This window comes from Drosophila willistoni, chromosome 3R (genome assembly GCF_018902025.1).
Source record: "Drosophila willistoni isolate 14030-0811.24 chromosome 3R, UCI_dwil_1.1, whole genome shotgun sequence".
Lineage (NCBI taxonomy): Eukaryota > Metazoa > Arthropoda > Insecta > Diptera > Drosophilidae > Drosophila > Drosophila willistoni.
In genome coordinates, this window is record NC_061086.1 from 21,624,308 (window position 1) to 21,693,109 (window position 68,802).

At 36.7% G+C, this 68,802-nt stretch overlaps 10 protein-coding genes and 1 pseudogene across 16 annotated transcripts in view; 4 read left to right on the plus strand and 7 right to left on the minus strand.

Moving 5' to 3' along the window:
- Positions 1 to 359: 359 nt before the first annotated feature.
- LOC6648030 (diacylglycerol kinase eta) lies at positions 360 to 36,967 on the minus strand. Of its 6 annotated transcripts, none has more exons than XM_023178718.2 (12): positions 36,831 to 36,967; positions 18,262 to 18,342; positions 8,067 to 8,915; positions 7,456 to 8,003; positions 6,467 to 7,394; positions 6,230 to 6,364; positions 5,716 to 6,165; positions 4,954 to 5,256; positions 4,576 to 4,881; positions 2,654 to 2,864; positions 1,396 to 2,591; positions 360 to 1,333 (listed from the first exon to the last, which is right to left on the minus strand). In XM_023178718.2, exons 3-12 carry the CDS (start codon positions 8,862 to 8,864, stop codon positions 1,025 to 1,027), a joined length of 5,184 nt encoding a protein of 1,727 aa, XP_023034486.1. In that variant the 5' UTR covers positions 8,865 to 8,915; positions 18,262 to 18,342; positions 36,831 to 36,967; the 3' UTR covers positions 360 to 1,024. The 6 variants fall into 6 exon arrangements, with proteins under 6 accessions (XP_023034486.1, XP_046869501.1, XP_023034485.1 ...); XM_047013545.1 differs by having other exon boundaries at positions 4,954 to 5,319; XM_023178717.2 differs by having other exon boundaries at positions 4,576 to 5,319; positions 6,557 to 7,394.
- A 3,395-nt stretch (positions 36,968 to 40,362) lies between these two features.
- LOC111519146 (diacylglycerol kinase eta-like) lies at positions 40,363 to 45,784 on the minus strand. The gene is made up of 3 exons (XM_023178237.2): positions 45,250 to 45,784; positions 40,961 to 41,074; positions 40,363 to 40,419 (listed from the first exon to the last, which is right to left on the minus strand). The coding sequence occupies exons 1-3, from the start codon at positions 45,490 to 45,492 to the stop codon at positions 40,363 to 40,365; spliced, it is 414 nt and encodes a 137-aa protein (XP_023034005.1). The 5' UTR covers positions 45,493 to 45,784.
- On the plus strand, positions 43,355 to 44,294 carry LOC6648029. Its single transcript, XM_002070354.4, has one exon. The coding sequence runs from the start codon at positions 43,487 to 43,489 to the stop codon at positions 44,129 to 44,131; it is 645 nt and encodes a 214-aa protein (XP_002070390.1). The 5' UTR covers positions 43,355 to 43,486; the 3' UTR covers positions 44,132 to 44,294.
- A 1,634-nt stretch (positions 45,785 to 47,418) lies between the features above and the next one.
- On the minus strand, positions 47,419 to 48,424 carry LOC6647683 (pyridoxine/pyridoxamine 5'-phosphate oxidase). Its single transcript, XM_002070352.3, has 2 exons — positions 47,626 to 48,424; positions 47,419 to 47,565 (listed from the first exon to the last, which is right to left on the minus strand). The coding sequence occupies exons 1-2, from the start codon at positions 48,343 to 48,345 to the stop codon at positions 47,494 to 47,496; spliced, it is 792 nt and encodes a 263-aa protein (XP_002070388.1). The 5' UTR covers positions 48,346 to 48,424; the 3' UTR covers positions 47,419 to 47,493.
- LOC6647682 (pyridoxine/pyridoxamine 5'-phosphate oxidase) lies at positions 48,407 to 49,565 on the minus strand. Of its 2 annotated transcripts, XM_047013546.1 has the most exons (3): positions 49,455 to 49,565; positions 49,328 to 49,387; positions 48,407 to 49,249 (listed from the first exon to the last, which is right to left on the minus strand). In XM_047013546.1, coding segments are annotated over exons 1-3 (741 nt in total). In that variant the 5' UTR covers positions 49,456 to 49,565; the 3' UTR covers positions 48,407 to 48,569. The 2 variants fall into 2 exon arrangements, with proteins under 2 accessions (XP_046869502.1, XP_002070387.1); XM_002070351.4 differs by having other exon boundaries at positions 49,328 to 49,565.
- A 1,405-nt stretch (positions 49,566 to 50,970) lies between these two features.
- Positions 50,971 to 55,434, plus strand: LOC6647681 (arrestin domain-containing protein 17). Its single transcript, XM_002070350.4, has 5 exons — positions 50,971 to 51,151; positions 51,918 to 52,270; positions 52,326 to 53,151; positions 53,214 to 53,399; positions 54,507 to 55,434. Exons 1-5 carry the CDS (start codon positions 51,037 to 51,039, stop codon positions 54,635 to 54,637), a joined length of 1,611 nt encoding a protein of 536 aa, XP_002070386.2. The 5' UTR covers positions 50,971 to 51,036; the 3' UTR covers positions 54,638 to 55,434.
- A 1,097-nt stretch (positions 55,435 to 56,531) lies between these two features.
- Positions 56,532 to 58,659, plus strand: LOC6647680 (arrestin domain-containing protein 2). The gene is made up of 3 exons (XM_002070349.3): positions 56,532 to 57,041; positions 57,199 to 57,999; positions 58,074 to 58,659. Exons 1-3 carry the CDS (start codon positions 56,927 to 56,929, stop codon positions 58,259 to 58,261), a joined length of 1,104 nt encoding a protein of 367 aa, XP_002070385.1. The 5' UTR covers positions 56,532 to 56,926; the 3' UTR covers positions 58,262 to 58,659.
- Positions 58,660 to 58,721: 62 nt separating this feature from the next.
- LOC6647679 (arrestin domain-containing protein 3) lies at positions 58,722 to 60,648 on the minus strand. The gene is made up of 4 exons (XM_002070348.2): positions 60,481 to 60,648; positions 60,091 to 60,416; positions 59,265 to 59,904; positions 58,722 to 59,203 (listed from the first exon to the last, which is right to left on the minus strand). Exons 1-4 carry the CDS (start codon positions 60,590 to 60,592, stop codon positions 58,866 to 58,868), a joined length of 1,416 nt encoding a protein of 471 aa, XP_002070384.1. The 5' UTR covers positions 60,593 to 60,648; the 3' UTR covers positions 58,722 to 58,865.
- A 1,285-nt stretch (positions 60,649 to 61,933) lies between these two features.
- LOC6647678 (arrestin domain-containing protein 3) lies at positions 61,934 to 63,626 on the plus strand. The gene is made up of 3 exons (XM_002070347.3): positions 61,934 to 62,081; positions 62,291 to 63,283; positions 63,349 to 63,626. Exons 1-3 carry the CDS (start codon positions 61,970 to 61,972, stop codon positions 63,510 to 63,512), a joined length of 1,269 nt encoding a protein of 422 aa, XP_002070383.1. The 5' UTR covers positions 61,934 to 61,969; the 3' UTR covers positions 63,513 to 63,626.
- Positions 63,627 to 63,693: 67 nt separating this feature from the next.
- On the minus strand, positions 63,694 to 65,914 carry LOC6647677 (annotated as a pseudogene).
- Positions 65,915 to 66,325: 411 nt separating this feature from the next.
- The window catches only part of LOC6647676 (arrestin domain-containing protein 3), a 2,735-nt gene continuing 258 nt past the window's right edge, over positions 66,326 to 68,802 (minus strand). The window contains exons 2-4 of the mRNA XM_002070345.4: positions 67,743 to 68,092; positions 67,125 to 67,680; positions 66,326 to 67,062 (exon numbers count right to left, since the gene is read on the minus strand). Coding sequence (XP_002070381.1) covers positions 66,806 to 67,062; positions 67,125 to 67,680; positions 67,743 to 68,092 — 1,163 coding nt within the window. The 3' untranslated portion in view covers positions 66,326 to 66,805. The remainder of the gene's footprint in view (positions 67,063 to 67,124; positions 67,681 to 67,742; positions 68,093 to 68,802) is intronic.

Genomic DNA, 68,802 nt, shown 5'->3' on the forward strand with positions numbered 1-68,802 from the left:
CCAAAAAACATTGAAACTAGATCTCTCTTTGGCACCCAGCACCAAAGAAGAGATCTTTATTTCATGTACTTAAAGAAACTAATTTTGTTGACTTAAGAACTAAATTTAAACTAAGTCCATTAACTAAAGAAGTTTTTTAGAGTTGCTTTGTTGGTTGCTCACAAAAAATGACACATTTAACAGACTTTTCTTTTGTTACCTTTATCGTATGTATGTATGAGAGTATGTATATGTATATATATTAGTGTTAGATATAGCAATATCGGGGGAAACATTTAAATTTTAGTTTCGAATAATAGTATAATTCGTAATAGATCGTTAAGGGTTTAAATTTTTTTTTAGATTTGTTTTTTTTCTGTAAAATTTAAATTGCTTATAAATTTAGAATCGATTTCGGTTTTGTTGTATTTGTGTGTGTTTTGGTAAAAGGGATTTTCAATAAGCGTAAGTTTTGAATATTAATTTTTAGGTATATTTTAAACATATTTCTTATAAACTATATTGGTTTTGCTTCTTTTTTTTTGTATTCTGTTGATACATTCATGCAAGTGTGCCAACTACAATTAAATTCGTTTTACTGTTAATTAAATCAATACACATATTCAAAAAAGTCATCTTACTTAACTAAAGAGCAGAAAATGAAGTCTCTGTAAAACTATATATATGTATGTATATTTGTTTAATATAAATGAATCAGTTAAATATAGTCACATATAATATCCTATATAAGAATATTCGTATGTAATTGTCGTCGACTGTCGATCTAGATTTTTGCTTAAGTCTCTCGCCCTATAAATTAGTGATTGTTGTATGCAAAAATTAACATTCTTAGACCTCCCTCTACTCCTCCTATTCCACCTTCTCCTTTTGATCTTCAAACAACATCAATAACGACTCTAAGAGTATGATTCGAAGACTGCGTTTTTGTACTTCATCCGTTTCCTAACTATTATCAGCGACCAGATCCACTATCTATCTATTTATGTATGTACATTTTTTTTGTATGTTAAATACAGGAACCATTCTAATTTTCACTCAGATCTTTGATGGCCTGTAGTATGCGTTTAACATGTCCTACTTTGACCACACCCAAATCTTTGAGATCACGTCGACCCAGAGTGAGCAATTCCTTGCCACGTATATCATTCTTAAGAAAACTGTCGACATATTCGGATAATTGCATTGTCTCCAGCCAGGTGACCACCTCGTTGACACTCCAATTGTTCGCCGCCTCACGGGTATTGTTCAATGGTGGTTTGAATTGTTGTTGGCCAGCAGTTGAGCCAGATCGTAGTCGTACCCAGAAGGGACGTGACTTACGACGACCATCGGGCTGAAGAATATAAATCATTTAATTAATCGTATCTAGATGAATTAACTTTTCTAAAGACTTACCTCTTCATTGGGAGCCAATGCATTGAAATAGGCCCTCAATTTACCATCTATGCACTTTTGAACCGAGCATTTCTTTAGCTCCATTTCCATGTTGGCCAAAGCGGCGCTTAATTTCGTTTCCAAGTCCTCACGTAGAATTAAACTATGGCCACGATCCCGAAGCAAAGTGCAAGCATCATCGTATAATTGCCGGGAGGAGTCAATTACTTCTACCAACTTTGTGCGTAGTGAAGGTCCTTCCAGTAGTTTGCCCTGCGGATGAATACTCTCTAGAGCCTCACTAGCCCGACAAGCCACGGCATAGAGATCATGCTGCAAAGCTGGATGTGAAATGATCAAGAACTTGACCCACTTGACCAGCGAGCTAACAGCCTCAATGAAATTGAGTAGAACATAGCATTCTCGCTCCGAGATCACCTCATCCGTGGAGATGGCATGTTCGGAGGCTGTTGAAGAGGCATCCCTTTGTATGGAAATGCTATGCTGCCGTTGCTTCTCTTGCCAGCTCTTCAGTGAGACCTCTAGACTGCGATTGCGACACAGCATTTGGACACGATTCTTGTGTAATATGCGTATCATCCCCGGTGGCTGTAGCCAAGCCTCGCCATCCACTTGGATGGGTATCTCTTCGTCACCCAAAATATTTATTTGGACACTCTGACACTGGGCAATGCGATGATGTTGCAGATTAATTAAACGAGAGGCTGCCATTTGAACTGAACCAAATACGGCTACAACCTCGAGTACACGATCGTCGAAGCTGGGCGTTAAGAAGATATCGTCCTTTTTGGTGTTGCCCCAGAAATTTGTGCCGCCCATAAAGCTGGGTATATTCAAGATGACAATGCCCTGAAGCTCCGGCAAAGGTATCCGCTGTCCGTCACACTCCAGCTGAACACGCTGTTCCAGATTCTTGCAGGTCTTCTGCAGAAGTTGCTTGGAGCCGAGTACTCCATACCACATATAGTTTCGAGCACGAGAGCGGCACTTTTCTGGATGTTCCTCGCGTTTGTTATGAAAGTCCAAGGATATTTTGGCATCAATGCCAATGCCAAAATAGTTATTCATAACGCATTTCTCATGATAGCCAGCTAGGAGAGTCTCATCGGGATCCATCAGAGGGCTAACAGCAGCGCAAAGCGTATCAGCATTGGCCAAAAGGCACTTCGATATGAACCCCGTGCCATTAGATAGATCTAAAAGGAAAGTATTTAGTATATAAAATGATCAGTCGTTATAATGTCAATTAGTAAATTACTTGGCCAATTTGGCAACCGAACCAGAGGATTAATAATAGGCAATTTGCGATTGGTTTCCTCTGTTGGTGTTTTCTCCTTATCTTTGCCTGTCTTATCGTCCTTATCCTTATCCCCAGCAGCAAAGTGATCAAAACCAAACAATGTCGAGCCCATAAATAGACTCGACTTGGAACCCTTGAGGGTCTGGAGGTTAGGCAATGCTTCATTCGGCTGCAAGAGAAATGATGCGATCAGATTGTGTTTATCGTCCATTTAAAAACAATCGATTATGTGTTCAAAGAGCAACTGGAAAGTTCAGCACTAACTACAATACAAAGAAACATGTGGATGTGGTTTTATATTTTTGGCTGTGAGTGTCAGTTTGAGTGTCCATCTGGACGGTGAGTGTTATGAGGAGTGAGTGTGGGTGCCAGTTTATGTATATTTATTAGCAATTATTGACGCAGGATTAATGATTAAGATATATAGAGAGAGAGAGAGAGAGAGCGAAACAGAGACAGTGACAGCAGTTAGTTAGTTGAGAAGGAGAGTAGCCTAACTACTTAAAATGAAGCCGAAAATAAAACCAAAACAAAAAGTTGTATAGAGGAAGGGATTTAAGCAGAAGCTACATATGATTCAGTTGATTTGTTATATTTTAGTGTTTTCTTGTTTATTGATATCGTTTTATTGGCAACAACTACTGCAAAAACGGCGGCAACACACACACACACACACACACCAACACGTGTCGAAGGCAAATCACAAAAAAAAAAAAACAAAAATAATAATTATTAACGACGCAGGTGCTTAATGGAACTGCAACTGGAACTGGGCACTTTAAGTTAGACGGATTTTTACAGGGAAGTTTTTTAATTAGCATATGGTTAAAAATGGCTTTTGATTTTTGGATACCCTTTATACACTCAACAATTAAAAGGAATCCAATTCGTGTTATTGTCCTTTTGGCTTGAGAATTTTTACAAAGAATATCCAAGCATCAATTATGTATATTAAAGATCAATAACAATATTTTTCGCAATATTCAAGGGGCGGGGAGGGGAATGGATTAAAGTTACACATCAAAACGAATTGAGTGGGAGGAAACTGGAAAACAGGGGGAGGCGGGTGTCATTTTTCCTCGCGTTTCCTTCGCGTGAACTTTGTGGCTTACCAGCGGAATGAGCGGCCTGATAAGCGCCAAGGTGGCCAAACGAATGTCTGGCTCGGCGACCACAAAGAAACGTACACTGAACAGTCCATAGCCGCGTTTAGTGATTATCTTTTGGTTTTTCTTCTAATTAAAATATGCATTTAGAGTATGGCTTTTTTGTTTTCTTGTGACTAATACTAATTAGAATTTACAATATGTGTATATGTGGTTATGAATGTGTTTGTTTTTGTTGTTGTAAATGTTGAAAATGATAAATGAAATTTAGACGAAATAATTTTGAAATACGTACCAATTGTTATTTGTGCTTTTGTTAAATCATAGGTTTATATATATATATATGTAGAATACAAATAATCATTTTGAATATTTGTTTCAATTTTGTTTGTTTTTCTTTCTTTTTTTTTTTTTGTTCTTTTGATAAATATTATTAAAAACTTAAGAATAATGTGGGTTAAATCAGATATAAAAGGTGGCAAATGAAAATATATATCATAGTTTTTGATAAATTTCAACTTAAAGGTGTTTAAGTATATATTCATTTATATTGGAGCCTCAACTGATAAAAGGTCACAGCAAATTTCATTACCTACAATCGCTGTTTAGTGTGCTTAGTTGGTTGTATGAGTTCGGCATCATTTTCATGTACTTTTCTTGTTTGCTCACTTGCTTGATATGTAATACATTTGTATACATTTGTGGGTATGCAGGATAAACTGTGTGTTTTTTTTTTGCTTGTTTTGTTTTTTTGAAGTCTTTAGAAATTCTTACCTTGAAGAGACTGCCACAGCTAATGCGACGACTGGCCGCCGGTGAGCTGCTAAGGAAACGCGTATGCTCTGGATCCAATGCCAATAAGTTTGGATTAAAACCGGAATGACGGCGATCTTTTTCCTTGTCGAATTCGCGTACTGCTAAACTGGGTGCATGACTTGAATGACGACGAATTTCAGAAGCATTCATACCGCGTACACCCAGCAAACTTGATGCCAGGGCCGCCGATGAGGCGGCTGAAGTGGTCGGTTTCATGACAGAATCACCGCGCAATGGTGTAGGCGGTCGCACAACAACACTTATCTGTGGATAGTTTGGATTTACATCATCAAAGGATTCTTTCTTACACGACTCATCAAAAGTAATGCGCTTTACATCTTGTCCATGGCCAGATTTCAATTTCGTTGGCGACGATGAGGTTGCCAATGCCGATTCAAGTTTATGTGTGGCTGTCATCTTGGTGGTGGTGGTTGTCGTAGTTGTGGTGCGCATTGTCGTTTCAACATCGTGTATTTCAATTTTAATAGCTGTTTGTGTGGACAGCTCGTCTTCGCTAGTATTATTGGGTATTATTGAATGCGTCGTATTGGTTGGCGTTTGTTGGCCATCATCATTGTTTGTTGGATTCGTTTCGCTAGTTTCGTTGGCTTCTTCTCCACTTGCTTCGAGCATTAGCTGCTGTTGAGATACGATTGTTGTAGTTTGTTTCAGTTTTTTGAGTGAGATGCGCTTTTTGGGACGCTTCAGTTATTTGATTATTTGTTAGCAGGAGATCAGGATATTCATTTTTGTACATTTCGGTAGTGTAGTATTAGTAGTAGGATTTATTACGATTTTTAATTGAATTTCATTTGATTGGATTGGGTTAGATTTTTGTGTTTTTTTGGGCAGGCAATTGAATGTTATTATTTTACACACGAAAATGAAAAAGAAAGGTGTTGAAGAAAGAAGCAAACGGAGAGCAACAAAGATATTTTTTACCATAAGTTGGCCAAGTCTGAGTACTTCCGATAATAACGATATAAATATATATATAACGCTTAATATATACTTCATAAATATATATATATATAAATATATTTAGTTATATATGTACAAACACTAACTTTTCGCTACTAAAATGAAACACAAACATACCTTGAAACTCTGTCGCGCTATATCGTTACCTTCCACGAACTGAGCCAGACTACAGTAACGCGGTGGCTCACGTATTTTCTGGTCATCGCATCGATTATCGATCTCAAACACAATATTCTCAAAGCCAAACTGTTGTGGATTGTCATCACTGTCCATGCGTGCCAGTCTGGCCATTCGCGGTGGCGAGGAGTTACGTCTACGCGATGAATGTGCATGTGGGTGATGGGTCAGTGCACTCATGGACTTCTTACGTGGTGGCTTCGGTGGACCAACATGCTCCGAGCATAGAGTAGTTGTATCATCGGTTATGGTATTATCCTGTAGGGCATTAGTTATATCATGCCCCAGGACAGAGCTAATATCATCCATTAGACTTTCGCCGGGCATGGCTTCTGTTTCGTCACTAGTTTCGGGTGAGTCAATGTGGGTGAAGTTGCTAGCATCAAGATTCTGTAGATCCAGCACAGAGCACAGAGTCAAAACATTTCGGGTTCTATTATTACAAACAGCTTACCTGTATGATATCGCCAAGGGTCTGACCTGCCTCTGGTTTATCGAATATCTCGGAGGCCACACTGCATTCTTCGTTACTTATGGCCGACAGAACATCACTGGCCTCTCCACCCAAATCATCTGACGACGACTGTTCCTACAAATGATGATTGCAAAACACACATAACGAATAATAAAATGCAAAATCTTATGTGAGTTGGATTCAATCGGGGATAATTTTTGGAGGGAGATAACGTACAGTATTGGTTTGTGCATCGGTATCAATGATTGTTAGGCTAGCGCTTGTGTAAACGTTTTGGGAGTTGGGGGTAACGACTATGCCGGGTACCTGTAGATTACAAGTGTGTACCAGGGCCGGTTGCTTCTCTGTGACCATGTTGTCCTCCTTCTCCTCATCTACCTCCTGGAGACAGCTCTCCTTTTCCCCATCAGTATCCGTGTCCTTGCGTTCCTTATCCTTGTCCATTTCACGGGCCATGTAGTAGGTACGTTCGAATACCTCAATGGGTCGGTAATCGGATAGGGGATCCACAATCGGTTCCCCCGTAATGATGGGCACACGCAGAAAGTCAACTTTGCGTTCAGTGGGCGAATTGTCGCCTCCATCACTGCCAGAGGGTGATAAACGATTACCGGCATCGTCTATGTTGGCACCCCCGCTGAGTGAAAGACGTCCCATTCTATAGATGGTCTCGCCATTCGCTCCCTCCTCCATTTCCTGGATAACCTCCACTCCGGAGCTGCGTCGACTGTCGGCAAATTGTCGCGGTGCCGGCAAATTGATGCTGTTAAAGAAGTTCTCATCCACCGAATCGCGGCGTGTATCCGGCAGGGGTGAGATGCATGTAAGGCGAGAGGTTTCCATAGTGGGCGAAATAATATTAATGGGCGGTATTATGGGCAAAGGGGAGCCACAAGGTGTGGATTCAGCTGAGGCGTTAGTTGGAATTTTCAGGGCCTCAAACGGAGTGATAGAGAGTTTGCGTTGATATCGTTTCGGTCGTCCTGGTTCCGAGTGCTCGACCACATTATAAATAGCTCTCTTTACGCTGTTGGCTCGGCACTGGAGTGCCTCCTTCTCGCTGGAGCGAAGAGAGCGGCTATTCCGACGTTCCTTAGAGTTGATTTGATCCTTTTCATTCTTTTCGATTGATATGTTTGGGTTGCTAAAGGCACACAAAAAAAATAGTTAATAAAGAAAATCGTAAGGAATCCCTGGCAACTTACAGCAACGATGCGCTTGAGTTATGCGACGAAGACGGTATGCTTCGAGCTATCAGACTCCTTATAGTCGCTATCAAGTCATCACCCGTATGGGCACCCATCTCTTCCTCCTGCAGGGCATCTAGCAGCATATTCAATTTCTGTTTTAAGATGTCACACTTCATGGTCAGTTGCTCATCGTCTTTGTGATGCTCCGAGATGCGTGCCACAAGATCATCCACTGTGTCGCATAAGCTACGTGTGGATGCGATTAGAGTCTGGGTATCGTTGGTCTCCACAATGAAACGCAAATGATGATTTGCCGATGTGACCATGCCAGTGAGTAGAGCCTCCTGCTCTGTGGTAATCGACATTTTTGGTATTTTGGGCACAGCAATGGCCTTCTCGAAAACCATTATGCTCCAACGATCCAACATTTTGGTGCTGGCGGATTCATAACGTTCGAGAATTTGGGGCAAATGAGTGTCATCATCGCAGCTGGAGCCCCAACCCAATACGCGTGCCAGATCGTTTCCAGTACCCAAAGGCATGACAGCCACCTGGCATTGTTTCTATACCAGAAAGACAAGAAAAATGATCCAATCGTAATCAAGTCAACCCTTTCTATAACTTACATGCATGTTGAAGCGATCGATTTCGCTGAGAACCCAGCCGACTGATCCATCTCCTGAGCAGACCAATATGCGGAACATCTCAAAGTGACGAAACAAACGAAGTCCCAAACTTGGTCCAGTGGATATTAGATCAAAGACTTGGGCGGGATTGAGTAACTGCTTAAATCGTCTGAGGAATTTCACTCCTTGATTGTCACCAGATTTCGAGTTGACAAAAACCAAAAGGGGAGAAAAATTACCCTTCGGACTGGCCACATCCCAGGCATCGTCTGTGCTGATTGAATGTACACTAGTGGGCGGTACCACCGACAATTTTGCCGGACCAATGGGACACGCCACTGCCATTTGGGGTCTACAGGCCACATGAACTGTGGCCCGACACCAGAGGCAACGCCAATCCTGTAGACGCAATACCGAACCGCAGGTTTTTTTGCATACGGCACATACAGCTGACACAGGCAGATTACCCTCCATCCACTGATGCGGCATAATTATGCCATCCGGCTGCTCTATGATATCCTTGCCCACACTGGCCAACGTGGTCCATTTACAATTGGCTATCGATTTCGCAGCGCATCGCTTATGGACCTTGCATTTGCATACCTCACAGCTCAGGCCATGCGATGTGACGCCGGAGAGGGCATCACGGCAAACATTGCAATAAGTGGGCCTGGCATGGGAGGTGGCATACCAATGATGATGATTAGATAGTATATCATGCTGTTCAATTAGAAAGCTATCCCCACGTGGACGCTGCGGCGCTGTGGCCGTTTTCAAGGAGCCCAGCCAATCCTCCATTTCGCGTCGAGTTTCGGCGCAGAGCACCAATGATCGAGTTGGGGTGATAATCTAAAACAAACAATGAAAAAATAAATAGTTCATATAAGTTTAATTACTTTTCCATTATATATAAAACCCATTTTGACACCACTCACTAACTAACTGATATTTGTTAATTAAGAAAGTTTTTTCTCTTCCAATTTACACACCAGCATAATTTTCCCATCCAAAGGATGGCCATGAATGGCCGAGGGCAGCAAAAGGAAAAACAAACTCATAACTAAACCCATGTCTAGACACAACGCGGTAGCTCATTAACTCAATTAAAATACCTACTTACATCAATTACACGAACGAACTTGACCGCAAAACGGGAAAACTATGCAACCAGATATACAAAAAAAAAGAGCAAAAAAAAAAAGGCAAATATCAGAAAACATTTTATACAATTAATGGAAAGGAATGTGCAAGGATACCAAGAGAAGGACATGCGAGCTATAAATTAGTCATGGCTCAGGGGCCAGCGCGGAGACATCAACAAAGCACCAGCAGTTCATACCTCTAAGCCTGTAAGGCCAAAAGAGTCAGCTTACCTCGCGTATATGCTGGTCAGAAGGTCGCATATTAATTATGACCCGTGTACGAGAATGTTTGCTCACTTGTTAGGATGTCAGCAGGAGGAGAATGAGGCCGGCCAGGACTAACTGTGTTACAGGGTTAAACCTGCACAGCGGTTTGTCCTAGACTTGGGGGCTTGGCCCATTGTTATGTGGCATTTAGCCTTATTTAGGAATCGTGTCAAGCTCGAATGTCTACGCATTATCATTAACATGAGCAATATTAGCATATTAATGAGTTAAGACAAAACTAATATTTCCCCATAATTATATAACTAATAAGCGCAGACAAATACACATACACATATACATAATTTTATGGTAGCTACAGTTGATATCTCGAAATTGAATGTTCAAAGAATTGTATTCGTTGGGCTTTCTGCTTATAAATAGACCCAGGACTATGAAAAATCAGTATCAAATAATCGTTTACGATTGAATAATTCCACATATGTACCTTATATAATCTTCACTCAGCAAAGCACATATACACAGCTGTTTTCAAATCTCAAATCGAAATCAATTTAGTTGCTACTTAAAATTGTTTTTGTACCAAATATATCTCTCAGTACCTTTATATAGTACTTTATCATGGGTGTAAAATTTCCAATTGTTGTCAATTGCAAGCGATAAAAGTAAAACCGTGCAAGTTTTGAAAACAAACAAACACCATAAATCAAATATGCCGAGTACTATCAATGTCAAAACAACACACAATCTCAAAGTATTGAGTTATGCAAGTGCATTTCAAGTAAAGAGGAACAACAAGTCACTTACTCGTACATAGAGACACGACCATTTGACATGTCAATGGCAAAAACTGGCCACAAAAAACAACTTCAAGAAGCAGAAATATGGACGCATTGTTGATGAAAGTGGAAAATATTGATCAATAAATCATCACTGGAGAAGCTAATGGTCACATGGATCGGCCGTGTCAGGTCAAGTGAAAACACACAAGTCAAATGCAGTCTATCATCAGTATCATGGTAGAAAATTGCTTAGGTGTGAATTCTATGGTCTATGGCAATGGTGAACCTCCAATAGACCGAGACCACAACACTAATTGCTTTTTAAACGTATTAATTACAGATGGCAAGCTACAAGACTACTACTAAAGTTTTCCCATTTTCCACATCTCTTGCTCCACATTTCACCGCAGTTTGTGTGAGTGAGGTATAGAAATTTCCAATGAAAATGTGTCTAGTCTCTACAACATAGTGTTGCATATTCAATGTTGCAATTAATGTGCAACCGCATCATCAACATGAAACCTTTCAGCGAGGCATTCGTTCCTGCAGTTTAAATTACCCTAACTTGAACGGTATATATTCACTTTGTCTACAGGTTCGTGATAAGAAGAACTTTCTTTAAAATTTCCTTTCAACTCCTTGGAACATGACATTTTTCAATTTCATGTTTTCTGATTCCAAATTGAAACCGAAATTCTTGTCAATTAACTGAAAAGTGTATTGGAACTTCCCCCAATAAGAAGGTTAACCCAATTGTGTTGTCTTTTTTGCAGTTTCCCTTTTTCAATTAGGCTAATGTGCATTGGTTAAGTGATTTTCAATGCACGTGTCAGATCTGGGTATATGTTTCAGATGGCATTATTTTCTCTCTTTCTCAATTTGCAACATGGTTTTGCTTTTAACCATGGCTGGCCACTGCCCATATGATTGTTTAACTTAAGCCTATAAAGTTTGGCCTTTCGATGCATTTTAATTTCGATTTGTGGCTTTCGACCAATGTTGATTTTAAATTTACTTTTAAATTCGCAGATTTAACAAAAGTAAACATTTTTAATTATTTTAAATACGTGCTTCTTTGAAACCAAACACTTCTGTTTATTTTCAACTGACAATATTGATAGAAAATTTAACTGACAATATATTGATAAAATAAAATAGATTTTTTTTATGCCAATGCAAACTTCAAACGGTGACAGGGAAACAATAGTGCAGAAAAAATTGTCATATTCCACATGCACTTCAAATATATTGTATTACAAAGTAAAAAACAACTAGAGACGGTGTTCCATATGAAAACAAAATACATGCACATGCAAACAAAATATAAATAGGGGAAAAACCCATAAAAAATACATCGTAACAACCAGTTAAGTGCGAAGCAAGTGAAGGTTTTGCGGTGGTAAAGTGGGAAAAAAAACCTTTAAAGTTGCTATTATTGGGCATTTAAGGCACGTAAGCAGCAACTTAGTTACTTTGCCACGTGCCACAGAAAGTTGCTTCCAACATAAGACATTCTTGGTGTGATGTAAGCGTATTGTGTTAACACACGAGTCCAGGATTGTGAATTCCCCTTGATTCTGCCTTGTTGTTTGCCATCTCACTTAGTTGCATTTAAGTGAATGGCTGAGTAGTCGTTGAGTAAGACATTGCTAGAGAATTGCAAAGTAAACAGCTCTCCTCTAAACAGAAGAAACAAAGATGCATTTTTTGCAATGTTTGATAGATATCTACGTATGAAGCTGAGAAAAAACTTTTGTGTTTTGTGCGGAATTTTATTACCTAGCTATTCAATATGTAATCAAATAGTAATAAAAAATTTAAATAACAAACCACTGATTAAAGCATTTGAGTTCAATTTTCATTAGACAATAAAGAGGCGTTTACTATTTGCGGATACTTAGGTCTATAATTTGTTACAATTTCAAATAGTTTAAAATAAAAAACTGACTTTTTGTGTACCAAATAAAATAATTGGATCTTTTATTGTTTACTTAATTCAACAAAATTGTGTTTGTTTGGCCACAGCATTGTAATTTATTGATATTTTGTATGAGGGTCACGATTCTTGATAAATATAAATTTTAATTAATTAAAATGCAATTCAATGCACTTAGCCGAATACAATTGGATAACTAATTAGAGAGTTATCGTTATTTGAGTGCATTTCTGGATGAATTGGTCAAAGTTAACTGTCGATTGTAATCATTTGGCCATGTAGACCACTTGATGAACAATTTTGAAGTGGTTAAACCCACATGTTCATTTGTTTACCTTATCCTTGCTCTCTCTCTTTCTTTCTGTTACACTCTGCCCTACTTTATTCAATGAACTTAACGAAAATTTTGCAAAGTGCAATTAAGATGATTGATTGAAGGCAGAGAAATATCTGGCATGGTTATAATACATCATATATATATACGTATATTTGTTTATTTAGCAGATGGCCTTTTAGTACAACATGACGTATACGTAATGCGCATTATTAATTTAACTTTAACTTGTGCCTGATGAAAGGTAACTGCCAATTTGGCGGCAGCTGATTACCTACAATATATTCATCAAAATAAAAAGTTTTCTGTCGAGTTCGTCGATTTGGAATGGGCAAACAATTCAATTGATAAATCATAAAGTTATTGCCAAAAAAAATTTGCATAATTGAATATTCAAAGAGCCAATTTGTTTGTTACTGTTTGTTTTCCAATTCTTGACTCTGATTGCATTGCGCAAAAGGATGAAAAGTTTTTGCTTTACCCAATTAAAATACGAAATGTCAATCCATGTATACAAAAATACATATATAAATCTGTATGCATATAGAAGTTTCAAACAAATGTCGCCTGATATTTGCTTTTGCCAATTTGCTTAATTAAACAGAGAATGCAGGAAGAAGAGCTGATAACTAAGAAGCGAGAACTGAGCAATATAGCCGCATTCATTCATTTGCGGTTAATTATGGATATATGTCTGCTTGTACATAGTTAAAACGACTTAGACAGATAGAAGAGCCCTCTACTTGCCGAGGAAAATGTCAAAGTTTAAGCGTTTTAAGTGGTGGGGCACATAAAACAAGAAACATATATTACATATTTTTATGTATACACAAATGTAAAATCCAAGAATTGTATTATTAGTTTGTTTCTGACTTCTTTAGTCTTGCCTCCCCATGGTGCCAGTCCGCAGTTGAAACAATAATAACAAGTGCCCGAAGGTAAGAGGCCAAATATGATGGCACAAAACACCTGAACTTAGCGAAAATTTTACTCTTGAAGGTTGTCCTCATGGCCTTGAACTTTGAAATTTGAGAAAAATGTAAAGAAAAGTAAATAAAAAATGTACAAAAAAAAAAGACCGCTACCAAAGAAGAAAAAGCAACAAACTTTAGTAGCTTCAACAACGAAGACATACAAATGTTCGCAAGTATGATAAAAAGAGTTCAAGCAACGAGGGTGCCCCTCAAAAACTAAACATAAAATCAAAAACGGAGTAAACTCAAAGTGTTCTTTTCGTAAACATTCTTCCAAACTTTTAACCAAAACTAATATTTTAATGAAAAATTATTAACTTCCATTTATTTCCTTAGACTCTTTAAGCTTGTCTTACTTATTAGGCAGCCCTCTGATTTGTTTATATTCGGGTTAGATAAAGTTCTTCTTTGACTCTTGGGCTTCTTTTGTGAAGTTTAGCAATGAAAATTTGCAACTTTTTCCATTTGCTCAATTAAAAATAATTAATAGACACTCAACTAAAGGCATAATGAAAGAAGCATCTACATTCAAGACAAACAAAGTTGAATCTAGAAAGAAGATATTCCACGAATACCCATTTCTTACATGCTTTTCTAAACAAATTTATTAAATTAATTTTATAAAAAGTTAAAGCATATATACATTTTTGTTTTGTTTTTTTGATCTTCATAAGTTTGTAAGAAACTTTAAGAATAAAATCGTTGTTTTAAATTATTCAAATAGCCGTCGGCCTTTTGAGCTTTTAAAATTTCAAAAGTAATTTCAACATTTTCGCGCTGGTCTCTCGCTTAATAATGGAAATATAGGCATGAAAGTAAAACGTGTGCCTGCACTCTAACAGAATTGGGCATAATATGGTAAGGGAGAGGAGAGTATATAATATGGTAAGAGAAAGGAGACTATATCTTTCTATATATGTATGTATGTTTGTGTATATGTATATAACGAGTGCCTGGAACAGACGCAGATGCCAAAACGGTTTTGATGTGCGCGTTGGGGGACAATGCGGCGTATGCGTAATTTGGCTGTTGCTTCTGCTGCCATTGCCTTGCCGCTGTTGCTTCTTGTCTCATGAATATTTGGGCCAAATGAAGCAAAAAAGAAAGAGGACGCCAATCCTCAAAGTACCAACGTCAGAATGTGTAATGAATTCAGACAGTGTTTGTATGTCTATATGTGTGTGTGTGTGTGTATATGCGTGTGTGTCTCTCTCTTGTGTGTCAGCATTAAGAAGCCACAACGTAAAGGAAACAGTGAAGACTTCAAATACAGTGGTTCTAATCCCAGCTACTTGGGTTACACGCAATTGACCACAAAGTAAGGAGAATAACAGTATGAATCTGATCTTATTAAAAGTGCAAATCGCATAAAACTGTTCAAGTAATTTAACATTTTACTTTGGCAAGAAACAAATTCTAATTGTCCCAGATAAGTCTAAGCGAGCTTACGACTAACTATAAGTCAATAAGTGACTTATCTAACGAAATATATTTTAACAATCACTAAACAAAGCACTAAAATGGTTTTGAATTAATTACCAAACCGATTTCTTTAATATTTTTTCTCTTATTTAGAGTTGCTATATTCAATTTTTATACATTTTATACCACTGTGGCATTCTACATGTATTCGAGTGGATTTTGTTGTTGTTTATTTATTTGATTGAAGTGCACAGCGTGCAGAAATTGCGGATGCGGATTTGTGTGAAGGTTTTCATAGGCAGAAGCTAAGACATCCTCTCCCAAGTGTCTGTGGCTAAAAGCGAAATACGCTTACACGTAACACAAACACAAACACACACAGACACACTTGCAGAAGAGGAAAACCAACATGTACCTAATATAATTATTTTGGAGACATGTATGTGTGTGTATAGAAATAATGGTTAAGTGAAAATTGTCAATGAATTGACACAGCAACTGGTTGCCACCAACTTTAATTACAATCCATCAAAGGGTAACAAGATAAGAAAAATAATTAAAAATTTGGTTTACAAAACACTTAATGGCTCAATATTCCATTTAGCTTATATGTTATGTCCTTGTTAACCTTTATTATAATCGTGATGTTGAGGTTCCATAGCACAGGAGCATTTAAGTGGAATTAACAGATTTAAAGAACTGGGTTTTTGTAAATTTGCAATTAATATCTTTATAGGATTGAGCACTGATTACATTCTAATCTGTCTATTGATTGCTGCCATGGTAAATTAAATTAAATTAAAGCCAAGCATTATACAAACTTGACTCAAATAATAAGGATGAATAAATATGGCCTAATAATACTTTATTTTCTATCCTTCTCTCTGACTAGGGACCGATTATAGAAGATTTGGAGGCAATTTGCTCTAGCTTATTAAAGGTTATCGATTTAGTATTGTTTGCCACAATAAGGGTGAACAATTTTGTTGATTCTTTCCTTGGCCCGTCTTTAAATCCCAAATGGTAACTAAAGATGCAATTGATATAAGCCCATTGGCGTAATTAGGCCGTTCTTTGTTGTGATGCCAAAAAAATGTAATGTTTTACTCTTTCTACCTCTCTGTAATGTTTTGCTCTCTAAAATCCCAAAATGCAATAAAGTGGCAAAATGGAACAATATGCATTTTTTTTGGTTGTTACCACCAATGCTTTGACAGTTCATGCAGTCAAAAAGCTACCTAATAGTCTGTTCAGTTGACCAAAAACTGACCATTAAACTATCTCAGATGTCAGTAGCTTTCATGTGTGTAGGGTTAAATTGTCAAAGAGACTTCTCGTAAAATGAAACTATAGTGTACCGGGAAAGAGGTGGATTCAAATATTCAAAGAATGCAATTGCAGTTACGGAAAAAGAGGCAAAGGTTCTGTGGTAATTTTGACAACAGCCAGTGCTACATAATAGCTTTTTAATGTCGTTGCTTGGTAGTTGGTTAAAGTTTGAGACTAGAATTTAAAACTCCTCAATTAAATGAATAAAAAATAATAAAAATATAGTTACTTTTTCTATAACGTCTGGAAGCTGTACATTTTTAATTGAATAAAAGAAAGTGTAACGAAGTTTGATAATAAAATATTAGCTACACAAATTGCTTCATGAAATGCAGAAAGGTTGGCCTTTGGCTATTATGTTTTGACCTCTTTGAAAGGTTGCATGAGAAATGTCAACCCGTTCAGGTCGTCGGGCTTCTTTATCAAAAAATTTGTTATTTTAAAGTGAATTTATTCAAAATATATTTTCTTGGCTGTCAAAGAACTAGTTTCTCCATTTAAATAAGACTTGGGACTTAAACTTGTTTATGATGTAGCTGTAGTTATATAATTTACCCCTAACAAATTTAATGTTAGAATCTCTACTGCTTATGATATATTTAATTTAACTTTAAAATAAATTAAGTGCAAGAAATCTGTACCTGTAATCAGTGCTAACAATAATGTTTAAATTCTACAATCATTTTAGCGCTGTGCCACCGCAAAAATTTATAAATCAAAAGACAATAAACTTGACTATGCATATATATGTGATGTAGGAGCAAATAAAAAACTCCTCACTTTATGAGACATATCAGCTTTCCCCCTTGGGGGAACCCCCAGCAATATCCACATTACCAACAGTCCCACCAGAATAAACCATCTATTCCCTATAGCTATAGCTGCTTAGCCGATAAAAAACAATAAAAACCAGATAAAAAGAGCGGTGGCAACGGCATGGAGTATTCTACTAATATGATTTTCTGCAAAACAGAAAAAAAGAAGTAAGTAAGGTAAAGACAAAGCAAACTCAAAAGATAATTCGCGCAAACCTTTGGGGCATTTGCCTAGTCGGAGTAACACGTATACGCCCCGTTGATAAAATGTATTATTAATATTGCTAGAGATACGAGTAGATAAAGGCTTTACCTACTTTTTTTTTTTATTATTATTATTGGCTTAAAGTTGAAAGGCAAAACGTAAATATTCCATTTCCTGCAAAATGCCTTCATTTTGCGCTTCAAATGCTGAGCATTCGTGTATGAAGAAATATATATAAATTTAAGGCGAGGTAAGAAAGTGGGTAAAGAGTTTGAGTCGACAGAGTTGAGAATGAGAGAGAGAGAGAATGTCTTTTGCCTCCTTATGGTAATTTGGCATTCAAAAAGCGTCGAATGTAAACATTTTGTGCTTAGATTTGGTTTACCACTCTCACAACCTGAGCGCTATCTTGGCATATTGATAGCATTTACATACTACACATACACACGGAAATAAAAGAGAGAGAGAGTGAGACAAGAAACGAAATGGTAAATTTCAGTTTGCCTGCCACACAAATGGCAAACAGGAAATGATGCCGATTTTGACAATAGGGTGCGGGAAATGCCTCAAGGATATGAACCAACTTTTTACACCAATCACAATGATGAGCCCAAATTAATAGCTAATCACTTGGCTGGCAAAAACAGGTAGACCAACTAATTGGTCCAGAAAAGTTGCAAAAAAGAAAAATGAAATATTCATGCCTCAGGCAGATGACCAAGTTAGAAAGAAACAAAAGAAAAACTAAGATGGAAAAGTTTTGTACATAAAATTTTTATTACCCGCTAATTCTTAATTAATGACGGCAAAATGGTTTCGTGTCTAATGGCCCTCTACGAATGTGCGTCTATAAACCGGATAACAAAACCTAACCACACCCAGCAAATTGGCAAATTCCTTTTTGGGCTTACATGTTGAGTGGTATTTTACAATTGATTCTCAAAGAGCATTAAGTACAGAGGTATGTATTTCTGAAGCTAGGAATAATCCTTAATTCAATTCAATGGAATTTTCTTTGTTTAATCACTTACCTGAAAACTATGATTTACGTTCTTAATTCCACACTCAAAGTAACACAAATCCGATAAATCAATCTCATCAAATACATCGCACTGAAAATAAATATTAAAGAAGATTAAATTACAACTAAGTACAAGGCAAGACGATGAATGAAATTTCAATGGCAAATAGAAGGTTGTTTAAGAACCTATATATGTATGGAAATATATGTATGTATATGGCCTTTGTGAGGACAACAAATATTTTGTTAATAATATACAAATATTTTTTCAGCAATCCTTTGCACCCTTGATACTTTTTTTGAGAAATCTTTGATTTTACCATTGTTTAGAGCGGCCAGAAAGATGGTCAGTGTCAAAGAGAAAAATGTTGTGTGGCAATCTGCCAGTTTCCATTTTCTTTTACCAGCAAACAAAGCAAAAAAAAAAAAAATACAAAATCGTCAACGCGTTGCCGCAACGACAAAGTAATACCCTAAACCAAAAAGATTTAACATTGATTGAAAGAAAGAAAAAGAAAAATAACCAATCTATTAAATATTAGAGCAAGTATAGACCTTAGCAAGGACATTCAACGGTCCCTTATAGTTATGTTTCTTTTCTCGTATGGCCTTATTTTAGTTGAAAAATTTAACCTCCTTTTTAGTATGCAAGTTTTTAAAGACCTCATATACCCTTTTACTCAAAGGATATTGGGTACAAGAAATGCTTTTCGCTCGACTTAATGAAATGCTTAAACTTGGCCTGCGGCTATTTTGTTTTTGCTGGCCGTATTCTTCTTGTTTGGACATGTGTGTGTGTGTGTGTATAGCTAGAGGCCCTTTCGGAAATTGAAATGTTTCACACAAAACCGAGCAAATAAATGGATATTCACAAGGCAACAAAAGCCAACAATGGAAATGTGACAATGGCCAACAAGCAATCCATATACCAGAAACCCAAAGATCTCAGATAGATGTATGTATATACATATGTATATACAAAAAACATACCTACATACACATCCATACCTTCGTTTGAGTGCGAATATATGTAAAATATTCAAGTAGTTTTTGAGCATGGTGAAAATTGTTTTCACTTTTCTTGTGTTTTTTCTTTTGACTCAAGTGAAATGAAAAAGTTTTGATTCAGACCTTAACAGGTCTCAGTCCCAGCCCCAGCCTTGGCATGATTGTTCTCGATTCCCAATTCCCAATAACTTTCAAACTCCCAGACCAATTAATATTTGAGTATTGTTTGCTTATTTGTTTTCTTTATGTTTTGTATTTTTGATAAGTTTAAGTTTTTCAAGTTGGTTTATTTTTTCCTTTTTTGGCAATTGGGTTGTGTTGGGCTTCTTCAGGTTTTCTTTGGCTTCTCAATTGCATACAAGTTGTTTGCCCTGGTGTGTATGTGTGTGTGTGTGTGTGTTTGCTTGGGTGATTTAGCGTTTAGTTGCTACATTTTCCATCATTTCTTATTTATATTGAGTCCAAGGTGAGTCTTTTCCATTTTAGCTTTCAGCTGGTGTGGCAAAATGAAATTTACTTTTTGTCAATTGGTTTTCTTGAACTTAATGCGTTGACTAAAAGATGAAATTATTTCATAAAACATTTATAACTGAAATTCTATATTGTTTGGGCTTTCCAACAAATTGACAAACAGTTTGGACATGGCCTGAGCCCAAAAGCTTATAATGTGTTATGTGGACCAAAAGCACATTGGCAATGAAAACAAAAGGTTGCTGTGGAAATAAAAGCAAACCGAAACATAATTGATGGAAAACTTGGTAATTACTCAAAAAGCTGAGCATGACGTGACCTGAGGTGTGGTGTTGTGTGTGTGTGTGAGATGAGGTGAGGAAGGATGAAGAAGGATGTTGAAGTAGCAGACGCTTAATCCAACAGAGTGAGCATTATAATAATTACACTTATACATATACAAATATATATTATACACACGCTTCTCAGAGTCAGCGACAGGAACTTGGGAAATTGCGAAGCAAATGGCAGCCAGTCACTCAGTCCGTCAGTCAGGAGCAGAAGCAAAGGCAATGGCAAGAGAAAATCGTTAAAAATCAGCAAGGATTTCAAGTGCTTTTTACATTCAATGTTTGGTTCGAACTTTAATTTCATTTCGTGAAGGGAGAAGAGAGAGAGAGAGGAACTTTCCCCAATACATTTACTGCCTTCTCATTTTTTGTGCTATTTTTTTTTTTTTTTTTTGAGTAGAGTGTTTGCTTGCGTTTCCGCACTTGTTAAATTAAGTGAGCACAGACATTTTCCGCTTGAACGGATATCATAAATCTTTGGCTTGGCTGTTGACAAGACTCACTCCTCGCAGAATGCCCCTTCCAAAAAAACAGACACCCAACCAACCAACACAGACACACAAATATGTTCCTTCGCCGAAAGATCTCATTAAAAGCTTAACAACATAGAAATCGTATGTGTGTGTGTGTGTGTGTACTTCTAAGTATTTGTCTATCCTTGAGTAAAAATCAATATTAAATATAATTAAAAAGTAAACAGACAAAAACGTAAAACCAATTAAAGTTTAAATCCAAGCACCTTTGGGGAATCATGAGAGATTTCACATGCCCAACTCACTTTGCTTCAATCACAGTCACATTAAGCAAATGGCTAATTTTCTGTGCCGTTATCAGCTTTGAATCCCTGGGCAAATACCCAAACCCATATACAAAATAAAAAAAAACACAAAACATCTCTAGAGGACTTGGACGCATTTGGCCTTGCTGAGGCTTGTATACACTACTTTAGTTAAATACTTTAAATACTTGTGGAGTACTTTAATACTTTTTAAATAAACATAGAATAAATTTATTGGCAATTCATTTTCGTATTGATTCAAGCATAGTTTATAAATTGTTATGCATTTGCCTTGGGTTTATGAATCCCAAATAAAATCTGTATAAAAGTATTTTCATTCTTTGTTCTACAAACTTGTTTCCAAAATGAATATACCCTTTTTGGGAACCCACAAAACGAGACTCCTGAATAAGAGAATATTTTGATTGCATTATACCGAGATTTTTCTTAAAGAAAGAAACCAAAAATAAGGAGAGAGCAAAAAAAAAAAAGAATCAGCATCCTGAAATAATCATTAATTTACTTACTTACCCAGGGTCCGTCCAGGCCACCTGGCGTAAGCAATACTTTCTTGCCTTTTTTCTTTTGCCTGTATCACCCTCTGCCACTTTCCTTTTTCCATATTATTTTATTTTTGGCCTGAGGAAAAGTTTCTGGTCCATTCATATCAATTCCATACCATTACTTTAGGAGGATGGCAGTTTTCTGCCTCCAATTTGCTTTCTTATATGTATTTATATTTTTTTTTTGCACGCGAAATCACTTAATGGTGCTCACATTTCGCAGAACACAGTTTTTAGCCTTCTCTGTGAAAGGCAAAAGAAAAAAGTGCCTTAAGCCTGATGCCTGGCAAGTCATTAGAATTTAGCACATTCTGTAAAAGTGCTGACTTGGCCAAGTTCATAGTGACAAGAGTCAGGAGCATGAAATTCGTTGAAAGCGGTTAAGTGAGTGAGCAGAAATTAATTGAGAATAATTAACAATAGATTTGCAATGCCGTCTTTCTATAGAAATGGGCTGAAAATAATTTGGGCAACAAATAACAACTGAGCTTTACGAATTTACATCTAATTATAAATTTAAATACTCCTTTTGTCTTAAATATTGTACTTTCAAATCAATCTGAGTTAACCTTTTTCACTTTCTTTAGTTTGGCCATTGCATCGGCAGCATAATCTGCTTATAATAGATAGAATTATTATGATTTGAAAATAACTAAAAGAACAAAGGTTTAGCCCTTTTTTATTTATAGTTAATGTTAGGTAGAAAATGTCTGCACAGTGAAATTGTAAATAAGAACACAAGACAAATTAATATGTACAAGTCAAACGTTTTATTCAGAGCAAGCGGAAAAAGATGGTGAGGAAAAAATCGTAGTAGTTAGAGTTGGAACAAAGCTAGAGATGGATAATCATAAAGCTATAAATCGATAAAATGTAATTTGCATATTTAAACTATTTCAACAAATGTAAATAGCATATTTCCATAATTTCAACAGTTAAGACGCACTTGATTGAGTTCTTTGATTTAGAGAGTGAAAGTTTGTTAAATACTTTAAAATGTTTAGCCAATGAAATATATTGAATGAAACTATTATACCCATTAGATAAACGCTTCTCACTTTAATTTAAATTTATACCCATCATTAGATGGTATATTTAAAATTTTTGTTTGCTACCAATAGAAACTTGTTTATCAAGTTGTTCCTTTCGGTGAAATGTCACTCGAAAAGTTTTCGTAAGAAATTGCATTCAAACTATTTCTACAGTCATCGGAAAAAGCCATGAGAATATTCTCGTACACTTGGCTTTGACTTATACACACTTTTTTGCTCCTTTTTGCAAGAAATTTGCATTTTTCATTCTGCAATGACATGTACCTTTTAGAGTTTGAAAATAAAAAAGAAACAGCAAAGATAAAAGTTTTAAAGAAACTTCGTTGAAAACCGTTGTTAGTTGGCAACATAAGCGGCTCAGGACGAAGGACATCGACAGGGCCATGGACATGGGCTAATAAGGTCAGAAGCAAAACTAAAGCAAACAATTTTTTGGGTCTAATTTGTATTAAATAGCTCGGTGTGACCCTTGCTGGGAGGTCGTTTTATTATTGCGTGAATGGCTTGGAAGCGCGGTAAAAGTTAGAAAGAAGATAGGGAGATGGTTTGAGGTGAGGGGGAGAGCCGTATAGGTGTCTGGCATGGGCGTGCCACGTTTCATTTGGCGTGTCAAAGTGGCGCAGCTTGAAATTTTGACATTTTAATGGCATAACTTGGTTGGAGACCGCGCTCCCTTCCACCGAAAAGGAAAAGCACCAAACCCTAAGAGCTTTCCCCTTCCATTAAACGTTACTCCACTTCCCTCCACTCTACTCCACTTGGCCCCACTAGACTCTCCACTTCTTTCTCACTCTTGTCTGTGTTAGTCTAGTTATTAATGCTCCATAATATTTGCTTCCTAAAGCCTGTCCCCGCTGTGTGGCCTTGCCCAATGAGTCGAGTGGTTTTTCCACTCCCCACTCCGGCGGCTATAATCAATGAGCGTCACATTTAAATACTAGAAAATTTTTATGGCTTGCCAGTATACAACATTCCCATGGCTTTTATTTAAAATTATAAATTCTATCCGTCAAATTGCCCTCCATGCAAAGTGGGGGCAATGAAACGCTAAAGAAAATTACATTGGAAAACGATCTAAAATTAGAATGTAATATTCACAAAATGTCACACACTGTTGACAAAACAAGAGTCGCCTTGTAAACCTAAACATAGAATTTCTTAAATTAAATCTTAATCACCCAAAGGAATTTGATTTGCTGAACAGTTTTAGAAATTTACAACAAGTCTGATACGACAGTTAACTAAGCAGTTGGCAATCTGTTTCACATTAAAGATGTATTCTACTTTTGGTTAAGGTTGGGTCTGAATAGTTAGTCTCCCAGCTTAACTTCATTTCGAAGACTGAAGGCCACAAATGTCAACCTGATTTAGTTAGTAGAGTTCAAGCCTTTTGTTGATTTGCTGCAACAGATAAACTGACACCTTTTGCATTCCAATGCCTTGTTAGATATTTTTTACAAAAGTATGCCCATCATCGACAAATTGTGTTTGATATGAGATAGTCCAGGGTAGGCCAACTTCGATCATCGATTGCGACATTATGTGACCTACTTATGGGCACAAATAAACGTTTCTTTTTTACTTGCATGATTTTTAAAACAAAGCCCACACAGCAATTAGAATCTGTTAGGCTGTAGGCAGACGAAGAAGAGTAATGGACGAAAGGGCAAGAAGAATACAAAGGGGAGCCAGTGCCAACATATACCCCAGTCATGGGCACAGGGCAAAGTGCCAGCTGTGTAACCTACTTTTAAGGCTCGTGCGCAATTTATCATGTTCATGGCTTGTATAGGGATAGGGATAACAGCTGTGGTTCTGATCGAAGGCCCTTTTGAGGGTGAGGGTTCTAACATGCTGACAATAATTGTGATTAATTGCAAAAGAGTCAGCGGATTACAAAACATGTGTGTTTATATGCCACAAGTGGCAAGTTGAGGGCTTATAATATATATATATACAATACAAATGCAACATTAATGATTACATTTCGAAGTAACATCAATTTTATCCCTGATGAATATAAATTGCAAACTCTTGATAGAAATTTATTTTAAAAGCTTACACACACACACTCACACGAGGAGAATTAGGTTCTAGCAGGTCCTAGAAACTTCAGAAAACATAATTTGGTTTTTTTTTGTCCTTTTTGCATATGTGTTAAGTGCTACTTATGAAGGCCCTTGTCTGAAGGACCTTTGGAGTACATTCAACTTTACCCCTTTTCTTCGGGGAGACACAGTGAAAAAACGAGTGTCAGCAGAAAATAAATCCATAAATAACACTTAAGTAGTTTGTGGTTTTTATGCGATGGAATAACAACAACAACCAAGTCAATCTTACCATGTGCTTTCTGACTAGAACTACTCTTGTAGCCTTGCCCCTGTCCTTGCAATATCACAGTCTACAACGCCCGCAGCAAAAATGCTAATTTTCCAATCATGTGCAGACTTCAATTCTCACATTTGCCATTTTATGCATTAGACTTACCACCTTTGATGTCTTGTTTTGGCAGTCCTTCTATAGCTTTTTCCCCATACTTGCTCCACCCTGGCCTTATAACCTAAGCGGTTCTGTCATTTTGCTTGCCAATTTTAATCTCAACTATTTATAGAATATAGAAAAAAAGTTTTTTGGCACTCGTCCAACTTGTGACCCTGGCCGCAACTTACAAAATGCATTGGCTCAAGACAAGTGGTCAGCTTACTTTGAAGTTTTCGTCCTGTTTTTCGTTTTTTTTTGGTTCTTCAATGGCATTTTGCTGTTTCTCTTTGATAAGAACTTAAACTGTCTTTTGCATTTCAACACAAACAAACAAGACTCGTAAAAATATTAACTTAGAGAGAAATAAAAAATTTCTAAACTTTCAACTCAACAAAATAAAAAAATGTATACAAGTGTATACCTTGTATTTGTAGCTAAATCAAAATGTGGGCTTTATCACGACTCTTAATCAAAAAAAAATTTTATGTTATGCTGTAAAATGTAAACGAATATCAAACTGTTTCGTAAATATTGCGCAAAAGAATATATCTTATCTATTCCATTCAGAAGTTTATGCAAATTCAGATCATCTAAAGAGTCATTCTAAAAGTCGGAACTCTTCTTAATGAATGAACTTACCAACTGCGACTCTTTTTAGATTTATATATTTATTAATACTTTTTGTTATTTTACTTTATATAATCAGACATAATCAGCTTTTGAGTATATGAAAGATTTTGAGTCTTCTTTTAATTAAATTAAACAATAACACAATGTCACAAGATTTTTGTTCATGGGTTGTAATTGTTATTTCCTAGTCAGTTAGTTCCCTGGTGACAAAAGCAAAGTTTCGGAGGAAAAGTTTTAAGACATATCAGACTAGGAAATAACAATTACATTCCAGGGACTGGGCAATTTTTTATTTTTGTTACATAGTGTAATCATTGTTTAATCAACAACTCGGCAAGATGATGTATGATAAAACCAATCTTGCTTGCCCCATTTTGTATGCTATAGATTTAAGCAGTCTATTGTCTTTGTTACTATTAATCTTTATTAATCTATAATTAATCTCTATTGTTGTTGATTTTCAGAATTGTTTTCTTCTGACTATTTGTTTTTAATATTCATTGTTAAATTTTAGTTTTCATAAATAGGATTATTAAAATCGGCTTAGTACATTTTTTTCGAGATGCAAAATTCTAAAATGTTTGTCTTCTATCATTTCTTAAATTCTCGTTAAGTGTTTAATGTGCTCAAATCGAAAAAAACCATGTACAAATATTGTTTTGAGATATTTTTCTTTTGGGTGTTTCATATTAAAATTGTGCAACATAAATCTAACCAGAAAATTCACATACCGCTGCGAATGCTGCTCTGTGATTTATGCAGCATAATTTATGAGACTCATTTTATGTGTGTTGGCCAAATGTTCGAGGAGAGAGTAGAGACCGAAAAGGCTAAAAGGGAGAGGTAAACTACAGAAGAACAAGGAAGGATGGGAAACAGAAAAAAGGGAGATAGGAAAAAAAGAGAGCGAGATAAAGTCGCCGCCGCCAGAAATCCAACATTTTCAACAACATTTCTATACCGTGTAGACAAAGACTTTTCAGGTATATTCGTTAGAGATCTATTTAGCTGCTTTTGTCTTCCATGGCTAACAATTTAAATTTAAACATTTGATGCATCAGTCTATATATGAACTGACAGCTCTCAGATAAGATTAGATTAGCAATCTATGGCAAAGATAGAGTTTCGAATTGAATTGGAGCTTGTTGTGAATGAATTTAGTATCGTAGGATTCTCTCAAAAGGAAAAACTGATTAATATGTTTTTATTCAAATAGTTGATAAAATTTTGTTGAAAGTCCAACAACAACAACGAGCTTATCCACTGGCTATAGGATATAAAAAGGTCGGCACTTTGACTTTCTTTCGAGGATTTTGTTGAACTGCCTTGTCGACGATGAAACGACAAAAAAAAGCCACATGACCTCGTTTCGTGTTTGATAAAATGATGTTTCCCTACACACACACACACTCACTCAAACATACCCGTAGACCGTAGAAAAAAAGAAATTTAGGGAGAGAAAAGATTTAGGCTGAAACTTTTCTATATGTGCGGGCTCTGTCCATCAGAAAGTGTGTGTGTGTGTGTGAGTGTGAGTGGGTGTGAGAGCGTGAGTGTGCCGTGCTGACCATATCCATATCCTGCGGACGCACACTTATCCACAAACTGTTTGGCCAGCTAATAAATGTGCATTAATTTGTTGCTGTTCTTTTTGCCTCTCTTTTTTTTTTTTTTGCATAAAAAGGAAGGTTAACGTTTTCCCTTTGCCATGGGCCAAGAATTGCAGATTATAAATTAAACATTTATGTTGTCAGATTTCATGACATGCAAGCTTTTATTTTTCATACTGATAAAATGCGAGGCCAGCAGCTGCCAGTGCAAATAATTATAATAAATTATATTCTTTAAAAAAAAAAAAAAAAAAACATTGGTGCAAAAGTTGCCAACAAAGAAAAGTTTGCACCGACCCCAAACGGTGAACAAATGGATAAGTTTTCCAATAAGTGATAGTGTTTACATTGCCCATGAAAAGTTGTATAACTTATGAGTTGCCAAGCAGCTAAAGTCTAGCACTAGCTGACTAACCAAAATGATACCCTCTATATAAATTTTAAATAAATATTATTGAAAACTTTTTATAAACTCTTGACTTGTGTGTTTGAGTGCGTTATTATTTATTTGCAACTTTTCAAAGCCAACAAAGTAAATTTTAAATAAAGTAAAGGCACCAAAAAAAAAAGAGACCAGAAAGCGAAACAGAAAACTCAAAGAAGCATAAATTTTGGGGAAAAAAGGAAGAAAAAGTAAAAAAAAATGAAAAAAGGTTCTACCCCTCATTTGTTTTCCCTTTTTGCCACTCGTGCGGCACAAAATGCTTAGCCCCAAAGCTTCCTTTCAATAGAAGAGATACACACAGCCAACAGGCAACAGAGACAATTTCAGCTTCAGTTTAAAGACTGTCCCATTGGTCCTACTGTTCTCCTGACACCTTGTTCCTTCGACTCAACTCTACCCCCTTGCCAATAACACTTTTCACAAAAAAAAAAAGGTAATGAGGAAATGGCCTACAACAAAGGATTTTTTTTGGGCACCTTTTGTGCGTTTCACGTATTGTTGGGCTAGTGACGAGAACCAGTCTCATCTGAAAAATTTCCGGCACTTCTCCTTCTTCTTCTTCTCACACGGCAATCTTCAAATGGGTAACTACTATCTAGTAGTTGCCAGGACAACGTCAAGTGTTTGAAATGGCATGGTCAGGTGTTTTGCTTCTTCTTTTGGCAATGTGTCTGTCAATTATCTGGGCATTTAGCTTTATTTGATTTATTTTGCTTTAAAGTAAGATGAGACTTTGGCAAACTTTCATTTTGATTGAATTGCCATGAAAATCAATCAAAATTCATTTATATACTTTTGCTCAAATTCAATTCACCACTAGCACGTTGAAAAATTTTACAATCAAATTACACTAACTGCCCTAATGTAATTTATTTTCTATCTATACATCATCGATTATTATCAGCCGTGACTAAGTTTTTAATGGATTCCATTAAAAACAGAGTGTCCCAGTTGAAGTTACAGCATGTTCAGCTGAACTTATTTAGTTGTAGTTAGTGTTTAAAAAACTGAAAAAGCATTTTGCTAACAAATTTGTTCTAACTCTTTTAGCATTTTACAGGATGTTCTCGTGTATTATTCAAACACCCTGTAGTCAGTTGATAAAAAATTGCAATAATATAAATCTCATTTAGTCCAGTGTCGCTGTGTGCTTTTATTTTCCACTTGACCATGGCAAAGTTTTACTTTTTCATTAAAATGCACCGGGAAAAGTCGCTACTAAAACTAAATTTGTTTTTCAACTTTTTTTTTCGCTACGCGCTTTGTAGAAATAAATGAATTAAACTACTTGGATAGCATTTTTCATTTAAAGCGTTGAAATAGTCGTATATTTGCTGTGAAAGTTTGTTTAACTGCCACGCAAAGCTCTTAAACCAAACAACAGCGGTAATCATTAACACCTCAACGACCTGGGGAGGAGGGCTAACCAGGCCATTTAGCCCAGAAACCTTCTAACCCAAAATGTACTTAGACCAAAAATTTGTAAATGGCTCAAACTGTTTGCACGAGGCCTTCGAATGAATAATCAAATCAGAGGGCACACAAAAAGCAAAAAAACAAAACCGAGAACGAACAAAAAATGAACAAAATAAATAGAAAGGTGTTGGCAGACGCTCTAAGGCATGGGATTCCCGAAAATTGACGTGATACGCCGAGGTTATTATGCCATTAGACGGTTATATCCTTTACGTGGTCTAAAAATTTATGCAAGGATTTTCGTTAAATATAAATCTTTCACATTGCATTAGGCCAAGGTGCGTGTGATGATGATATATTTGTGGATTTTGGTTTATATTATATATGTATGTATATCTAAGAATAAGATTTGTTCCGTTGTTTTGTAGATGTATTGGGAAATTTTGAAAATGAGCCTTTTCTTTGCTTTATTTGCAGGAATTTTCTTTTAAATTGTTTGTCTTTTTGCTTTAAACTTCTTTACACCTTTTTCCACCTGAGAGATGGCCTCAACAACAACAACAACAATTAGATATTCATGCGCCTGGTTAAATCTTTTTACTTGAAGCCAAGCAATTTCACAAATGAATCAAATAAGTATACACTCCAGTCAGTTGGCATGACTGCTTTCTGGATGAAACGGACAAAAATACGAAAAAGGTAAAGGTTTTCCAGGCATAATTGCTTTTCATTTCGACGAATTTTTTTATCCGCGGGGCTTGTTTGCCGTCCACCCACTCGCATACATACTTAGATCCTTTAGATGGAGATACTTGGCTTACTTTGTGGCGATGTGAGTTGGGAGGATATTAATGTGGCACAATAAATTTTGAGCCACAGACAAAAGACAATGACCTCGACATGGCCACGGGTTAGTAGCTGGCTGACTGGCAGATACTAGATGGCATTAGGTATATACATACATATATATATACATGGGCATAACGACATTAAATGATTGAGCTGTTTTGTTCTCTAGTTACCTGCCAACGGCTGTTCTCTGTTCCCTCCCTGGTGGGTTTGTGGAATTGGGAGTAGGCACCATTAATCAAGGTGATATGTCAATTTGGCCACACATAACTTACAATGGCCAAGCCAAGGATTTTAAGTTTAAGCTGAAGCACAAAATCTACTGGCAGAGCCTTTAAGTATGCCACAAAAATGTTCATAGCCTTTCCATAACCTTGAAAGTTACATGATGGCCGCCGACGAATGGCAACGGAAGTTTCACATCGCATGAAATGCATTTGGCAGCAGCTCGTCTCTCTGACATACTCTGCACATTCGCCATTTCCGCTGGGCATTCTGTACAGGTGATTTCAATGGATCCTACCTGTACATACACAATATACTACATGTATCTTTGTAAGTAAGATACACAGGGAAGTAGTTGGAAAGGGATCAGGTCAGCAATTTAAAGAGAGGCTAAAACTGCATATTGTGGCTTAGATAGATTACTAGAGCCAAATATTAAATGAATGGATGGAATCTCCTCATTATCCCCACAACATAACATTGCTAGCAAAGCATGCGGAATGCAGAAATTCCACAGTTGCCTCTTAATTGGAATTGCAATCGCAATCGGCTTGTAATAACAAACCGCAGAAGGGAAGCCAAATGAATTTCTGGTTGGCTAGGCGTACTAATGAGTTCCTTGGTATGTGGATGGCATATGTATGTATCATCTCAACCAGATAGTCGGTTGGTGAATAGAACCATACAATTGGTCGTTAATTTGCCTGTGGTTTCTCTGCAAGGTTTAAAATGCCTTTGCCATGATGACTGAAAAACTGTACTTGCTTGCATGACTGACTGAATGGGCACGTAGAACAAGGAGAAGATTCTTCTTCACTGTCTCTCTGACATGTTGGGCCACACTTCAAGACACTCTATATACACACACACACACACTCACAAGTGCGTCAGCATCAACGTCGTGGTTCTTGTTACGTTTTTCATTTTTGTATAACATTTAGTACGCTTGTTAGCTTAATGCACCCTTGAGGCCATGCCAAACCATCCGACACACACTCCTATGTCACCCGATTCCACTTATGCACCACCACCACCACCCGCACCATCGGCCACATCTTTCGCTGTCTCTGTCACTGTCTTTTGGCCTCAACCCTGTGTGTCTTCTCATGCATTCATTTAAATAAATATACTTGATATAAGCTAGCTTAAGATGCAGCCAAGCTGCACTAGATTTACAGCTTATGCATTACGTAAGATTTTATGAAAATTAAACTAAACTCAGCTTGATTGTCAGTTTTCAATTTACATATTTATGACATGATCACAGAGTAGGGCATCAGAAAATATAAGCAAACTATTAAAATGTTTATTCCTCTCCTGCCTTAAGCTCTTTATTCAATTTCAAACTGCAAACATTTTGATATTCAATTATTAGCTTATTTGTTTTAAATGAGGCTAACGTGTAAAATGCAAACATTTTTATCCTTCGGCAATGGCATTTACAAATTATTTAATGGAAATTAATTAAAATCAATGGCGAGGGTTATTCAAAAAGTAACAATAAAAATTGCAAAGAATTCGTTCATCATTTATTCTTACTTCTACTCTTTATTCGTAGAATATTTAAGGAAAAACACTTCTCAAATTAATGAATCTATAGATGTTCAATAAAAATAAGTAAAAGTCAACTCACTTCTCTATTGATTGAATGAACCTCGTGAGTTATTGTTACATGTTAATGTAGTATGAAACACGTAAAATTCATTTATATTCATTTTCATAGCAAAATGAAAAGCTGAAATGAATTAAAAATTCATTACCCTTGCCTCTCTGACGTCATTCGAACAATAAAATTGAAATTTTTTTTATTTTTCACTGTTCTGGACTAACAAGTAAAATATACATATATACACACCTATACAGGTATAGGAATTTGTGTGGCATTGAATGAAAATGTTACTAGTTTAAATCAGACAGTTTTGTTTATTGCTTTGGCCCCTTCCAAAAAACCTTGAAATTGTGAGAGGGAATTAAGTTTTCATAAACAAAGATATTGTGGATAACCGCAAAATGGGCAATATATGTATGGTAGTTATATTCCATTTTCTATTTGTGGTTTCTTGACACTCTCAGATGCTAAAATTAGGAACCCACTAAGGTCAAATACAATTTACCACAATTCGAGGTCATTTGCCAAATATAGTACAGACAAAGGACGAAAAGAAAACTCATAGATTTCAAAAAGGGCATGGCAAAGACAGTAACATAAAATTGAGAAATTTTAACAATTTGGCATTGGAGTATTGGTGACACAGGTGTTTACTACATATCAATAGAGGAATGCATTGAAAAAACAAATCTTTTGACGTCATTCAAGCAGATGTGGCTACATAATTTGACTGGCTTACTTGCAATGCTTCTATGTTAATTTATGTACACCAGAAACCCAGTTGAACCCCCAAAAGGAGAAGGTCACACATGGGTTTCCCCAAAGTCACGTACCCCTTGCCTGACACACACACTTGTCTGGGCAAAAAATAAAAAATAAAAGGGGCAACACAATTTCTTCTCTTTGTTTTCTTTTCTCTTTTTTTGGGGTTTTCATTTTGTATTTTTTTTTTTGTTTTTTTGTGGGTTTTGGGTTGGAAAGAAGTTGGCCGGATGTGTGGGTTAAATCGATTGGGCATTGATTTTGAAACAAAAGAAGCAACCAGCCACATGTTACACGCAATTTTGTTGATATTGTGGGCAAATTGTTAAAAACAATGCAAAGTTGGGACCACAAAACAAGTATGCATACATATATATCACAATAAATATTTGAATTAATTTCAGGAAAATGATTTTGCAAAAAATAATAAATTTGAGAGAAAATTTTACAAGTCTGCCAAAATGTTGAAAGCTTCTTAAATAATATGCATATTGATAAGGGTTTCGCAATATAAGAAGGAATGGCTTAATTAATGCAAAACTCATAAAATATAACATATCCCGAATTTAATTCCGAAGAAAAAAGAGAGTTATTTATGGCCAAGAAGTTCTCAATTTTGAGATAGTACATGGATTTTGCTACAAGTTGGTATAAAGACTCAAAAGAGTTTCTTTTATCTTTTTCTACTTGGCTAGATTGAAATTTGAATATTGAAAATAAACTTAAGTCAAGTTAGATTGCATAGACTGTGAGTATTCAACTCTTTTCGTCTAAACCATTGAATTGTAAACTATTATTGACCATTCATTCTTACAGGATATTTGCTGCTTATATTCACATGGCCGTCATTCTATAGAAAACGTTGAGGAATTGTCAAAAGTGTCAGCTGAAAGTCAAAGCCGTAACAATCCGAACCGAGTTGAGCCATGTTAGTCAAAAGCCAGGGCAATTGAAGTGCGGCTTTGGCGAGGGAAATGAAAAAAATGGAAATATGAAAAGAGCTGATGGGCAAAATGAAATGTCACCGAGTTGGAAAAGGATGATGTCGCTTTTGTCAAAGAATGGCAACATAACTGACGCAGATGTCTCATGTGTAACGTTCATTAGCAACGATGTGTCTTTGTATGTGTGTGTGCGTGGTTCTGGGGACACATCCCACAGACTTACCTTAATCAACATTAAAACCTTTGGTCACATATGCACTTAGCCCGCAGCTATTTTGCATACATTTTATTGACTTTAATGGCTGGCTAAACATAATTTCAGAACTGGCGGCACTTAATGAACTTGTTCATTTCTTGCACGTGAATGGAATAAAAAATCCTTGAAAAGTTTAAGTTATAAGAGAGTCAGAGCCGAATACAGCGATAAAAGATATTTCTATATACAATACATATTTCTATTTGCTTTTGTATACGACGTGACAAGAGACTCTTGATGTGCACATCATTGAGTTGAAAGGTTTTCTTAGCAGCTTTTGTTGGTTTTCATTTGTGTCTTCTTCGTTTTGTTTTTTGTTTTTTGGTTTTGTTTTTTATTTTTTTTTTCTTCTTTTGAATGAAAATATTGTTTATTCTCGCATGAAAAGCAAAGTTGTGCATTCATTGAAGGTAAAAGGAAATTGCAGGCTTGTCACTTAAATTAAAATATCTTCTTAGCATAACACATGATTGGGCCAGCTGACCTTGTTGTCATTTGGATTTTGTTGTTACATTTTTGATATTAATAATGAAAGCTTAGATTTAATCAACCTGAAATAAAACAAATAAGAAAACCAATTCGACGATGACTGTCAAAGGCAAAGTTTTGCCCCCAATATGTATACAGGAAGGTATATGTTGTGCGTGCCTGTGTACGAGAACAATGAAGACGAAAACCAATTTAATGTCCATTTGAAATATTACGCATACCACACGTTGAACAACTGTCAACGTTCAGCTCAATATTAATGCCCAGGAAAGCCGTGCGAATGGTCAATTGTGTGGGTCACCAGGTCCCGAACCTAGACTCCATTCCCATTCTCCCCCCATTGGCTATCATAATATCTTGTGGACTTAGCCATCATTTATACCGCCTTATGCCAGCGTCGATGGCGCCCCGTCTCGTCTCCGTCTCCTTAAATGCCTTGAAGGCACTAATCTGCCGTTTGTATGCAGCCCGCGAAGCGTAGTTCAATTCGAAAGTCAAACAAGAAAAGAACAAAAATGCCTCATAGAAATAGGAAATTTGTTTATTTCTCTTTTGTCATTGAACTTATATCCGGCTATAAGTTTTATCTCAACGATTTAATACCAACTTCAATTGCCAAAATAAATAGAAAAAAGACACCAATTGATGCTTTTAATTAGTTTTAGTTAAGAGATTAGTAACATAAGCTTGAGATACAAGAATTGTAATGTAAAATTATAAAATATAAATTGTTTAAAATTTGACATTTTGTGTCTTATTAGAAATAAGGTTTATTATAAATTTTTTTGTTAAATTACTGGCACTTAGTTATTCTTCAATTTCACTTAAAAAACTCAAGTATCGATTTCTAAGGAGCTTCCCTTCGACCAACTGTACATTTTTCCATTATGTATACGTAATTTAGCTTTTGCTTTTGTTCGCTTGCAATGGAATAATAAAATTTACCAAATGAGTTTGCGAATTTTATTGCATTACAAAATTAGCCCCAAACAACACAAAAACCAGAATACAAAAGAATACCACGAGGGCTAAAATGAATGGCGAATGACCAAACAGTAACCATAAAATGAGAACTTAATCTTGTCCTCCCGACAATGAAAGCAACACCTGGACAGTGCCAGAAGCAGCTAGCCAACATGGACACATCTCCTGCCTGGACACAATGAAAAAAACAAAAAATACTGAGTCGGCACCAACAAAACTGAGGGTGCCATGTAAATTTTACAACAGAGTAAACACAATAAACATTTACACATAGCCGATGGATAACCACACACATCCAGGTGTTCTTTACTTATATGTATGTATGTACATATACGAGTGGTTCTCCATCTGTGTTTGCCAAAGGACACGCACATGCTAACTGGTCACAGCACCAGCAGCAGGAGCAGCACTGGGACACCGCAGGATAGGTACACGCGCCAGGTAAACAAGGTTTCCAGATAAGAATTCACAACACACGATACACACACACACAACAACACTATTGCACATACTCCCCAGACATGACACACTTACATCGTTTGCAAACCGAATTAAAAATGACCAAAGCTCCAATACACCTAAGCGACATTATGTTTGGAGTTAAGTCTAGTGTAGTCCATTATCGGATCAGTTAAGGCTTATATACATCTATGTATTCCCCGTGCTCCATTCAATTTGCTTCTCTCTTTTGTACATATTTTCAATTTGCACTTGCTACTTTTTCCTTTTTTTTGTGCTCCTCCTGTATACAAATTCGTGTAATTATCTTCGTATAAATGTCACTTTAGCTGATTGTTTGCCATCCTCCGTCCATAAAGTACACATATGCTCATATATGTGTGCTTTTGTGGGCTTGTGTGTGTGTGCGTGTGTGTATCTCAGTAATTAGCAAGAAAGTCCCACTTTGTATCCATTACTCGCATACAGAGAGTTGGGGTCAGACACGAGAGCAGACATAGACAACAACTAGAAGAGAGGTCAGTGTTCGAAGCTTAATTGGGTTTTGTGTCATTGTCTGAGGTACTTGTAATGTGTTTCTAAAGTGTTTGCACTCAATTCAGAAAGTTTAACTACTTACGCATAATACTCACATATATTAGGACAAAATAAAGTGAAGTAACCTAATCTTGCTAGTAACACCTTTGGGTAAAGTTTTCCTCAAGTTTTCGCATCTATTAAATGTCTTAGAGAATTAAACTTGAATAGAATCTAAAAATCTTAAATATTTAAACAAATTTTGAACCCTAATCAAACAAGAAATGCGCTTAAAGTAAAACCCCAATAACTCTTTAGAAAATGTTTATTTAATTTGAGTGTTTAGTTGTCTCTTTTCTAACCCTCTGTCACTTTCCCGCTCTCTCGTTCTACATTATAAAGTCAAAATAAATGACTTAAGGTTTAATCGGGGATTTATCGCATAAACCATTCTTATTCTGAGCCAAGGGTGTTTGCTCTTTATATCCAAAAACATTAATTAAATTAGGCAATTAAAAGTTTGTTTTTTTGGTAAATCTTTTGGATATGGACGGTGGACTGAAACCAACTACTGTATTGCCAATTTGAATGCGGCTTAAAGTTCCAAGTTCTATGTTGGTGGAAAAGCCGACGGAAAAGTTTCCGTTTCAGTTAATATCGTAAGTCTCAAAGAGATTTGCATTAGATGTTTGAGAAAACTTACCCCGAATACGAATAGAAAGTATTTCGATGTTACTTTAAACTGTGTCTTTAATTTAAACTGTTGCTTTGCGGTAAAATTGAACTAATTTTAATAAGTCCTTTCAGTTTGTATTTGGTTCACATTTTGTCGATGAACTTTTTAATAGTTCCTTTGTTGATTGAAACTTTTTCTTTTAACTATGGATTTTTTGGAATGATAAACATTTTTTTAAACTAAAAATTTATGATATTTTTCTGTTTGTCTTTTAATGATTCTGTTCTGATTTGTATTAGATTTTTAATGTTGTTTTAAATATTCTTTTTTCTTCTGATATATTTTTTGTGTTTTTGCTAGTTTTAGAGTTGTTGCACGTTGCTTCGTTGAGTTTACACTGAGCGGGTCGTATCGCTGGCAGCCGCTTTTATTGGCGGCGAACAGGATATTCACCACAGACATTCTGGCTGGCTGGCATGCGCCTGCCATCATCTACCCCATCGGGAGTCGGGCCGAAAAGGATACAAATGTTTACAGGTGCATGGAGGAGATGGAGGGTGGTTCAGTGGGTCGGGTCAGTTGAACAACAAACAGAAACACACACACACAAAAGCTTTATTTGTATATATATATTATACACTGAGCCAAAAAATTTCTTACTAAGAATATCTATATAAAATTTGTTGCAAATATATCACATAAATTTGATTGAATATAATAACGGCTTTTGAAGAAATGTATTAAGTTTATAATTTTTTTTTGAAGTTATGGGCAACAAATTATGTACTTGGCAACCCTAAATACAGAAAGCTTTCTTTCTTTGGTCTCTCTTTGGCAAAACAAGTCGAGCTTTTACGATTCAAAACAAACGCCCACACATACCAACAGCCCAGCATCAGCCTCATCCTGAAGCTCGGCCCGTGCACATGGCATAAGTTGCCGACAATTTTCTACAACTTTACAACTGTGGTGAGTTTCAATCTCGCTGTTGTTGCTCATTTCTTTTCCCGCATGTCGCGTGGTCGGCATCAAAAAAAATTCAATTTCCACACTCAATTCAGGGCACCGACTTTAAGATATGCTAAAGCAAATATGTATAAAATAAATGAAACTCTAGTTAAACGTAAGTCAGAAATTAGTTCTTTATATAGCAATATCATTTTACGATAGAATTAAAACAAAAACAACTTGATGCATTATTTAGTTATCTGTATAGTGTCTGGGTAAAGTCATAGAACATTTAAAAACTTACTTCTGCTATATTAATTTTTCTTAATTTCTTTCATAATTTCTAAGACAAACAAACTTCGATACGCTATCAGCCCTTGCTTGCAGCTTGTACCCTTTGCTTACAGGGTATTTAAGAAAATAATAGAAGAAAACAGCGACGAGTAGACAAAAATTGACGATGAAAACAATGCAAACAAAAATTTATGCTTTTACGAGTATCATGAACATCAACATCAGCATAAACATTTTGGTCTCATCCCATTTCATCTCATCTTTCTGTCCATCATTTCGGCTTGCCGTCTTTTTATCCTTTTTTCTTTTTTAGCTGGGACTTTGACTTAGGCCACTGTAGTTTTCTGGCTTTGTTTTTTTTTTTCTTCTTCTGTTTTTTCTTCCTCTTCTGTTTTTTATAACATTTTGTTTTTCTGATGGTTCGCAAGAGCCACAGCAACAAATTGCCAACCGTTTAAGCCACTTGGGGGCGCAACATGGCGTATGCGTGATTATAATTGAAATTTCGTGCCTACGTTTAATGAGTTTCTAAGCACTTCGGGTTGCTGTTGCTTTACAACAAAACAAGTAAGTACAAGAAGAAACTGCACAATATTAACCTTTTTAATAAAGCAAGGCCAAGACATGGTCTATTTGAGCTGAGCATCAAAGAATTTTTTAATCAAAATGAATGAGCATTAAAAATAGCAGTATTAAGTTCAAAACAAAATGGTTAATACCGCAATAAAGGTAATGACAGGTAAACCAAGAAAGAACAAAATAAAAAACAAATTAATAAGGTGATATAAATAGCTGGAAAATACAAAATTTCTAGATTTTTATTTATGTAAAATTTTCCCTTGATGCAAAATACTCAAGAAAGTTGTCTAATAGTCTTTCATTTATTCTTTCAAACTAATTCGTCATTAATTAATAGTTTTTGATCCAACGAAATGGAAACTAGGTAAATCATAGTTTCGGGAGATTACACAATCCAAAAATTGATCCTCATTATGCAGCGCTTAGCGATTTCATCTATGTTAAGTAATTATTTAAGGTTTATCCCAATAAAGAAATTGAGAGCTAAATATAACAAAAATGCCAAGTAGAATATGAATTGATTTTAAAACTCTTGCAAAAAATGGAGTTTTATTAACTTAATTTAAGAAACATTTGTTTTATTTAATATTTTTGGAATATAAATTAAAAAACTTCAATTTACATTTAATCATAATCAATTTACATTTAATAAAATTTTGCTTAAAATAGTTGCACATTTTGCAGGTTCCAATTTAATCAATTAGTTCAAAAGATTTGCTACGATTTTATATAATTGTAAAATGGCTTAAACGTTGTGCAACACTTTGACATGCGTCAACGCGGTTAACTAATGCAAAAAACAGAACAGAACAAAATAAACACGAGCTGGCATGATGCAACATTACAAATACATCAATTCTTACTTATATGACGTAGATTGACTGGTTATAAAATGAAAGTAAAGTGTTTCTCCAGTGACGTCAAAAGTTGAGTAAGTTGAGTGGGTTTTTACTTAGAACAATAAACTAAGCAAAAAGCAAAAAGTACTTGAAAAGTGATTGACGCAGTTGAAAAACGGCCTTGACCATGTCCTAAAGTGTCTGCCCCTCAACCCTTTTTCTTTTTGGATGACTAATTAGCAAGGTTTGAGCAATTAATGGTTAATTGTTAACAAAATGGGCAAATTTCGATTTATTGAGCCACTTTATCAAGTTAAATGGGCAAAGACTAAAAGGAGGTAATGCGATGCCAAACCATTGTTTGGGTGCCAGGTCATACCAACATTTTGATTGTATTATATGTATTTTAAAAGCATTCATTATTGATACACACACACACACACACACACAGAGAAGGACGCTGGTACACTCACAATACACTACACGCAATAAACCAATTTAGGACACATCAGCCGCCTTCACCACCTGCCCTCAACCGCCATCACTGGCGCTCCTCACCCTCCTCCTGTCTGTCTTTACCTGTCTTTCGTTGTTGTTTGCTTTCAAGTTGCGCGGTAATTTCATTTGGTAATTGTATCCTGCAATTTGCTTTTGAAAAAGAAGGTAAAACACTAGAAAGGGCAGCAGAAGACGAAGATATTCTGCCACTGCCACTATGACGGGTAAAACGTAAAAGGTCACAACCCTGGGGCCATCAAAGTATATTGAATGTCGCCCGCATAAATTCATCAAACGGAAACTGCGCATCTGAAGCTCTCTTTTCCACTGTTTGAGTGTTACCTATCGAAGGATTTAATTTGGCAGCAGTTTCAATTACCGGAACAATATGAAAATCGAAATCAGTTATTTCCATTATGCACATGGTGACTCTCCATTAGATTCATCATCATTCGCATCTGTGATATTCTCAATATAATCAAAGCCAACTGCAAATATCTGCATATCTCTGGGAACTCGAACCCGGAAACTGCATTACCATGAAATTCAATTTCCATAGCAGTTGCTTAGATGCAACGCAGAGAATGAGACGTTTTTGATCCCACAACTATGATAAGCGTGAGAAGCCGAGTCAATATTGCCATTTTCATCTGTTTACTTCCTCAACCAGAAAGGTATTGAAATGCAACTTGGTATTTAAGGTTTCAACCGTATTTAAATGGTTTGCACTATAAGAGTTTATGAACTTTGGCAAAACGAAAAGAACGAAAAGAAATAATATCCAACTAAAGGGCCAACTGTGCCAAAATTTAAAATAAATTGTCACCATTAATTATTAATTAAGTATCTAGAGAATATTCTCTTTGTAAGCAAATGGATAATAGAGAAAGAAATTCCATAAATCTTGCAAGAGTATTAAAACAGTTAATAGGACCGCAGTTAATGCTCTTTTTGGATACCTTATAATTAAAAAAGGGTTTTCAATTTGCTCATACTAACCTTTTCATCCTTTGCATAAAATAGACTATTGCGTTTCAAGCGAAAATAACGACGTCGCCAACGTTGAAAGGACCAAGTATGTTTCAGCAGGAAACCCTCCTTAATGATGGCAGCCTGAAAGAAGAAGAAAGCACACACAAATTAAGAATAAACAAATATTTCATCATTTTGATCATAAGCTCTATAAATATTTCAACAGCAATTTGCCTTTTTGAGCAATTAAACAATGATAAGCTGACATTGCAGTAATGGCTGGTGGACAAATAATAATAGGACTCCAGGGCGTATGGTCATCTAAAGGCGACTCATTGCCCGTCACTTGCAGTCTTGTGTAGAATGTCAACAATAATTGGCTGCACGGTAACAAAAGCAAGTGGCAAGGTTGGATGGCAACGAAAGGAGGGCGTCAATATGGCCAGCAATCAATTGAGCAAACAAAAGACAACCACACTTACACACACACATACATTCGCACCAATAGAGGTAGAAGGAGATACATTGTCATGTCTTTCATTTCATTTGTTCAGCGTTATTTCTTTTTTTTCACTCCGTTTTGCCTTTTGTGAAATATGAAAGTGTAAATAAGCGTAGAACTCAATGCCATAGAAGTGACAATAATCTGCGGCAATTATTTGGTAAATAAAGCTGATTTCTGATTTCTAACATATTATTTGGCTCGCTGTCAATAAGCATTTATAGTTAGTCGAAATGAAATTGAATCCCAACGCTTGGCTGACCCCAATCAGGAGATGAACACGTTTCAAATGCTTTCTGTCCATTGTGAAATTGCCTTTCAGCCTCTAAGGCAAATTGCAAGGGATGAATTGAGGGTGGTAGGAGGTAGGGGAAATGCAACTTGCTGATGGCATTTGATTTCTGTTTGTGCTTCATTGTATTTTTCATATTTTTCTCTTATTACATTTCCTTGCATTCCGAAGACGGAAACGGAAATGTTTTTTCTTGGACATGCAACGAAATGTCCTTGGACAGCAGTAAATAGCAAACCGGCGGATTTCCTTTTAAAAAATACAAAAAGAAAAACTTCAAATGGCTTTTATGGAAAATACATTAAAATTGTGAAAATGTATTTACTTTATTCAAGTTGTCACAGTTGAATGACCTTTGCCCCAGTGGAAAACATTTCCCCAATACAAGGCAGTTAGTATAAGTGCTTTAGGCTGGTGTCCTTTTGACGGGGCCAACGGTAACTAAAAATCAGAGAAGAAAATAATCTTTTGCTCCGTTTCACATACACACATATTGCTTGTCAGATCAGGATCGCCTGGCTGGCCAATTGTCGTCAATCAATCATTTTTGACTTACATTAAGTATACGCCAAGTTGGCCAACTGGCAAATATTTAACAAAAGAAGCCAAGTCCAACCTCCTGACTGGCGATGTCTAAGATGATAAACAAGTTTGGAAATATTTCTCTCGTTAGACGCTTATTGATTTTGCCTACCGCCTTCCCCCTCTAACCATCTCCAACCCACCTCAAACCTTGATCCAGTTGGCTGGCATTGCGGTAAAAAGATACAAGATAAATAAAAACTCAATGTTGGCCATAAATATTGATATGATTTGCCGTTGTGTTGTTGTTGTTGTCGTTGTTTAGTTGGTTGGTTGGTGTTTTGCTTTATTCAGGTGACTTTTTCAAGGCCCACACTTGGCTCAGTCACGCCATGTTAACAGAATGTAGAAAATTTTCTTTGCTCCTTGCACATTATTTCGCTGTTCCTACATTATTCATTAGGTTCGCATTTCAGTTTTTTTTTTTTTACTTTTGCTCTTCTCTTTGTGAAGACAAAGCGAAGGCGAAAATAACTTCTCTAACATGGTATTAACAGGAATTAGCTTTCGAAATCACGTGAGCCAGCCAATTGGCTGTGTAAATAGTCCTAAATATTTCAAAACAAGAAAGAAACACCAAGCAAATACAAAAAACACGAAAGTCAGATAAAGTTTTTAATGCAGAAAACTCGATGTAAAGAGATATTGTTGGTTTTGTGTTTTTTTTTTATTTGTTATTTTCTAAGAGGTTGCGGCAAAGTCTACAACAAGTGGCCCAGAAGTCAGACAATGCGGTAAAAGATTTTCGCCTTTTACATTTCGTTCTTCTTGTACTTGGTATTTACTTATTGTTTGCAATTTGATGGGTTGAGTAAACGGTTCAGTATAAGAATACAAAAACAAGAAAAGTTCAGGGTCACGTAAATACTATTACTCCCTTCATTTTCTAGGAATATTTAGATAAAATTCTTGGGTTTACCTCAAAGAAAATTTCATTTGTAATTGCAACTATTGCAACAGTTTTACTATGGGTTAACCCAATCAAAGGAGGTCAATCAAAGTTAACGAATCTGTATAGAATTGTTTCTAGAATCCAATTCTAAACTGAGTAGCACCAGCTATATACTTCAAAGAGATTGAGAGTAGTATTAGTTGTTTTTGAACATAGTTTTTATAATTTTAAATAATTTCAAAATTTCTTACAAAATTCTAAACCAAATACAAATTTTTGCTAACTATGACTCCAGTGAATCTGCTCAAGACCAATTTACATCAAATATTCTCAATGTGGCCAGCAAATTTAATTCTTGTCGAGATTATGCTAAATTTTGTTACAATTTTCGGTATAGTCCATTATCAATATTCGTATAATCAACACGATTTGCTGTATTGGCGCAATGATCTAATGGAACGACCTCTGGAATATCTGCTGTCTAGCTTGGTCCTAATAATCACAATACACATTATAGTCTCCTGTCTAGATTCAACCATTTTGACCACCTTAGTTCGACGTTATGTGAATCGTTGCAATAAGCCGCGCTTGTACTACGAGGAGCACTATAGGCGTTTTATCATAATGCGTTTAGTGCAGCAGCTGGAAATCGCCCTAACTATGCAAATGACCGAAGGACGAGAAGATCATCAACATATTATGATGGCTCAGGAGCTGATTAAACGTGCCGTCAATGAGTTTCGAGCTTCTGTAAGGATTCTACTTTGGCCAAATCGTTCTGAATTGATTATGGATCCGCATATTTTGTATCATATTGATGAATCACAGTTGGCCGTACTCAAATCACTTGGCTATAGTCTCAGCCGGGTGTCTAGACGAGATTTAAGCAATAGTAGCATCAGAAGAATGCTTAATCCTGCCGGACATTGATGATGAAAACGAAAAAGTTACGCCAAAATAAGTGAATGTAATTAGCAAAACAAATTTGTATCCCAAATTATATTGTTCTTTATATGTTGGTGCTTAAAATAGAATACAAAATTACATAATTCAATCACAATAAAAAACAAAATCCAAAAAGTTGTCTACAGAAGCCTAACAGTGCGTATAATTAACATCAAATGGCCATACAAATAAAAATGATAAATAAGTATGACCAAAAACAAAAAAAAGGAAAGGAAGTAAAGTATATATCAGGGAAAGGACCAGCTTTTGTCTCCTTAGAAAATATATATGTATATATAATAAGGCAAGAGGAGGACTGAGGCCAAGCTATACTGGAGTCGAATAACGCTTCAAAGTGACACCAAAGCCATAAAGAACTTAATTGAAGCTTTCATTAGGCTTCCACATTTTACGCGACTTTTCTTTCGCGTCCTTTCTGGCGGACTTGGCCTTTGGGCAACTATGGCAACTTTTAATTAAAATATAATATTAAGGGAAGCATTTTCGAATGGTTTTTTATTTGAAGATTTTCTCTATCTGTGTGTGTGTGTGTCCCTCTTGCAGTGTGCTTAAAGGTGTGCTAATGACTTGCTTGTTAATTTAATTTTAATCGAATTCCTATAATTTTCACAAGTTTATTTTCTAGGGCAATTTGTATGTTAAAAAGATTAAATGTTTTACGCATTGAAAATGGAATTTGGAAAGTAGTATTAGTCTAATCCTTGACCTAAGTCATTCGGCAATATGCATATATTAACAGTGACACTTGAAGTACATTCATTTTGTTTTCTTTGGAGACCATTAAAATATTTACCAAGTACTTGAACCCCAGACAAAACTGCTAGTCCTGACCTTTTGCAACACTCAAACACTTAAAGCATATACTCGACGCTCCAAACGCATCACCCACAACCCCAGCCACACCCCTCTTTTTCACACACACACACACGTAGTTATATAGGAATAGCATGGCACATTGCGTCTGCATGGCATGCAACTTCCGCTCCAGAAAGTTTTGCCATTGACGCTCTGATGCATTTAAAAGGACTTTGTTTGACGATAACTGAAAAGTGAAATTGTAGGTACTACAGTCGTACACTCACCAGATTGTTGTTGCGTTTGGTGGACATACGACGCTGAAAGATACGCGCCGGCTCCATTTCAATTTCCGACTCAGACTCGGTTTCATCGCCATCACGGCTAATCGAAATAATGGGGATAATCGGCACGGGTGAGATGCTGCCCGAGCTGCAGGCACTGCTACGTCCACTGCTTAAACTGCTTCGAGTACGACTTCGACTCCTCGGGCTAGCAACGTGAAGCGTATCGAGTTTGATGTTAGCCATTGTTGAATTTCTTTTGTAAAATTCTGTTGCATGCCTTTCGGCGTTTGAGGGAGCTTGGTGCGGGGACTTTTGTCACGTTGCTGCAAGGACCTTGTACGTTGTCCGTTGCCAGAGCCTTTAGTTAGAGTTTTTGTATAAAACGAGTGTATCAGTATCCCATGGAGGAGTAGCCGCAGGTGGCCAACCAAATCACTTCTGTTGTTGCTTATGTAAAAATTCCCACACACAGAGAGCAGACAACACACTCACACGGTCTCCGGCATAGCAACGGAAGGACGGTCGTTTCCTGTTTTCTTTTTTTATTTTTACTACACTGCCAGCACTTTTTTCCATTACTTAAATTATAATTATTATACAGTGCATTTGAATTTTAATTACTTGGTATAAAATCTAAACATTTAATATTTATAAAAATAGCAAACAAGTATTTGCACTTTTAACAAAAACACATGTATACGGATTAGTATATTAGCACATCAATATAAACATTTATATATATCTCAGTACATATTTTGTTAGGCCAATCTAACTAGTTTTACAATTAAGAATTAATTCACCAAAATTCCCAAAGAACTTCACAAATTTGCTATTAAATTGATTGAATGTAAAAATTAAACTATATATCCTATATATCGATATAGTGTTAATGCCTCCGCTTAGTGTGGAGTAAAAACTTAATTTTTGCCCTCTGCTTATTTTGAGTTTTTGTTTGTTCCTTATTTCTTTTTTCTTTTATTTTTGTTGTAATTCTACGTTTTCACTGCCGAGAGCAAGAGGCAAAGCCGCGCGGCGAACTGTTCGAGACCGCAACCCTCACTGCCAGGCGAGGATTGTTGAACATGGCTAACATAGAGGCACTATAGCAGGCATCCCAATGGCGACAGGGTTGTCAAGTCCTTAGAAGGAAACAAAACAAAGAAGAGACGGAAGAATTAACTTCATTAAAATGAAAATTAAAAAAGAAAATTCCCGAAAAATGAACTAAATTCAAGTGCAGAAAGAAATATAATTAATTCTTTTATTATTCTGAAAAAAAAGTTATATTGTAGTGCAAGGGTTTTGGTTTTTCATCAATCGCTTGACAACTCTATTTGCGTGAGCCAACAAAGGAAAAGAAAGTAATTTATTATCCTTTTTGCTTTTGCCAACAAGTTTTTGTGCTCTACATTTTGTTCTTACTTTCGGGGTCGCGCGCTCTCTCTCTCTCTCTCTCGCTCGCCAAGAGAGCAAAGCTTTACCTCTTCCGCTCTTTTTCATATCCTCGAAGCGTACTAAGCTCCCCGGCCTCGACAAAGCAGCGGAGCAAAACAAAACGTGAGAAAGCACAAAGTAAACAGGATAAGCAAAAAAAAGCGGGGCAAAGAGAGAAAGAAGAGGACAAAGGCAAGAAGAAAAAAAAGACAGATGGATGGGTAACAATTACAAAGAAAAAGGGCGCCCAACAAGTCCTTTGCTTTTGCTTCAAACCACATCAAGCTCTTTGCTCGATTTTCCCGGCTTCTACTTGTTGTCCTTGCTCCCTCAGACTCACACTCACACACACACACACACCCACATACATCCCGTAGGGCATTACTCTTTATGCCTGAGTGCAGTTACTCAAGAAAACAAGAATGTATATGTATGAATATACTTATATCGAGGACGCGCGCGTATTTACTCCATTAAATATTCACATTGTTGCTCGACACAAACCCCTTTAAAATGTTTGGGACCCTTTGTGTGGGAGGGAGTCCCCCTGATTGTTGCATGCGTATTTGTGCAGTCATCGACGAGGCGATCCAATTAGACACACAATAATTGAGTCTGCATGACGACTTTTAATGCATTTTAAATGTACTGCCTTCCCAATAAGTATAATTGAAGTGGCAGAATATCGAATGTTTACTTGACAATTCCACAAAATGAATACGAAACTACAGTAGCTACAGTTCGAGAAAGGTTTAATGTTAAATAAAAGTTTTGTCCAATTTGGTAAGGTTTGTGAAATTCTGAAGATCCTTATTTGTTTTCAATGTAATTATCATAGACCCAATCATAGCGATCGGCATTAATGGTTTGATTTCTCTTACCCTGTAAGTGAATGAAATTGTTTAGTAAATATTTTTGGATTTCTAGATGAGGTCCACATACTCTTGGCAAGGCCAGACAGCGTCGGAATCGCATACGTTCCATAGTTTCTCCTGTTCCAGTGGCAACACCGAATTCATATAGACTTGGCTTTAAGAGAAAACCCCCCCAGTTGGCTGGCATGGGTATTTCCTCTGGGGAACCCCCAAACACCGAACCCAAATATTCTCTAAATCTCGCATAGAGTTTCTTGTGCCAATGTTTGGGCATCGAGTCGTGATTTCTTGAATGTGATCCCGTGCTAATGCTGAGCTGAACATGACGCGGATATCTTCGAAATTGGCTGAAGACCTGTTCTGAGGTTAACTGCCTGGCACTACCGGCAATTCGAACACTGCGCCTCAATACTGGCCAATTGAAATGCAGTGACATATGTGGATTACTACAGATCTCACCCGCCTGACGACTGCCCAGACTGGTGAAGAATGTGATGCCAGCGGCATTTACTTCTTCGATAGTGGTCAGTCGAGTGACGGGTTGCCCAGCCTTATCCACGGTGGCCATGCAGGCCAAATGTGGACTACATTGGGGGACATGTGTCTGGGCGAATTCTAACCAATGCTGAAGGATTACATAAGGCTCCTTTATAGCGACATGCTCCTCGCAAGGCTGCGAGTGGGCTAGACGTAGGCGTTGATGGGAAACACATGCAGGCCGGCAGATGCGTCCCGCAGAGATCATCAGACTGAGGTACTTTGGTAAAAACGACACCGACGCTGTCATAATTGTTTAATTTAAACGCCTTAGCCTTGCCTAAACAAAAGAGAAAATTTCCACGTTAAAATGAGAGCTTTCGAAAAGGTAATATGTAATATGTTTCTAGCTTTTAACACTTCGTGACTTAATACCTGATAACAAATGAGTTTTATTTAATCTATAATTTTTAACATTTGGAAGACATGGCAAATGCACGGAATATGTCAATCTCTACGTCTTTTGTCAGCTTTTTAAGGTGCCAACCGCTCGTAGATCCAACCATCCTGACCGGCATGAATTAGTTTGCCATCAACTTCCTTCTCAACATTTGCACCACGTCTGAAACGTATACGATCATGCAGACGATCGGTTTGTCCTTGCCAAAATTCAATTAAACTGGGACGCACCAAATAGCCGCCCCAATTCGGTAATGGAACTTCACCTTCGGCTCCCAACTTGGCCTTAATGCCAGACTCAACCTCATCGAGGTAGCCGCGAGACGGAATTCGTTGACTTTGGGGACTAGCTGCTGCTCCAATTTGACTGGCTCGTGGACGCTCATGGAAGTATTTAAGTGAATCTGCCTGCGATATCTTTTCTGCCACACCCTCAATCCGAATACTGCGACGTAGTGGCAGCCAGTAAATAGAAATTGCCACATTTGGATTACTAGCAATGTCTTCCGCCTTGCGACTGCCATAGTTGGTGAAGAAAGTAAATCCCTCGGCAGTGGCCTCTTTGACCAGAACAAAGCGATTCGAAGGTTTTCCCTCGGCATTTACAGTCGCCAAGGCTGCTGCATTTGGCTCGAGTATTTCTTTGGTATTAAGAGCCTCATCCAGCCAATCACGGAATACACAAAATGGATTCTTCACCTTGATGTTCTCCTCCAGAAAGGCATCTTTCCTCTCGTGATACTTTAAGCGTAAAGCTATGAATAAATCAAGCAAAGTACATATTTATCGTACCATTTATGGAATATATGTATGTACATATAACAAAGTCTTACCAGAAAGTTGAACACCAGATGTATTTTGGCTCATCTTGCGGATACTTGATATGAATCGCACTGTTGGACAAGTTGTGGAATGATTAGTTGCGTTTGGGAATTGCGATTAATTGTTGTATCCACGTACTTATTGAAGGTCAGTTTAAGATGCAATAAATTGTCTGCCTTATCTTATCAATAGAAACATATATTTTTCCCCCAGCAACAGCTGTTATTCTTCGGGTTGCCCAGCTGTTGAAAATTACTTAGAGATGAGCGATAATTTAGTTTTGCTTCATGTCACTTTGCTCGCAAATGATGCTGTTAACAGTTTTCACAGTTTTCAGTGGCGCCATATTTGAATAATGGTTTAACCGATTATCCCATATTTTGATTATTTTTTAATTCATTTTTTAACTAGTCGAATGGCTGGGCTGCCAACCTGAACTGGTTTTTTAAATAATGAAATAAGCTTAACAATTTTGTATAAATATGAAAAAATGTTAAGAATTAATTTTGAAAGATTAAACTAAAACTGAATGGGAATATACAGAACCAATTATTAAATAACTGAAAAATACAATTAAACGTATTTTATAATTTTAAATACGAATTTATAAATAAGATTTATTTTATGAAAAAAAGTAATTTGCTTAAGGGAAAGTTTTTTCAGTCCCTGTTAATAAAATTTGATATGACAACCCTGCACAGAACGAAAGAGCGTAAAGCGAAATGCCAAAAATGTGTAGAAAAACAAACAGCACAAGTCCTGTTTGTCTCTTGTTATGAGGGTTGTTGTTGTTATTGCCGCCGCCGTCGTCGTGAGTCGGTCCCATGGCGCTGCTTCGTTCTGCTTTGCTACGCTCTGGTCGGGACTTTCGTCCTGTCGACGATAATGACATGCGGATAGAGCAAATCCAACACGAACGGCTGCTGGACGTGTGCTGTGCTGTGCGAGCTGAACGAGACCGACCGAAAATAGAAAAATAAGGAAAACCGTGTGCGGAGCAAGCAGGAATTTATAGAGAAAGGCCACTGAGAGCATTAGAGAGCGAAAGAGAAGGCACATAGCAAGCCAAAAGTAGAAAAGAAATAGCAATATAGAGTAAAGGAGAACCAAAATTATTAATACTGCAATTTAATTAAAGCAAATTTTACAAGTAATTCGGTCTAAAGTGCGTTTTAAGGAGCTGTCTGCGTTTTTCCTATTGCAAAAAGTGACTGTGAGTGTTTAATTGTGCGAGGGCAAAAGCATTTATTACAGAAGTAGGTTAACAAAATTCTGGTGGGGTCGTTTGAATTCATTTCTTCCTTGTCTTTTTATTATTTTTCTTTTTTTTTTTGGCACTTTTTCTCTTCCTTTTTTTATCGTTCGAGGTCGGTCGTAAAAAAAGGCGCTACGTCGAATGTTGTGTGTATGCCGCAGGGAAGTGATAAAATGTAGTGCAACGATATATACAAAAGCAAAATGCAAATGGCTTGATATTAAATTGTAACCAATGAACTTTCAAACATTTCGTTTAAAAATTCTATAACCCCTTAAGAGGAAGAACAACAAAAAACAACAAAACGTGATATTTTTACAACTGTGGCCTGCTTTTTTCGCACAGTACAACAAACAAAAAAAAAAACACACACACACACACACACACACACTACAACACAGGCAAACACACACACACACATATACTACACTCATACACATACATATAAAAGTGTACTAGCAATATATGCCCATTGAGTGCCTTATATCATTTGATAATAATCCACAAGGTGTCTACTATGCCGGACAAGAGCTATCTGGCGTTGTTGAACTTAGCGTTGATGCCACCAAGCGCATTAAGGGTAAGCACAGACACACACACACACATAACTTCATTTACTCACCTCCTTTAATGACTCACGCGGCGTATGAGTAATGCACATACATCGTGTTGCATTCTGAAGGACAACATCAGCTAATTTCGTTATTAGCATGAAAAAACAATACTTGTAAAATGCAGACGAGTCCCCTTCCCGCCGCCTTGCCTATACATATTTTATTACCCCTCTGACGCCATTTTGAATGTGGCATGCAACGATTAATTGTTGTTCTCATGTTCCTGTTCCGGGTTCCAGGCAAAATATGAACTCCAAAACCACCCATGAATAAACCCCACTGAAAGTTGATGTTGTTTTGCCACATTTCATTTAGTTTTCCATTTGTATTTGCGTTCCGTCTCCCTCTTTCTCTCCCTCTTTGGGTCTGTCCGGCTGTCTGTCTGTCTGTCCGTATTTTGGCACGCCGCCATTTTTATTTATCCATGAACTCGTTAAAGGCGTGGTTGATGTTTTTATTGTTGTCTGCTGATGACGGCTACAACGAGAATGACGCTGGTTGTCGTGTTGTCCTTTGTGGACGTGATTATAATGTTTGTTGACCATGTGCAATGTACTTTGCTCTTTCATTTTTTGTTCTCATTTTACGACCTTCCAAGTTTTTATTTCGCTTGCGAATATTAAATAGCATAACAGAAACGAGTTTCATCAGAAATTCTCAAGAAAAAAGGACAACACTTGAGTTTCTCTTAAATCGAAAATGCTTTCTAAATGTTTTTCTCTTTGCCTGCAGGAATCCATGTCACAGTCAGTGGTTATGCCAAGATACGCTGGATAAAAAAGGGATATCCACGCGATAGCGAACGCGCCATGTGCCGTGCCTATCGATCGTATCTATCATCGCGATCCTATGTGCTTGGTTCCTGTGCAAATAATTCATGCATCGATTGGACTGCTGGTGAATATTCATATACATTTCATGTCATATTGCCTGACAATCTACCGACATCGTTCGATGGGAAGTATGGACAAATACACTATGAGATCATAACGACTATCGAACGGATGGGACGATATCCGAAAGTGTTCAAGCTGCCATTCACAGTCATTCAGCCATTGGATTTGAATGCCGATGCCATTTATAGAGTGAGTGCAAAATGTGACATAATATTGATTATACTATATGTTCGTATTTGTTAAGGTTCCACTGGAGATATTGGATCGTAAGAGATTCTGGAGTTTCTGTTGTCCAACGGGTCCACTGACAGTTAAATTCTCCACACCTTATTGTGGTTATGCACCAGGACAGAAGATCCATTTTGTGCTTTACATCAATAATGAATCGTCGATTGATATAACCGAATGTGAGGTTAAACTGAAACAAGAGGTCAGCTATGAATCTCATGATCCACAGCATGAATATCGTTATGATAAGCATCTGATAGCACGCAAATTATTTGGCAATGTTCTGCGCTGGTCAAGAAAGGTCTATAGAGGCTATTTGGATCTACCATCGATTCCACCAACTTCAGTGAAACCCACATGTCCCATTAGTGTTAACTATTCAATTAAAATTATTGTTAATCCAACGGAATTCCATTGGAAACTGAAATTAAAAATTCCCCTAACAATTGGTAGTATACCAATTATGGAAGAACCCGAGGCCTTGATGCGTTTCAATCGCCAACAACAACAGCACCAAGTAGTTAGTCAAAATTTACAAATCTCAACGCAGCAGCAGCAGCAGAGACAAAATCGACATCGTCGAACTTCCAGTCAGAGATGTGCCAGCAATATCAACAACAACAATCATCATCATCATCAACATCAACATTATCATCAGCAGCAACGTTTTGTGGGTGCTGGAGCACTGCCGACCAATAGCAATAGTCAAATGGTGATGAATGTTAGTCCAACGCCCACAAATTCAACACCTTCATCGACGCCAACCACTGCCGCCCTAAGGCCGATGCCAGTGATATTGGTGACCAGTGATAGCGATAATCCTCCCGATTATATACCCATGAGTAAGATATAAATATTCATTTACACATTCGATTGGTTTTCTGAAGTTTAAATTTCAATTTAGTGCCGCCCTCATATGAAGATGCAATGGCCCTGAGCGAGAAATTTAGCGATGATACAGAATTCTTGACTAATGTCAGCATGAGCAGCATTATGTCCGCTCAAGGTGTCGATGTGACTGCCACAAGTGAGCCCTTTAAACCACGTTATCCGGTCTATTACGATTATGAGACACCGACCATACCGCCCGGTAGTGATGATTCCAATGAATCCGACACATAAAACCAAAAAAGAAAACTAAAATTGTTACAAAAAAAAAAAAAAACAAACAAAAAAAAAGAAAAAGCAAAACTAATCAATTGGTTGAATGGCTGAGTGGCATTTTTCTATTAATTTCATTTTATTCCATTTTCAATTCAAGTAGTTAGAAAATTAATGTTTATCTTCTCATGGGGAAAAACTATTGAGATTGTGAAAAAAAGAAACGAATTTCCTTGCTGGTCCGAGCTATTAAGAAATGAACCAATCAACGATTCCGAAGCGGTTCCCCAAAATTAATTGATTTGTGAATTAAAATCAAGCTAAATAGATCCAATATAGTCTGATTTATGGTTAAGTCCGTCAAAATGTCTGTTTAAGTAATTAAAATCTACCTCTAACCTTGCCTTTCCGTCCGTTGCATGTCCGATTTGTCTGTCCTTCTGTTGACTTTTGTTGTTTTACTAATCTCAATGGTTTTGCCAAATTTATTCCATAATTATTATAAAACAAATTTATTATAAATATCAACAATGTTGCACGTTTCAAATTAATATTTTACTGTACTTACTTTTGAGATTTCAAACATATTTTTATTGATTATTTAAGTTTCAAAAACAAATATTAAAAACATTTCATTATTTAGTAAAATTTAACGATACATTATATTCAAATTTTTTATTCCAATTTAGTACTGACAATTTATACATTTAATAATAATATTATTAGTTGATAACAATATGACATATTTATGGCAAAATGATATAAACTACATATATTTTCACAATTTATTTGGATAATATATATTATATATGTATAATTATGCCTTAAGTGGATATGCAAGCTTTATTCTCTTTTTCCATTCTTCTTATAAACTTTGCTCTAAAATTATATAAGAATTTTAGCCTTTAAGCCAATTGCAGTCATTACTAAATGTGCTTAACTTTTTGTAAATTCTATTCTCTTGTTATCGCCCCCGCCCCACCACAAAACCCCGAACCCAACAAACATGCAACATATTTTGTACCGTCCATTTACGACCACACAACGCAAACAACAAATTTGATCTAACCAAATGCGATATATGCATATATCACAGAGACGCTTTACGATGAATCCAATACGCAATCGCAGCTGCGCTTAATGCTTCAAACGGAGACAACAGTCCTGACCAGGGATGAGGAGGAAACGGAAGAGGCAAAAGTTGATTCAACCTATGAGAAGAAATGATACAACAACCACAATAACAGCAACAATTCGTCATGCAGCATAGATAAACTACAAAAAGCAACAACAACAATTACATATTTAATCAAAATCAAAATATTATAACAATTAAAAAACCGAATGTTAAACAGAATTTAGTTAATAAGACCGCAAATTAAAACATGAAAAACTGAACAGTTTTATAAAAACTAGAATTCTATATATACATACATATATATATATTTTGCAAAACAGCATATAACTAGTAGAATAATATAATGAATCAAACTGCAGCTATTCCAAATAAATTTCAAGTTTTATTTACTATGCGAGAACTATTTTGAAACAATTTGACTTGAGACGTGCCATTATTGCAGTATTTAACAAATGAATTGCATTCAATTTACTTAATATTTTCTTCTTTCAATTTTAATTAATAATATACTTTTTGGTTTCCTTTCCAACGAATATTCCTTCCAAAAGCCTCACATGAACACATTTTCCTCTCCCCTCTTCCCACTGCGAACACTCCAAAACTCGATTGTGAACATATATGTATAATGGTTCTTTTAACAATTTATAGAAGAAACTATTTCTTGAGAGTAAGCACGTACACAACAATAAATATATACAACTTACATATAAAACCAAAAATCATATATGGAAAGTAGAATCAAAGCAAACCTATAGGAAACCATTTAGGCCTAAGCTAAACAAAAAGAAAAAAAAACCAATTAACAATTTAACAAAATTTGCACAATTTTACCCCAAGTAAGCAAGTCTTAACATTTTCAATATATGTATGTACGTATTTATAATATCTATGATAAAAAAATAAAACATTTACAAAACAAAAAAACCCAATGATAAAAATCGAGTCAAAAAAGATTTAGCCAAATTATTATTATATATGGAAATCTTTGCCATCTTTAACTATGTATATTCGGTTTGAATATTTCAATTACTTTCCATTTACAAGTAATTATCATTAATTTTAAGCCTCCAATTATATATGTATCTACATTATATTAAGTGTCTCCTTATTTATTTTAAGATTGTTAACCCTTTTCATTTTTATAGCCAGTCTAACCAGCAACTCTGATATCTAAGTTAATGCTGTCTTCAATAAAACTCAATAAATCAAATGAAGCAATACATAGATATATAAACAAGGAATACTTATGCCTGATAACGTATTCCAAAGATTTTCTTTTAAGAGGGTTCAATGTATCTTGTTGAAATTGTAATTTTTATTTAGTCTGCAGCTTGTTTTCTTCTTTTTTGGTATGGAACTTGTTTCTATATAGGTCCCAAAGTGCAGAACAGGTGCAGCACATTTCATAAATGAAGTTATTAATATCAATGCAAAATAAAGATTTTATTTTTAAGTAAAAAGAAATCAATGATCCGGTTATGTTGAGTCCCACAGAGACTCTGGTGTGGATATAGGCCATATCAGTCTTTAATATAACTATATGCTGCTTATGTAAAAAGGCTATAACTTTGTATGCCTTTGGGCTAACTTTATTAGAACCAGTTTACTTACTTACTTAATAAGAGTAAATAGTTGAACTAGTTGACCAACTGATAAACTGACTATTTATTATAGTACTTAGAACTAACATAGAAAGTCACAGAGGTTACTTCAGGTCAAATTCTTAGCCACTAGGCAAGGAATCTTAAGCTTAAACCTAGCAAAAAAATGGTCAGTTTTTGCTCTCCTTTTTGTGCCCTAGACCAGACCATTAGAACCTGTTTGCTTAGTGCCTCCCATCGTGGAAATCCACTTTATGTGAAACGAACTAGCCTAACTGGTTGGTCCAATGATAACTAAGGAAGTGCCTACTTGTAGTATTAGATATTAGTTGGTGTTTCAATGGGTTGAATTGAGTTTGATAAACACAAACGTCCATATCAGTCACAGCAAAAAGTCAACAAGTAATAAACTATATTTAAATTTATCTTTATATCTCATTTATCTAAAGAAAAATAGTACCTACTTGCCCTCTCCCCCTACCTTCATCAGAAAAAAACCAAAAATAAGTCAAAACACAATTGTAGCGTGCGCGCGCCTTTTTATATGGGGAAAAAGTTTCTTTCGAGACTATGTATACAAAAACAAGCTAAAGTCTCCGACTTGGTTTGGAACTGGGCAACAGTTGTCAGGCATCTGTCGAGGTGGGTGCACTTGCAGCTCCAATAAAATCGGTGGCGTGTTTTGCGTGTTTTTTTGCTTATCGAACAATAGTTAAAAGTGAAATTATAGGAAATATTTTTTCAAGTTGGTTGTTTTTTTTTTTTTTGTTTGGCAAAATGGTCATTAAATGTCAATTTAATTTATCACGTTCCGCCGGCGTTTATTACACTGGTGAACAAATTTTGGGCTCCGTTGCGTTATCCGTTGGCAAGAAGCCCGTTCAAGTTGAGGGTGAGTGTAATTAGGAAAATGATTCTGTTTATCTTTTAACATGGACTAAAAGCGTGCCAGAAACAAACATATTTACAATTATTTTGATATTGATAAGATAAAAAGGCTGCAATTAGATGGCACTTTTAATTATCAGTCTCTTCAAATATTTGTACAGGCATTAAAATTACTCTCCTTGGCCTAACCACCGTCAATTGGAAGGAGTCTGTCAATGGGCCACCACAAATCGAGCATAATGACTGCTCCAGTCAACCTCTGGAACCACTGGAAATGTTCTATAAATCATCAAAAACTCTTATTGAATATACTCAACAACTGACAGATGCTTTACTTTTGTTACCCGGCAAGTCACACTTGGCCAGCTACGACTTTCAATTACCACAATCGTTGCCGGCCACATGTCGTTTGAGTCACGGCTCTACAAACTATATACTTAAAGTAAATCTGGAGCGTCAGGGAAAACATGTGAAAAGTTTTCATCATCGCTTAATTGTTAAGAAATGTATTAACTTCAACGATTTAAGGCCCCAAACAAAAGACACTTGCCATATGAGTCTGAAAATGTCACGTAGTGTCTTTGTGCCCGGTCAAAGTGTTGGCTATGAATTGCAGACCAACTTGCCTCAGCCATATATAACCCGTTTGTGTCACTCAATTACCTATCAAAGTGAAGTTCCTTGTCGAAAGAGCAAAAATGTGATTACTGTTCTAGATGAGAGTAGTGAAATGTGTGGAGAACTTCGTTTACCCCTCACAGCGCCCATTATGACAGCAGGAGAAGAAGATCAAGAAGAAGCCATACAAATCAGTTATTTAATTGAGACTTTGTATACAGACAGGGACTGTCGTCGAGTGAGTCTGCAGCTGCCTGTTTATGTGGGAACAATTGCACCGCCAATGGATTCCATCTCCAGTCAATCTGCTATAGAAGCAATGTCACTTTGTTTTGTCAATTTTGGTAAGAAAATTAAATAACTATACAGAAAACCAGGTAAATCATATCTTTTTTCCACAATTGTTGTGAATTTTCAGCCCTGCATCAGAACGAGTTATTTATGCCAATGAATCAACTGCTGGCCCACAGCTGTTCTCGGGAACTCAATGTTATGACATCGGGAAAACATTGTGAGGGCATTAAGTTACTGCAATGCCAACAGAAAAAGAAAAAGTCCTATATACACATGGCCCTGCGCTATTTCCATAAAACCATATTGCAATGACTGCAATTTCGATGGAATTTTCGCTTCATCGGCAAACTGATAAAATTATAAATAATTATGTAAAAGCAAAAAGAAATAGTTAGTTTTGTTTTGATTTATCAGTAGATATTTATTAGAAGGTATATTAGAATCAAGTTAGTTAATATATATTCACAACTGATAAATACTGACGTTGGACCGGGCCCCCATATGGATTGACGTCAAGTCCTACATAATTGAGGGGCCAAAGTTTTATATAACACAAAAAGGGGCTAGGAGGCTCTACTATTCTTTTTTTTTTGTTTATTGTCCACTTTGCTGAACGGTCTAGTAGAAATAATTAAATTATAAGTATTCAAATTGTATAATAAATTAATATTAATGTTTGTAAAAAGGTTCATCCCTTTGGCACACAATAACATAAAGTCGATTCGATTCATTTTGTTTTGTTTAAATTGGATGGCAGTAATAGTATGTATGTATATATAGAATTTTGATTGACGGACAGTTAAGATCCAGTCAAAATAATATTCTATTAGCCTTAGCTCTGAGCACTTATACTTAGCAATTACGTATGTTTATATACTCCAATTAAGTTATCCCTAGATAAGACACATTTTTGTTCTCAGAATTGGTGCTCCTCTTGAGCTTGGTGCACTTGGGCCGACACATCATGAACTTCAGTGGGCGCAATTTCTTCAACTTCAATCTGCTCGGACAGTGGGCCGCACAGGGAACCAAACGTATCCAAACTACGACCAGTGTGGTCTGTGTCCAGTGAGCCATATGAACGATAGTGATGCATATCCAGACCAGAATCCTCAAGCCCATGGGCCGGAGCAGTGCCTATGAAAGTAGTAAAGCCCGGAAATTTGGGCATATGAATACGTTGAAGGACCGATGATGCCTGGCTATCGAGGGTCTGTTGACTGCCAAGAGTGGCAAAGCTAAATGATGGTGGAACTGAAACAGAAATCGTAATTTAGTAGGAATCTAGTAATCGTTTGCCAGCTACTAAGCTTACGACAACTATCATAAGTGGGCGGTTCATCATCTGGAATGGTTTGATGCGGCTCAGCAGCCGTTTCCTGGGCCGTCTCCTCTGTGACTGTGGGCGGCCGGGGTGAGACTCTCTCGATCAGACGTTGCCTCTCTGGTGTGGGTGTCCTTCGGCTGGGCTGTTGCGTATGCACAGATCCTCGCATATGCTGCAACGGTGTGGTTCCAATAACAATTGGCACCGATAACTCTGTATCGTAATGAAAGTAGCCCGTCTTAAGTTTCAGCTGCAGTGTATAATGCAGAAAAACTATATAATTCGGATTCAAGGTAGATCGCGGTGTATCCATGGGTATACAAATGGAGCCCTCATACAATCGCTTAGATAATCTTAAAGTTCGATCTGTTATCAGTTCTTTACATAATGTTTTTGTATAGAAATTCCTTTTAACCGGTTTACGTGAAAGGAATACAAAATGCTGCTTAATAGAGACTTCAAGTCCAATAATATCGTAATGTGGCGATTGGTTGTCAACCTCGACACGAAAAGGCACTTCTTGAAGTGGTGTAAAACCTGATGCAGGTAAAGTCAGTGTCGATGCAATGGGACCAGAAATGCACGGCCAATGGCAAAGATATTTAATGTTTTCATCTTTAACGGCAAGCTGAGGAAGGTAAAACAAATTGCTAAACAAATTGATGGAATTTTCTTTTAATTATTAGCCCAAAAGTATGCTTCATATTTATTGCGCTTTCATTATGGCACCTAATGTTGCCACGTCACTTTTAGCACACACACACACACACACATGCAACCTTTTTTATCCTCATTTTGTTTTCCATCAACTTACCGCAAACTCTGTATTGTAATTTAAATCCAATGTTTGAACCACATGAATGGGTTTACGAAACACTTCATCGAATCCCCATGGCTTATCAATGGTAAGGGATATATTATAGGCTATATAGCCATAGGGTCCTTTGCATGTGGTTGGGCAATCTGGTGGTATACGCAATGTAAGCACATATACGTGAACACCAGCGCGAAACAGTGAATTGTCAAAGACATTAGTCCGTGAATGTAAATATTGCTGATGTCCCGAATAATTGGCTGTTTCGCTTTTGCCACTCATTGACCACTGAACCTTGGCCTCACCCTCCAATGTGACATAGACTGCTGCAGGAGGAAACAAAGTAATTTAAACAAATTTTGTATGGAGCTTATTTTGTTATTTTCTAACCATTTACACGTTTCACTTTGTCCGTGCGTAATAAAATTCGCCCACTTATATATTCTCCACTATTATACACTGGATTTAAACGATCCAATTGAAAAACACAGGTTGTGGGCATTTTTCTATTCACTGCTTCATCAGCAGAAGAACAACTTCATTTGTCCCCAAAAGAGAAACAACTCAACTGCCACACAGCCAGACGCGCACTGAGATTGAAGTTGCTATTACGCTCCCTTCTTGGACTCGATGAGTCGCAGCAGCAGCAGCCTCCGACAAGCCAACTCGCAACGTCAGGCTTTCGCTTTTCCAACTAAGATAGGGTGGTTATGGTGGCGAATCAATAAGTTGGCGCCTTGTCTACATCTACTGTCTACTGTCTACTCTTTCTTCATCCAATATAGACACATACATATATATTTTTGCTATGACCAAACGCTAGGGAAATGGAGCAACTATTTGTTGGTTGCCTTTGGTTTTGGCCCTTTCAGTTTCTTTGTTTGGCCGCCCAACAATAACAGTTAGCGAGGTCGGTCTATCCATTTTATAAACACACACACACACATACATATATAGATGATACAAATATGTATGTATATTTTTTGGCACAACAACAAAATGTTTCAGTGTTTTGGCGGCAAGAAAATAAATGAGAGCCTAAGTGCGTTTTATGTGCGTATCTTTTTAATTTTTTAGTAGCCACATAATGTGGGAGAATTTGTTTGAAAATTAAACCCGTTAAGGCCTCAAAAATGTTTGAAAGCATTTGGCTCGATTAATTTGATATGCATAATTGTTATGGTTAATGGGCTTGACGATGGTTTTTAGTTTCATTAAGGCTTAAATAATGAAGTCGACGATATAAACAAAACAGGGACAGACCGAAATCGAAAGAGACAAGACAAAGAACACAATAAAATGAGCTCATGTATGGGGAATGTTCATCAAAGCTTAAGTATATAAAAGAGAAACGATATTAACACATCCAATATCTATTTCGGAGGTTTAAAGAAAAAACCATCTTTTGAGAGACTTTTAGTTGACATTTTCTTCGATTTGTATGTGGCGCCTAAATTTTATTGACTTTCCCCAATGAAGCGCCCATATGTATGCTACAATTATCATTGGATTTGCATGGGTATATTTAATTAAATTTTAATCAAATTATGGTAAAAGTTTAGGACAAATGCTTGGCAATGCGATATTGATAAGCTTTCGGTTTTTGCACTAAACAGCAAACCAATGAATGGCCTAGACCCATGCCAGTGTCAGATTAGATAAACAAAGACAATAAACCAATACGGCGGCAACTACTCACTTGCCATTTGATACGCATCGACCACACACACACACACACACACACACACACACACACACATAAAGACAGCCACATAACCGATAACGGTAAAGTAACTGTTTAATAAGCAAAAACACTTGTCAACAATTCGCCAGACATCGAACGGCAGTCGTTGAGTTAACATAAACTTTTTGCAGGAAAATGAACATAACGTGTGACATGCAATTGGACAGACCCAATGGGGTCTATGAAGCCGGTCAGACCATCAATGGTCATATTTACCTTACGCTACCGGAACGTGCTCTAATTAAAGGTAAAGAAGCAGTGAAAGTGATAATGACTCATGGATGGGCATTTTGGTCTGATAAGGCAACTCAAGTGAAATGAGTCATCCATTCGATTGGGCTATCGATGGTGTACTTTGTTAATTGATTGCAAAGTATAAATATATCAACTCGATTATAATAATTAGATCAGCATGAATCAGTTAACCAAGTTGCCCTTTTCCGTTTCTTCTTGCAGCCATTTTAATGGAGGCCAATGGTTTTGCAGCCACCGCGTGGCTAAAGCCCCACAATGAAAAGAAACAAAAGGAATCTCCGGCACAGAAACCACAAGCTCAAAAGCCACCATTAACATTTGAACATCGTGTGGATTATTTTGCCAAAATGGATTACTTCGTAGGCTCTGATGTTTCCTTGCCACAGATTATGGAGGCAGGAACCTATAATTATGGTTTCACAGTGCAGTTACCCAAAAATTGTCCCAGCAGCTTTGAAGGATCTCATGGACACATTCGGTATATAATTAAAGTCCTAATACACAGCTCTGCCGATCGTGGAGTGGATGTGGCTCACACGCGTCAATTGAAGGTCTTTCAACACAGTTGTCTCAATCATGAGAGTGTGGGAACTTGTGAAATGCAACGCATTGAGCGTACACCATGCCTGAAATTCTGGCAGAAACCATTGCTACTACAATTGGAGATACCACGACGTGGTTATGCTCCAGGTGCTGGCATTTCGGTGCATGTAAAGCTGAATAATCCACAGCGCCTTCAACTAACTGAGGTGATCTATAAACTGAATATGATTGTGACCTATGTGGGATTGCTGCGTGATAAGCCCAAGCGTAGTGATCTTAAAATCGATAGACAAAACATATTGACCAGTAGCCATCAATTGACAAATTTGCCGCGCGAAGAGTTGATCTTTTTCCAACATTTGCATATGTTGCAAGTGCCACAGACAGCGGCTTCGTTGAATACCTCAAATTGTGCCTGTATCCAAATCGGCTACGAAGTGGAAGTTACCGTAAAAACTTATCAGGCCAATCGTTCCATACTGGCCCAAATTCCAGTGATTATTGGCAATGTATTGCCAGCCTGTATTAAGGATAATTTAATTGAACCACGTTCGTTAGAACAACCGGAAGGATCAGCACCAGAATTGACTCCGGCTCCAGAAACAACTCTGATGACAGCACCAAATTTTAGTCAATCGATGACTTCTTTGGGTAAGTCTTAATAAGAAAATGTAATGTTAATTTAGATAAATATATTCTCAAAACTTCCCATATAGTCTCGAATTTTCGTGAAGCTGAGTTCATGACAGCCACAAATCTAAATAAGACCAACAAACATGCCCTGTCCGGCGATCAATTGGACTTTAGGCCACGTTATTTATACTACCAAATGGATGGAGCTCAACTAACAGATCCAGAAACAACTTTGAAAACTGAGTAATTTATAATAAATTTTAATTTTATTTAATACAAAAATGAGTCAAAACCAAAAAACTTTCATCACATCGAATATCAAGGAAAACTTTCATTAAAATCAAATAAAATATAAATTAATTTCGAGGATTTATCAGTGATTTTAATTATCAATATTATATATGGTCGTGAAATTAGTTTTACATTGATTAAAATAACCAGTGGGTTAAAGTAATACACATTGGCCGAGATTCGAATTGTATCAGGTAACTCGATTTAATGTTCTGTGCTCCAGTCATAAGTTTGAACCTATGGCCCACGGGTGAAGTCAATGCGCGTGCTAGTGGAGCTGAAGGCATGGCGAAATTTATGTACATTGGATACCTGGGTATAAAGTCATCGGTGCGATTATGTTCGTTTATATCTGTATCCACGAATTTGTTTCCGATGTGAGTAGCAAGTTCGTATGAAGGAGGTTCTGTAAGAACAAAAAATATGCAATTGAATCTAGATACTGATAAGAACTGAAAATTTACTTCAATTTTCGTAGCTAGGAGGTACATCTGCTGCAGCTCCAGTTGGTGCACTTGGTGTCTCTGAAATCCAAGCAGCTGCTTGTGCAGAATTCTCGGCACTTTGTACCAATGGAATGGTACCAACTACTATGGGCACTTTAAATTCCGAATCACTATGACACTCTCCTGTTTTAATGTTCATGACAATGAGGTATCGAATGGTTATGATGCTCTCGTTTCTAGACGATGGCGGCACAGGTGGAATGACTAATGTTCCATCGATAATGCGTTTCGATAGACGCAATACCCTTTTGTTTTGTCCATCGGTGGTAAGGGTATTTTCACGTTGCTTGGATTTATTATGTGGTGAAGTAGCCCTAAATTTGTAAATTTGTTTTAGCTTTAACTCAATGCCATTCAAGTCATATCCGTGGGATCGATTGTCTATTTCTAGACTATAATGAATACTCTGGCCAGGCGCGTAGCCACCAAAAGGTATGGTAAGTGTGGATATCACTGGACCCGAAGAACAAGGCCAGCAGCAAAAGTACTTAATATCCTAATTTTTCAGTGGTATCTAAGAAATAAAAAGGAAAAATCAATTATTGTTTCCTCTTGGATTAGTAGACAGTCACTTACCAACATCTCGGGATACATATTCAGATTGTACGTCTGAAGTACAGTCAACGGTTTTTTGAATTCGTTATTGAAACGCCATGATCGATCTAACACCAATGATAACTCATAGCTGATCTTTCCGTATTTTTCCACACATCAAGTGCGACACTCCAAGGGCAGAAATATACTAAATGTGTAGGTATGCGTACCCGCTGGTAGATCGCCCTTTCCTAAGACCGCCGTTTTCGTATCTAAATAAACCTCTTTTCCTCGAAAAGTTACCGTACGGGTCGTCGTACCACTATCACTATAGACTACTCTCCGCTCCTCCCATCGTACTTTGGCCTCTCCTTCAAAGAGTATGTAGACCTCTGAAATATTAAGGAATTTTGAATTTTCGCTTGTGTAATGTGTGTTATTATACCCTTGCAGAAGGTATTATAAAATTGGTTAGATGTTTGTAACGCACAGAAGGAGACGTTTCCGACCCCATAAAGTATGTATATTTTTGATCAGCATGAGAAGCTGAGTCGATATAGCCATTTTCGGCTGCCTTTGCGGGCAGTCACGATTGCAGCTGAACAAGCGCATACTCACACAGACGCAACGCTACATAAACTGCATCTGCTTGCGCGCCGTACGCTAACGTACACTGGTTGGCATATATGTATATTTTGACATCATTTACATTTCACGTTTCAAGTACCGTAAATTGGCGAAATATTTTGTCTATTATGTTTTGTCAGTTCTTTCTGCTGAAAAAAAAATTAACTAAGGCACCGCTATATCAACATATATATGCCGACCAGTGTATATGCATGGAAGAAGAAGAAGAAGAAATTGCCGGTGTAGCAAAATAAAAAGGGACTTTGACGGTTTTGTTTGTGTATCGAAGATTTTGCCTCCTTCTTTGAAGCTTCAAGTCGTTTTTTACTAACTGTGCCGATTATATAAACTTGTTGCGCTAATGCAAAGACTCAAAGTATCTTATAATTGTGCGTATCCAACGCATATTGTGGGGTGTACTAGAAACATTGTGGGTGGCTTGTTATTTTCCAATACACTTATTAAAAAATTCATTTCATTTCCATTAAAATTTAATGTCAATCTGATTTCGCATATTTCCATTGAACCACAGTGGATAGACTAGACTGCGTTCTATGTAACATGCAATTAGAGTCATACCATTAACCGATTTGCTGCTTGTAGTGGTAAGTGTAATGCGTCCATTGATTGTCTCGCCACTGTAGTAAACCGGCGAAGAACGATCGAACTCGAAAACACAATTTGAGGGCATTCCTGATTAGTTTCCAGCACTCAAATGCTGTTCAAAATATTCAAATTACTTATAAAACTTATGTTTACATATGTTTTTTGCTGAATTTACTAAAAAAGCAAACCAAAAGGGAACAGGCAAGTAAGATGAATACAGTTTGGAAGACAAACCAAGACTGAAATTTGTACAATTTTGAATCAAGGAATATTTGCTCGATTCCATTTTCCAGACTTCAAATACATATTTGCGACATCATCACTTTTGAGATCCAAAACTTCTGAATAAAAGAGAACCAACATGTTGAGGAAGAGCGGGAGCTTTTACGTTAAGTTGAGTAGACTGATGTAAAAAAAAAACATATGGGCCATATGAGAAGGTCCAGAAACCACAAAGAGTCCTCCGTTGAATCAGAGATTCCAATATTGACTATAGTTTCAATTTTAATATTGTTATTCATTTATTTAATATTCTAAAAACGGGCAATGAAAGAGTAACTCAAGAAAAAAAAGTTGCAAGTTCTGATGATAGAAAAGTATTATAATAACATTTGATAAACATTAAGTAGCATATACATACGTAGAGACGAGACTTTAATATACCATTTCACCCTATGGCTGCATGGTATAAAAATAAAATTATAAATATTATAATTTTGATTTAAACTCTTTATATTTGTTGTCGTTATTTTTGTACCACAATCATAAAAAACTAATGTAACTTTCCATAAAAAACCATAAAAATATCTGTTAATTTTGACGATTTGATTTGGTTTGTATCAAGTAGTATAAAAATAGTCTGAATGATGGATTGTGGTTTTTTTAAACAAAAATACCTACATTATCAATAAAGCATTATCAAATACATATAATATACGAATGCCTGAGATTCGACTTTTCGGTGAGGTATTTCAATTCAAGTGCTAGAATTCCAGCCGTAGGTTTGGATCTGTCGTCCATCTGGTCCATTCTCTATGTTGTCTTCAGTCGGTGCACTGGGTAAAGTCAATGCTGGATAAGGCGGTGCATCTGGCGCTGGTGGAGCTGAAGGCATGGCGAAATTTGTATACATTGGATATTTGGGTATAAAGTCGTCGGTTCGATTATGTTCGTCCACATCCGTGTCCACGAATTTTTCCCCAATGTGAGTGGCTTGCTCAAATGAGGGAGGTTCTAAACGAAAAAAAGAGATGCAATTGAATCTGGAGTGAGTGTCTCTATACCTCAATACTCACTGCAATTGTCATAGCTAGGAGGAAGATCTGCAGCAGCTCCAGCGGGTGTATCTGGTGTCTCTGGTATCCAAGCAGCAGCATGTTCCGGATTTTCGGCACTTTGTGCTAATGGAATAGTGCCAATTACTATCGGCACTCTAATCTCCGAATTAGTATGACAACCTCCTGTCTTGATGTACATCACAATCACGTATCGAACGGTAATGATGCCCTCATGCCTGGATGATGGGGGTACAGGTGGAATGACTAAGGTTCCATTGATAATGCGTTTTGATAGACGCAATACCCTTTCGTTTTGTCCATCAGTAGTAAGTGTGTTATCATGCTCCCTGGCCTTATAATGCGGCGAACTGGCTACAAATTTGTAAATTTGTTTAAGCTTCAATTCAATGCCATCCAAATCGTATCCATGAGATTGATTATCTATTTCTAGGGTAAAATGAATTCTCTGGCCAGGCGCGTAGCCACCAAAAGGTATGGTAAGTGTGGATATCACTGGACCCGAAGAACAAGGCCAGCAGCAAAAGTACTTAATATCCTCATTTTTCAGTGGTATCTAAGAAACAGAAAGGAAAAATCAATTATTGTTTCCTGTTGGATTAGCAGACAGTCACTTACCAACATCTCGGGATACATATTCAGATTGTAGGTCTGAAGTACAGTCAGTGGCTGCTTGAATACATTATTGAAACGCCATGATCGATCTACCACCAATGTTATCTCGTAACTGATCTTTCCATACTTTTCCACACACGATGTGCGACATTCCAAGGGCAAAGGTATGCAAAATGTGTAACTATGAGTACCCGCTGGCAGATCGCCCTCACCAAAGACTGCGGTTCGGGTATTCAAATAAGTTTCAGTCCCACGAAAATGCTCTGTATAGGATTCCGTTTTACCATTACGTGTGCGGGATCTCTGCTCATCCCATCGTACTTTGGCCTCGCCCTCAAAGAGTATATAAACTTCTAAAAATACCAACAAAAAAACGAAGAAAAGATGCTTTAAAAAAATTGTTTTGCCTTTTCTGTATGTTAAGCTGTATTCTGTTTATGCATATGATAAGAGTACAGTGGGAGTGCAGCAATTGATTAATTTGTTCTCAACTGGTTTTGGTTGATAATTGTTTTATTAATAAGTGTAAATTTGTGTTTACCAAAAAGATAAACAAAGGTTCAAGTCCAATGGTCCCCCATCACCATTTCTTAACACTTTTATCAACTGTGATGAGTAATGACTTTTCTTTCAATTTTCATCACACTTTAGCAGTATTCTGCCCACTGTATAATATAAATATAAGCTTGTTGCTCTAATGCAAACGCACAAAGTCGCCTAAAATTGTGTGTATCCAACGCTTATTACCAAGAGAAACATTTTGGTCTGTCATTCGAAAGTGAAAATAATTAAAACCGCTTAGGAAAGGAAAGTGAAATGGGAGTGCTCACTATTTTTTAGAATATATTTAGAAGAATTGGAAGTGAGCAATAATATATTTCTCTTTTTTATAGATTAACTCATGTGACTAGTGAAGTGATAAGTCAAAAGGCGATAAAGTATTTCATCTCATTTCCAAAGAAATTCATGTGAATGATTGACATTAACCGCATTATCAATCTGGTTTTGCAACTTTCCATTGAATCGAAGTGGATAGACTAGATTGCATTATATGTAAAATGCA

Excerpts from the sequence above, each read along its gene's own strand:
- LOC6648030 (XM_002070355.4), bottom strand. The coding sequence starts at position 8,864 with ATGGAGGATTGGCTGGGCTCCTTGAAAACGGCCACAGCGCCGCAGCGT. Across the intron at positions 2,865-4,575 it reads GCTGTGGCAGTCTCTTCAAG|CCGAATGAAGCATTGCCTAA; the intron begins GTAAGAATTTCT and ends TTTCTCTTGCAG. Across the intron at positions 2,592-2,653 it reads TCGGTTGCCAAATTGGCCAA|ATCTATCTAATGGCACGGGG; the intron begins GTAATTTACTAA and ends CTTTCCTTTTAG.
- LOC6648029 (XM_002070354.4), top strand. The coding sequence starts at position 43,487 with ATGACTCCAGTGAATCTGCTCAAGACCAATTTACATCAAATATTCTCA.
- LOC111519146 (XM_023178237.2), bottom strand. The coding sequence starts at position 45,492 with ATGGCTAACATCAAACTCGATACGCTTCACGTTGCTAGCCCGAGGAGT. Across the intron at positions 41,075-45,249 it reads CCAAACGCAACAACAATCTG|GCTGCCATCATTAAGGAGGG; the intron begins GTGAGTGTACGA and ends TTCTTCTTTCAG. Across the intron at positions 40,420-40,960 it reads TTTATGCAAAGGATGAAAAG|ATGCGAATGATGATGAATCT; the intron begins GTTAGTATGAGC and ends AGAATATCACAG.
- LOC6647683 (XM_002070352.3), bottom strand. The coding sequence starts at position 48,345 with ATGACAGCGTCGGTGTCGTTTTTACCAAAGTACCTCAGTCTGATGATC. Across the intron at positions 47,566-47,625 it reads GCTGTCTGGCCTTGCCAAGA|GGTAAGAGAAATCAAACCAT; the intron begins GTATGTGGACCT and ends ATTCACTTACAG.
- LOC6647682 (XM_047013546.1), bottom strand. Across the intron at positions 49,250-49,327 it reads ATCTGGTGTTCAACTTTCTG|CTTTACGCTTAAAGTATCAC; the intron begins GTAAGACTTTGT and ends ATTTATTCATAG.
- LOC6647681 (XM_002070350.4), top strand. The coding sequence starts at position 51,037 with ATGCCCATTGAGTGCCTTATATCATTTGATAATAATCCACAAGGTGTC. Across the intron at positions 52,271-52,325 it reads ATGCCGATGCCATTTATAGA|GTTCCACTGGAGATATTGGA; the intron begins GTGAGTGCAAAA and ends GTATTTGTTAAG. Across the intron at positions 53,152-53,213 it reads TCCCGATTATATACCCATGA|TGCCGCCCTCATATGAAGAT; the intron begins GTAAGATATAAA and ends ATTTCAATTTAG.
- LOC6647680 (XM_002070349.3), top strand. The coding sequence starts at position 56,927 with ATGGTCATTAAATGTCAATTTAATTTATCACGTTCCGCCGGCGTTTAT. Across the intron at positions 57,042-57,198 it reads GAAGCCCGTTCAAGTTGAGG|GCATTAAAATTACTCTCCTT; the intron begins GTGAGTGTAATT and ends ATATTTGTACAG. Across the intron at positions 58,000-58,073 it reads ACTTTGTTTTGTCAATTTTG|CCCTGCATCAGAACGAGTTA; the intron begins GTAAGAAAATTA and ends GTGAATTTTCAG.
- LOC6647679 (XM_002070348.2), bottom strand. The coding sequence starts at position 60,592 with ATGCCCACAACCTGTGTTTTTCAATTGGATCGTTTAAATCCAGTGTAT. Across the intron at positions 60,417-60,480 it reads CAAAGTGAAACGTGTAAATG|CAGTCTATGTCACATTGGAG; the intron begins GTTAGAAAATAA and ends TTCCTCCTGCAG. Across the intron at positions 59,204-59,264 it reads GCCCACTTATGATAGTTGTC|TTCCACCATCATTTAGCTTT; the intron begins GTAAGCTTAGTA and ends TTTCTGTTTCAG.
- LOC6647678 (XM_002070347.3), top strand. The coding sequence starts at position 61,970 with ATGAACATAACGTGTGACATGCAATTGGACAGACCCAATGGGGTCTAT. Across the intron at positions 62,082-62,290 it reads GGAACGTGCTCTAATTAAAG|CCATTTTAATGGAGGCCAAT; the intron begins GTAAAGAAGCAG and ends TTCTTCTTGCAG. Across the intron at positions 63,284-63,348 it reads TCAATCGATGACTTCTTTGG|TCTCGAATTTTCGTGAAGCT; the intron begins GTAAGTCTTAAT and ends CTTCCCATATAG.